Raw genomic sequence first — 72,089 nt, forward strand, 5'->3', positions numbered from 1 at the left:
CAATAATTTCATTGCCTCCAGTTTTAGTTCCAGATTTATTGATTGCATTCCACTGGATGCTATGGTGGTGGGGTGTGAATCTGTGTCTCCAGAGTGTTAGTGTGAACCTGCGGCTTACTTGTCCAGTGACATAGAATCCCCACAGTGCAGAAGGAGGCCATTCAGCCCATCGGGTCTGCACCGACTCTCTGAGAGAGTATCTTACCCAGGCCCTCCTCCCCCAGCCCCTATCCGCGTAATCTCACACATGTACCATGGTTAATCCATCTAACCTACACATCTCAGAACACGAAGGGTCAATTTAGCATGAGCAATCCAGCTAATCAGCATGTCTTTCGGACTGTAGGAAGAAACCGGAGCACCCAGAGGAAACCCACAGAGACACAGGGAGAACGTGCAAACTCTACATATACTCTCACCCAAGGCTGGAATTGAACCCGGGTCCCTGGCGCTGTGAGGGAGCAGTTCTAACCACTGTGCCACTGTGACCTCCAATGCATTACCACTATGCCACCACCTCCCTTACCTGTCTTCACATGGTATTGGACTTATAACTGGATAAAAACTTGAAGGGGAAAAATATGCTGCACTATGGGGGGGAAGTGCAGCTGAGTGAGATTAGTTGCTGAGCTCCTTCAAAAGCGTTGGCACAGGTACAGTGGGCCGAGTGGCCTCCTTCAATGCTGTGTGATTCTATTTCAGTCAAGGTCATCCTTGAGTTGTTAAATGTCTGTGATCAGTAGTGGGTTTTGCTAGCTTTTCCTGTATAACATTATTATTTATATCCCAATGTTCACTGGGGAAATAAGTTGTTTAGAAGGTAGCTGCCAAATCAATACAGTCACATGAACCTCTCTCAAAACTTGGTAAAAATCAAATCACCGCCACAAAATCTATCTTTCAGCGCTGTAATCTATATTGTATCATTTAATCTCAGTGAAAATTTGTTCAACTTTACCTTGTTTTGCAGAATGCTGCAACTGAGACTAAATAATTTGTATTACAACTGCTGTATTAATTTTGTAGTTAGACCAAGCAATTGTATAATGAAAGTAAAGGTTTCGTGCTGCCCTTCAATTTTTGGGAGTGTTGTTATTATGAAATAAAGTAACTCTACAATATATCATCATGCATATAGAAACATAGAAACTAGAAGCAGGCGTAGACCATTCAGCCCTTCAAGCCTGCTCCACCATTCATTTTGATCATGGCTGATCATCAAATTTAATATCCTGATCCCACCTTCCCCCTTTGGCCCCATGAGCTATATCTAATTCCTTCTTGAAACCAGACAACGTTTTGGCCTCAACTACTTTCCGTGGGAGTGAATTCCACTCTCTCCTTACCTCAGTCCTAAAAGGTTTACCCCTTATCCTCAAACTATGACCCCCCCTAGTTCTAGAGCAAAAGGAACATATCGTTATACAGAACCTTTCAAGGCCTTTGGATTACTGACTGCAAAGCACTTTGCAATGTCCTGAGTTTGTTAAAGGCGCTATATAAATGCAAATCTTATTTTACCTTCGTTGCCAACTCTGCCAATTTTTTTTTTGGATTCCTAATTGATCAATATATCTAATTCTGACTGAATGCTTTCATCACGATCGGGATTTAAGGATAAATATCCCAGTTTCATCCACTGATATGTTTTTGCGTTCTTTAAAAGAATGGAGAATTTACATTTTAATTTTGATTTGATCAATGCTTTGCACTTTCATTCCACAAAGCTGTATACAACAATATCACCATTAGACCATAAGATGTAGGAGCAGTCGTAGGCCATTCAGCCCATTGGGTGTGCTTCGCCATTGTATGAGATCATGACTGATCTAATATAATAATCCTTAACTCCACTTTCTCGCCTTATCCCCATAACCCTCGATTCCCTTACTCAAATCAAACACAAATCCTTCTGTGCCATCTGGTGGAATATTTTAAAACTTGAGTTTGTGCAACGTGTATACACATTCTGAGGAGCATAGAAACCAGATGAGGCCATTCATCCCCTCGAGCCAGTTACATCAAGGATGATCAGCTACATTTTCTTGCCTTTGGTCCATTACCCGACGCAAATCTAGCAATCTCGGCTTTGAAAGCTCCAACTGTCCCAGCACCCTCACCCTTTTCAGTGAATTAGAATTATTATCACCCTTTGTGTCTAGAGTCAATGGGCAATGTAGAATACCTACTTATTATATATACTCGTATATTGAAACTATTACGCTGTTATGAGTTAATGCTATTCAATGGAGGGCCAAAGTCATTGCTTGGCAAGGGGCAAAACACTCACTGGGCACTGGGATTAGGTTCTATGTGGACCATCTGTTTGTCTACCTATCATACAGTCATACAGTGCAGAAGAGGCCCTTCAGCCCATTGAGTCTATACCCCCACATGAGACACACCTGACCTCCCACCTAATCCCATTTACCAGCACGTGGCCCATAGCCTTGGTTGTTATGATAGGCCAAGTGCTCATCCAGATACTTTTTAAAGGATATGAGGCAACCTGCCTCTACCACCCTCCCAGGCAGCGCATTCCAGACCATCACCACCCTCTGGGTAAAACAGTGTTTCCTTACATCCCCCCCCCTAAACCCCCTGCCCCTCACCTTGAACCTATGACTGAAACAGGGAAGGGGAACCTTGAAATAAGGGGAACAGTTGCTCCTGATCCACCCTGTCATAATCCTCATAATCTCAATCTATCTAATTATCTGTCATGCTTTTTTCTGGGATTCCATTTCCAGTCTATCTAAAATTACCCATTTATTGCCCAGCTCCCACCACATATAGTGGCTCATGCTAATGTGATTTGCCCACTATACACAGTGGATGCTAAAGCCAGAATAGGTTATAGCATAGGAAGTAACTTTCCAAAACTAAAGTTTAGTTTATTTTTTATGTCACAAGTAGGCTTACATTAACACTGCAATGAAGCTTTATAGAACCTTAGGTAGGCGGCATTTGGAATATAGTGTTCAATTCTGGTCGCCACTCTACCAGAAGGATGTGGAGGCTTTGGAGAGGGTACAGAAAAGATTTACCAGGATGTTGCCTGGTATGGAGGACATTAGCTTGGAGGAGAGGTTGGAGAAACATGGTTTGTTCTGACTGGAATGATGGAGGTTGAGGGGAGACCTGATAGAAGTCTACAAGATTATGAAAGGCATGGACAGAGTGAATAGTCAGAAGCTTTTTCCCAGGGTGGAAGAGTCAATTATGAGGTGGCACCGGTTTAATGTGCGAAGGGCAAGGTTTAAAGGAGATGTACGAGGCAAGTTTTTTTACACAAAGTGTTGTGGGTGCCTGACACTTGCTGTTGGGGGAAGTAGTGGAAGCAGATACGATAGTGACTTTTAAGGGGCATTTTGACAAATACATGAATAGGATGGGAAAAGAGGGATATGGTCCCCGGAAGGGTAGGAGGTTTTAGTTCAGTTGGGCGGTATGGTTGGTGCAGGCTTGAAGGGGCGAAGAGCTATAATTTTCTTTGTTCTTTTTTTCTTTGTTGACCTTCCCTACATCCCTCATCGCACAACCCTCCTTCCACTTTGCCCCCTTGTCTTCGTCAGGCCAACAAGACGTCCAGCTCCCCCCCCCCCTCAGCCCCCAGCCTCAGCTCGCAATCTATCCTCGGTCAAACTTTAGACCTTTGTTGTGGTGACTGCATGAGTTCTGCAGCACCAGATAGACACTAGGGAAGGAGACCCCTATCCTCCTCAACCCCAGGCCCAGTAATGATCTGACTCAGTGAGACAGGAGTGTCCATGTGTCCAGCAGCACAGTTCTGCCCATAAAGACCAGGTTGTCATGGAGATGGAGGGCAGGAACCAGTCTGCCCCAGCAGAGTGGTGGACAGCGCATCAGGAGCAGCGCAGCGCTATGGCATAAAGTTGTTACACTCACCCTGAAGTCTCTAGTAACCTGAGGACGGCCTTGTTCGTGCCATTCATTAGCAATCAGGGTTTAGACTGACCTAATTTCACACGGTGTGATGCAAGATTGAAAGGCTGATCAGTGGGCAGCTGTTTTAATGAGCATTCATGAGATGCAAATGAATGCAAATTGCATTCATGCCATGAGCCAGCTGGAATATTGGACCAACAATTCACCTGCCACTGGGAGGATTGGAGTGGGATTTTACACCAGCGAGCTTCCAACTTTTTTGCTTCCCACTGGATTCTCCACTCCTGCCTGCCAACAAACCCACCAAAGGTGAGATGGGGGTGTTCCGCTCTACATGTTTCAAAACCAGTTCCTATATCACTGCGAGCTGCAAACACAATGATTTTATTAAATTATTGAGGAGGCTGCTGGAAATAGCTAAAGGCTGTAAACTTTCATGAGCCTCCTAGCTCCCACCACTGCACCCCTCCCCCCTCCAACCATACAATCCCAATGTTTGGAAAGAGTATTTTTCCAACCGGGAAGCCTTTGTAAGCTATTTAAAATTTATGGTGCTTGTACTTAAATGAACTCACTCAATGTTTCAAATACGAAAATGGGAAAATACTGCAGTAAATCATCCGAGTAGGAGATTCAGGAAGGTGTACAACCATCATTCTTCATTCACCCTCCCCATCCACCATAAAAATACTAAGTCCCCAATATTTACTGATGCTGGAGATGGAATAACAGCTTGATTTTTAAATTCTTTCAAGGGATGTGAGTTTCTCTGGCAAGTCCAGCATTCGTTACCCTTGTGCTTGTGAAAAGACAGGGAATGTTCAATGGTTTGATTGATCTGTGTTTGAATATATTAGTTTGTTGACTAGTCTATATTCACTTTGCTTGACTAATTAAGCCTTGGGTGTTATCTCTGAGAACTAACGTAAACAGAGAGACTTGAGAAGCCAATGGTATGGACATATGTGGAGACATCATATAACGGTTGAGATATTTCAAAGTACTATTTTAGACTTAGAAGTTGTGTCATTTCTGCATTGCGCTGAGAAGAATCAGATATATGAAATATCCAGCAAATTGGTGGATGGACAATGGGAAACAGGGGTCTTGCTGATTTTAATGACAGGACCTTTACCTTTAGGTGGCACAGTGGTTAGCACTGCTGCCTCACAGCGCCAGGGACCCAGGTTCAATTCCCAGTTTGGGTCACTGTCTGTGTGGAGTCTGCATATTCTCCCTGTGTCTGCGTGGCTTTTCACCCACAGTCTGAAAGACATACTGGTTAGGTGCCTTGGCCATGCTAAATTCTCCCTCAGTGTACCCGAAGAGGCGCGGAGTGTGGCAACTAGGGGATTTTCACAGTAACTTCATTGCAGTGTTAATGTAAGCCTACTTGTGACACTAATAAATAAACGTTAAAACGTTACTATTTTTGGCACCAGTTCACATGCGGCAGCCGGACGGGTTGAGTGACTGGCCGGTTGCGGGGTGGCAAAATCAAGGCTGAAAGGCCACAGCTCTTGGGATGGTCTCCAGCAAATGGGTAGGAATTCAGACCAGCAATTGGGAGGGAGGGGACTGGAATAGATCACTGGTTTGGGGGTGGAGGTAGGGTTTGTTGACTGTGGTAGAAGATTTGATTGAGTTGATGGGGGAAAGATCTCCTGCTTTTCCTGACCCACAACCAGTGATTATAAAAAGTGCTTAGCTGATCATCTGGCGATGATCTTTGCATTGTCGATGGAGACGGGTGAGGTGCTGGAAGATTGGAGATGTGGTTCCTATTTTCAAGAAGGGGAATAGGGATAGCCCAGGAAATTACCGACCGGTGAGTCTAACCTCAGTGGTTGGTAAGCTGATGGAGAAGATCATAGAAATCATAGAAACACTACAGTACAGAAAGAGGCCATTTGGCCCATCGAGTCTGCACCGACCACAATCCCACCCAGGCCCTACCCTCATATCCCTACAAATTTTACCCACTAATCCCTCTAATCTACGCATCCCAGGACACTAAGGGGCAATTTTAGCACGGCCAATCAACCTAACCCACACATCTTTGGACTGTGGGAGGAAACCGGAGCACCCGGAGGAAACCCACGCAGACACGAGGAGAATGTGCAAACTCCACACAGACAGTGACCCAAGCCGGAAATCGAACCCAGGTCCCTGGAGCTGTGAAGCAGCAGTGCTAACCACTGTGCTACCGTGCCGATCCTGAGGGACAAGATTTATGAGCAATTAGAGAGGTTTAGGATGCTCAAGAATACTCAGTATGGCTTTGTCAAAGGCAGATCGTGCCTGACGAGCCTGGTGGAGTTCTTCGAAAATGTGACTAAACACATTGACGAAGGGAAAGCGGTAGATGTGGTTTATATGGATTTTAGCAAGGCGTTCGATAAGGTCCCACATGCAAGGCTTCTAGAAAAAGTGGGATCCAAGGGGCTGCTGCCCTGTGGATCCAGAACTGGCTTGCCCAAAGGAGGCAGAGAGTGGGTATAGATGGGTCTTTTTCTAATTGGAGGTCGGTCACCAGTGGTGTGCCCCAGGGATCTGTTCTGGGACCCTTGCTGTTTGTCATTTTCATAAATGACCTGGATGAGGAAGTGGAGGGATGGGTTGGTAAGTTTGCCGACGACATGAAGGTTGGTGGGGTTGTGGATAGTCTGGAGGGATGTCAGAAGTTACAGAGGGACATAGATAGGATGCAAGACTGGGCGGAGAAGTGGCAGATGGACTTCAACCCAGATAAATGCGTAGTGGTCCATTTTGGCAGGTCGAATGGGATGAAGGAGTACAATATAAAGGGAAAGACTCTTAGTACAGTAGAGGATCAGAAGGACCTTGGGGTCCGGGTCCATAGGACTCTAAAATCGGCCCCGCAGGTGGAGGAGGTGGTTAAGAAGGCGTATGGTGTGCTGGCCTTTATCAATCGAGGGATTGAGTTTAGGAGTCCGGGGATAATGATGCAGCTATATAAGACCCTCGTCAGACCCCACTTGGAGTACTGTGCTCAGTTCTGGTCACCTCATTACAGGAAGGATGTGGAAAAGATTGAAAGGGTGCAGAGGAGATTTACAAGGATGTTGCCTGGATTGAGTGGCATGCCTTATGAGGATAGGCTGAGGGAGCTCGGTCTTTTCTCCTTGGAGAGATGTAGGATGAGAGGAGACCTAATAGAGGTATATAAGATGTTGAGAGGCATAGATCGGGTGGACTCTCAGAGGCTTTTTCCCAGGGTGGAAATGGCTGCTATGAGAGGACACAGGTTTAAGGTGCTGGGGGGTAGGTACAGGGGAAATGTTAGGGGGAAGTTTTTCACACAGAGGGTGGTGGGCGAGTGGAATCGGCTGCCATCAGTGGTGGTGGAGGCAAACTCAATAGGGTCTTTTAAGAGACTCCTGGATGAGTACATGGGACTTAATAGGATGGAGGGTTATAGGTAGGCCTAAAAGGTAGGGATATGTTCGGCACAACTTGTGGAGCCGAAGGGCCTGTTTTGTGCTGTAGTTTTCTATGTTTCTATGATTGATTCAGAACTCCTGAGCCCTGGGCAGTCCAGCTTCCCAGTGGTAAATTCAAATGACTGCTAACACTGAGCAACACGAGGCGAGGGGGTGTGTTTGTGTGTGGTGCCCCTAAATCTGTTGCCAAACCAAAAACAGGGATGTTTGCAGTGGCTCAGTGTTGGGTTTCGCATGTTTGCTGGATCCTCGCCGGTCCTGCCTTTTGCTTGAGGCTTAAATCCTCCCATTACATTTCTCTAGCAACCCCAATTCCCACAAACTCTGAAATTCCTCAAGACCACCTTTCGACTGTGAGTGTAAATCACTCCCCTAATACTTCCTCCCACGATAACAAACCAAACCCCCCTGTCCTTCTCAAATGTAGTGTCCTTTCTACAAGTTCTTCATCCAGCTAACTGCTCCAGAACTGCACCATCTTTCCCCATTACACCCAGATCCTGATGCTAAATTCCAACTGTTCCCACCTTTCCAATCATACTGTTCCATTGTTTCCAGCCCACTGGATTCCTTCATCCAATTCTCAATTATCAGAAAACCGTTTTGCTAGTCCAAAACCCAAAGATCCTCCTCTCTAGTCCTCCATGGATCCTCTGCTCCTCCCACATCCCATCATCATTCGCCCATTTCTTCCATCTTCTGTATCTCTACCCAGCTATCTCCCTACCTGAAACTGGAAGGTTCTAGACTTAAAATAAAGTCCAGAGTGCAAAACAAATGTTCCAATGATCAAGGCTGCAATTTCCATGAATATACAGAGACGGTCACACTACAGGAAAGATGTGAACACATGGAAGAGAGTGCAGAAGACGTTTAAAGGAATGATTCCAGGGATGAGAAACTTCCCTGAAGAGAGATTGGAAAGGTTGGGACTGTTTTCTGGAATGAGAATCTTAAGTTATGAGAGTAGATAGGAGAGATTGGCTCCTTGGAGGGAGGAAGGTTAAGAGGAGATTTGACAGAGGTGTTCAAAATCATGAGGGGGCTAGACAGAACAGATGGGGAGAAACTGTTCCCATTCTTGAAAAAAAATCAAGAAAGGGCACAGATTTAAAATGATTTGCAAAAAGAACCAAATGTGATGTGACTTTTTCACACAGTGAGTGGTCTGGCTCTGGAATGCACTGCCTGGAAGTGTGGTGGAGGCAAATTTAATTGAGGCATTCAAGAGGGAATTAGGTGATTATTTGAATAGGATCAATGTGTAGGGGTATGAGGAAAAGGCAGTGGAACGACACTAAATCATGATGCTCATCTGGAGAGCTGGTGCAGACACAATGGGCTGAATGGCCTCCTTCTGCGCCGTAACAATTCTATGATTCTGAATTTCGATTTCCTTGAAATGTGATACATTGTTGTATTATCTGTAAATATCTATAGTTAGGAACTACTTAGCTAGGAACTAATGTGGTATGTGTACGTATTTCAGGGGGCCACATTTCACAGTTGCATTAGAGCAGTGGTTCCCAAACTTTTTTCACTGGGCCACACTTTCGGAATAAAAATTTGCTCGCGCCACACCGAATTTTTTATTGATAAGAAATACATTCAAAAACAAAGAAAAAACAACTCCTAGCAGTGCTTGATTCATAACATAGAACACAACTACTTTATAATATGATCATGGGACATCCAGAAAGTATCAAACAATGCTTGTTTAAACCATGTTTAAATGTTTCTTTGATTGTCCTTGAATCTTCCCGCCACACTTGCCATCCTCTCTCTCCCTTTGGGAACCACTGCCTTAGAGACTGAAGTGATGTGTACAGAGGCAATTCAATCTGGTTTCACTTTTGATCCACAAGTCATGAAAATTAAACATAGAGAATTTCTGATCATTACAGATTGAAAATGTGCTTATTGACAACATCTGGGAGACAAGAAACAACCATATCGCAGATACTTTGCAATAAAAATAAAATTTCACCCTGATAATCACTAAATCAGTGGCTCTGATAGTATATTGTAGATTTCACAACACAAAAGATCATATCCTCCAATTCAATGTGCAATGGGTGACTTATTACTAATATTAGAAAGATGGTACATCAAGCTTGCTTATCCATCGCACTTCCTGGTCACACCTTGGTCTGAATCCTCAGAACCAAACCTTGCTAGCTAAATCCCCTGAGAAAGTTAACCAAGTCCTCCCTCCTCCCACTTCAATCCTTAAAATACAAATTAACTGCACAGAAAGTTCAATATAACTTGCTCTCTGCACGTAACTTTTAAGAACAAGATGTTAAAAAATTGAACTTTAAAAATATAAATCTAGAAATGTAAAAATAATGGAGCAGAGATATTGGATAGGATTCTCCGATCTTGTCCATTCCTGCCCCGCTTCCGGCGGGAGTGGAGAATTTGGCGCTCAGCCCAATCTTCATTCACTGCAGCGACACCAGCCGCGGATGAGATTGGATAATCTTTATGGCCATCTTCAACCCCATTCTCCCGCCTTTTCCCTGTAGCCTTTGATTGCCTTACCAATCAAGAACCTATCTATCTCCTTCTTAAATGCACTCAGTGACCTGTCCTCCACAGCCCTCTGTGACAATGAATTCCACAGATTTACCACCCTCTAGCTGAAGAAATTCTCCTCATCTCAGTTCTAAAGGGTTGTCCCTTTATTCTGAAGCTGTGCCCTTGGATCCCAGTCTCAATTGAGCCTGCCTCCTCCGACAGTGCAAACTTAAAGTTATTTTCTTTATTGTATTTTAGGGAAGTGGAAAGTATTGTGCTCTATATTGTGCACATTGGCTGATAATTGGATTCCAATCTTGCTATCTCATTCCTTCCAAGGATGTACACCAGCATTGCACAGTGATGATCTCTGACACAAATGATCTTTAACACGGTGGCACAGTGGTTAGCACGGCTGTCTCACAACACCAGGGACCAGGGTTTGATTCCTGCCTTGGGTCACTGTCTGTGCGGAGTCTGCACGTTCTCCCTGTGTCTTTGTGGGTTTCCGCCAGGTGCTTTGGTTTCCTCCCACAGTCTGACAGACGTGCTGGTTAGGTGCATTAACCATGCTAAATTCTCCCTCAGTGTACCCGAACAGGTGCCGGAGTGTGGCGACTAGGGGATTGTTACAGTAACTTCATTGCAGTGTTAATGCAACCAACTTGTGACACTAATAAACTTTACCACAGATGATTTTTCACAGATGATTTTTCACACAGGTGAATTTTCACACATGATCTTTAACACACATGATCTTTCACACAAATGATCTTTCACACAGGATCTTTCTCAGTGTGGGTGTGTCTCTGTCAGGTTGTGTTGTCAGGGTCTGGGTGTCCCAGGCTGTGCTGTCAGGGTCAGGGTCTCTGTCTCAGGCTGTGCTGTCAGGGTCAGGGTCTCTGTCTCAGGCTGTGCTGTCAGGGTCAGGGTCTCTGTCTCAGGCTGTGCTGTCAGGGTCAGGGTCTCTGTCTCAGGCTGTGCTGTGCACACATGCCGCACACATGAGGATGGCCTCAACCGGGATCTTGGGTTCATGTCACACTATCTGTAACCCCCACGACTTGCCTGGGCTTGCAAAATCTCACTAACTGTCCTGGCTAGAGACAATACACATCTCTTTAACCTGTGCTTAACCCTCTCTCCACTCACATTGTCTGTACCTTTAAGACTTGATTATCTGTGAAGACTCGCATTCCAACCATTATTTTGTAAATTGAGTTTGTGTCTATATATGCCATGTTTGTGAACAGAACTCCCACTCACCTGATGAAGGAGCAGCGCTCCAAAAGCTAGTGGCTTGTGCTACCAAATAAACCAGTTGGACTTTAACCTGCGGTGTTGTCAGACTTCTTATCAGGCTGTGCTGTCAGGGTCTCTGGCTGTGCTGTGTTGTCGGGGTCTGGGTGTCTCAGGCTGTGCTGTCAGGGTCTCTGTCTCAGGCAGTGCTGTCATGTCTGGGTGTCTCAGGCTGTGCTGTCTGGGTCTGGCTGTCTCAGGCTGTGTTGTCAGAGTCTGGGTGTCTCAGGCTGTGCGGTCAGGGTCTGGGTGTCTCAGGCTGTGTTGTCAGTGTCTGGGTGTCTCAGGCTGTGTTGTCAGTGTCTGGGTGTCTCAGGCTGTGCTGTCAGTGTCTGGGTGTCTCAGGCTGTGTTGTCAGTGTCTGGGTGTCTCAGGCTGTGTTGTCAGTGTCTGGGTGTCTCAGGCTGTGTTGTCAGTGTCTGGGTGTCTCAGGCTGTGAGGTCACGGTCAGGGTCTCTGTCTCAGGCTGTGCTGTCAGTGTCTGGGTGTCTCAGGCTGTGCTGTCAGTGTCTGGGTGCCTCAGGCTGTGCTGTCTGGGTTTCCCAGGCTGTGCTGTCTGGCTGTCTCAGGCTGTGCTGTCTGGATCTGGCTGTCTCAGGCTGTGCTGTCTGGGTCTGGCTGTCTCAGGCTGTGCTGTTTGGGTCTGGCTGTCTCAGGCTGCACTGTCTGGGTCTGGCTGTCTCAGGCTGTGCTGTCTGGGTCTGGCTGTCTCAGGCTGCACTGTCTGGGTCTGGCTGTCTCAGGCTGTGCTGTCTGGGTCTGGCTGTCTCAGGCTGTGCTGTCTGGGTGTCTCAGGCTGTGCTGTCTGGGTCTGGTTGTCTCAGGCTGTGCTGTCTGGGTCTGGCTGTCTCAGGCTGTGCTGTCTGGGTGTCTCAGGCTGTGCTGTCTGGGTCTGTCTCAGGCTGTGCTGTCTGGGTCTGGCTGTCTGAGGCTGTGCTGTCTGGGTCTGTCTGTCTCAGGCTGTGCTGTCTGGGTCTTGCTGTCTCAGGCTGTGTTGTTGAGCTGCTGCATCGCGCGCGCTCTGTCCCTGGCGGCTCTCCGTCCCCGGGTGTGGTTACCGTGGTGACGGTGCGTCTTGGGCCCGAGGCGCCGGGCCTTGTCCTCAGCTCCGGTGCCGGGAGGCCGACAGACACTCAGCTCAGCCAGGCACCGCGGATCCTCCCGGGCGGGCATGCGGCTGGTCTCGGGCCCCCAGCAGCGCAAATGGGCAACTTGTTCGGCCGCAAGAAGCGGTCCCGAGTGACCGACCAGGACCGCGCCGTGCTGGTGAGTGAGAGAGCCGGCGGAGAGGAGGGGGAGAGGGCCCGGGGAATGGAGCCCGGGCGAGGGAGAGGGCCTGCGAGGGGATGGGACCGGGGACCGGGCAAGGAGCCGCTTCCCCCTCCGGGGCCGCAGATACTCTTTCCCCGCCCGTCCCCTTGGGGTGGATGCTGAGGCCAGCCGGTCCTCTCTGTTTAACACCATCTCTCCCCCCCCGTGTCTGAAAGCCCTGGCAGGTCAAATCCCACTCCAGAGACTGAGGGAGTGCCACACTGCCACACATGCATCTTTCACCCAGGCTGGCACTCCCTGTGCAGCACCGAGGGAGTGCCACACTGCCACACATGCATCTTTCACCCAGGCTGGCACTCCCTGTGCAGCACCGAGGGAGTGCCACACTGCCACAGATGCTGACTGTTGGATGAGATATTTCACTGAGGCAGTGTCTGCCCTGCTCTCACTGGACACACACGATCCCCAGACACCCTTTCCCATTGTGGTTCCAGTGTATCAGTGCCAGGGAGCTGGGTTTGATTCCCAGCTTGGGTCACTGTCGGTCTGGAGTTTGCACATTCTCCCCGTGTCTGCGTGGGATTCCGCTGGATGCTCCGGTTTCCTCTCAGTCCGAAAGATGTGTTGGTTAGGTGCACTGGCCATACCAAATTCTCCCTCAGTGTACCTGAACAACTGCCAGAGTGCGGCAACTAGGGAATTTTCACAGTAACTTCCTTGCAGTGTTAATGTAAGCCTACTTGTGACACTAATAAAAAAAAGAGCAGGGGCAGTTATTCCATGTGTCCAGGTCAATATTTCTCATTTAAATACCAAGAAGAAAATGCTCTGTTCATTAATGAGACATTGTCAGATTTGTCGTGATGGGGTGACAAGATACATGTTCAGAGGTCGTTTCCCCTTGTGGAAGAGTCTAGGACCACAGGGCATAATCTCAGAGTAAGGGGTCGCCCGTTTAAGACAGAAGAGGAGCAATTTCTTCTCTGAGGATACTGATTCTGTGGAATTCTTTACTTCCATTGGCAGTAGAAGCTGGGTTGTTAAGTATGTTCAAGGTTGAGATAGATCGATTTTTAATCAAGTAAACAAATCATGGGTTATGGGGTCTGGGAAAGTGGAATTAAGGATTATCAGACCAGTCGTGATTTCGTTGAATGGCATAGCAAACTCAATGAGCTGAATGGCCTGCTTCTGGGTCTTATGGGTTGCTGTATACAGGAGCTGACTGCATGAATTGGCAGCTGTTTCTACATTGCACTAGTTACCTCCACTTAATTGGCTGTAAAACACTTTCTGATAGATGATCAGTGCTCATGGAAGGTTTCCTTTATGCTTTGTCTTTTGGTTTGGGTAGTTCCCTTTTTGGGGGCTGCCCTTCTTGCTTTGCTCCTGAGTTTGTTTGATTTAGTGTATTGGTTTTGCATGAAAAGAACTGCTCATGGAAGGTGCTATATGAATGCAAGTCTTTTTGCCTGAGAGCCAGTCTCCCCCCCCCCCCCCGTCAATGACATCAGACAATTACTCTAAAAAGCAATACAGAAAGTGAAACCAGAAGCTCCCAGTTCAGAAACCACCGACCATATCAGCAGCTTAACACAAGAAATAGAAGCAGGAATAGGTCACTACGCCCTTCAAAACGATCATGGCTGATCTATGCTGGCCTCAATTCCTTTTCTGTACCATTTCCCCATAGCCCTCTATTCTTTGATCTATCAAATATTTATCCACCTCCACTTTAAATACTTCTAATGATACAATTTACAGCACCCCTTGGGGCAGGGAATTCCAGAGATTCATCACCCTCTGCGAGAAGACATTTCTACACACCTCAGTTTAAAATGACTTGTCCTTTATCTTGTAGCTATATCCCCTTGTTCGAGACTCTCCCACTAATGAAAACATCTCACTATCTACCCTTTCAAGCCCCCTCAGGATCTTATATGTTTGAATAAGGTCACCCCTCACTCTTCTAAACTCCAAGGAATACAGACCAGGCTATTTAGTCTCCCTTGACAGGACAATCCTCTCATCCCAGGAATTATCCTGGTGAATCTCCTTTGGACTGCCTGCGATGTTACTAAATCATTTTGAAGGTAGGGTTGCTATGTGCCCAGGTATTCAAGATTAATCTACTCCAAGTAACCGAGGAGAAAAAAATAGATTGAGTGTTTTCCCCCAATTCTCTTTTATTTATTAAAAATACTGGGTGGAGTTGGTTGGAGATGAAAGCTTCAATGATGACCCATGTCCAGCTAGCAAAGAACAATACAGCGCAGGAACAGGCCCTTCGGCCCTCCAAGCCTGCGTCGCTCATGTGCCCAATGAGCATCGGGAACCCCAGCTTTAAAGAAACATTTCTTAGGTTAATGTATTTTTTAAATTAATTTTCTATTTCCTGAATCAGCTACATTAAGCTGCGGACACTGACCCTGTATTTGTTAAGGTCATTGTGCTTTTTATCCCCAATTGTGGATTAATTCAACAAGTGTCAGGATGGGGATACCTTAGAGTTCATACCTCTTCCGATCAGAACTGAATTAAGTTCATTATTCAACATACCTTTACAATCTTTAATGAGCTATTACCTCTTTGCTGCTGTTAAAGGACAGATTTGGAACATTTAATGTGGATGCATGTTTGCTTCTACAAGGTATAACAACCAGGACAATGAAGAGAAAAATGATGTAAATGTTTGGAATCCAAATAGAAAATGTTGGTTTGCATGCTTGTTTCTCAAAGGGAATGTTTCTCATTTAGTCCTGTGTAACTGGATTCAAGTTGGTGAAGGTAAGCTTTGGGGCTTACTTAGCATAGAGGACTGGTAAACTTGCTGTTGCTTGCCCATTTAAAACCAACTTGCTGTTGAAGTATTAACTGAGTGGGAAGAATCTAAGCCTCCAGGTCCCATCAGCTGAGTCAAACTAACAGTTGAATTATCATCAATAAATGTACCTGGTTCCAATATTAATTATTGATTCTGTCACTGAGGATTGACTTGGGGTCAATCGTGCATTTTACCCGTATGTCTGTCAGCATATGTAAAAAGAGAAAAATAGGTTAACTTTTCAGATAGAAATCTTCCAACCCCATTATTTCTGCACCTATTGTTAAAAAATTACTCCCGAATCACTTGCAATTGTACTTTCAAGCCAACAGCCATTCACTACAATGCTTCTGTACCTGTTAATCTACTCATTAACTCCCTCACCCCCAAAATTTATAGTCCTTGTCCTGATTAATGTCTTTAATCTTTCCTGTCTTGATCATTCCCCATGTTACATCCCTCATCACTTCTTCCAGTTGGCAGGGTGAAGTTCAATGTATCTAGCATTCAGTGGGTATAGCTATCCATCACTAGACCTGGCTGGCCGTATTAAACACTATTGGGAATCGGTGGCCTTGCCAGAATTGGTCATTAGTCCAGGGTCACCCTAGAGAGGGGTAGATTTTAAGAATTGTCTTAACCTAATAGGAAGGGAATATGGCTGAAGAGAGAGATATGTGCCATTCTTTAATTTGATTTATTATTGTCACATGTATTAGTGTACAGTGGAAAGTATTGTTTCTTGCACGCTAAACAGACAAAACATGCCGTTCATAGAGAAGGAAAGGAGAGAGTGCAGAATGTAGTGTTACAGTCATAGCTAGGGTGCAGAGAAAGATCGACTTAGTGCAAGGTAGGTCCATTCAAAAATCTGATGGCAGCAAGGAAGGAGCTGTTCTTGAGTCGGTTGGTAGATGTCCTCAGACTTTTGTATCTTTTTCCCGACAGAAGAAGATGGAAGAGAGAATGTCCGGGGTGCGTGGGGTCCTTAATTATGCTGGCTGCTTTGCCGAGGCAGCGGGAAGTGTAGACAGTCAATGTATGCGAGGTTGGTATGCGTGATGGATTGGGCTACATTCACGACCTTTCGTAGTTTCTTGTGGTCTTGGGCAGCGCAGGAGCCGTACCAAGCTGTGATACAGCCAGAAAGAATGCTTTCTATTGTGCATCTGTAAAAGTTGGTGAGAGCCGTAGCTGACATGCCAAATTTCCTTTGTCTTCTGAGAAAGTAGAGGCGTTGGTGGGCTTTCTTAACTATAGTGTCGGCATGGGGGGACCAGGACAGGTTGTTGGTGATCTGGACACCTAAAAACCTGAAGCTCTCGACCCTTCCCACTTCGTCCCTGTTGATGTAGACAGGGGCATGTTCTCCTTTACGCTTCCTGAAGTCGATGACAATCTCCTTCCTTTTGTTGACATTGAGGGAGAGATTATTGTCACCGCACCAGTTCACCAGTTTCTCAATCTCATTCCTGTACTCTGTCTCGTCATTGTTTGAGATCTGACCCACTATAGTGGTGTCATCAGCAAACATGAAAATCGCATTGGAAGGGAACTTGACCACACAGTCATAGGTGTATAAGGAGTATAGTGTGGGGCACCAGTGTTGAGGATGATTGTGAAGGAGGTGTTCTTGCCTATCCTTACTGATTGTGGTCTGTGAGTTAGGAAGTTCAGGATCCAGTCGCAGAGGGAGGAGCCGAGGCCCATGCCATGGGGTTTGGAGATGAGTTTCGTAGGAATAATGGTGTTGAAGGCTGAGCTGTAGTCAATAAACAGGAGTCTGACATAGGTGTCGTTTTATCTAGGTGTTCCAGGGTTGAGTGCAGGCCAGGGAGATGGCTCCTGCTGTGGACCTGTTGTGGCAGTAGGCAGACTGTAGTGGATCTGGGCAGTCTGGAAGGCAGGAATTGATTTGTGCCATGACCAGCCTTTCGAAGCACTTCATAATGGTGGATGTCAGAGCCACCGGAGAATAGTCATTAAGGTACGCTGCTTGGCTTTTCTTAGGTATCGGGATGATGGTCGACGTCTTGAAGCAGATAGGGACCTCAGATTGTTGTAAAGAGAGGTTGAAGATGTCTGTGAATACCCCCGCCAGCTGATCCGCGCAGGATCTGAGTGCTCGTCCGGGTACCCCATCCGGGCCAGTCGCTTTCCTTGGGTTGACTTTCAAGAAAGCTGCTCTGGCATCTGCATTCTACCAATTTTGTTTTTAAAAACATTGAGAGGTTGGAAAGTGTTGATGTCCAGGGGGACCTGGGTGTCCTTGTACACCAGTTACTGAAAGCAAGCATGCAGGTGCAGCAATTAGGAAGGCAAATGGTATGTTGGCCTTTATTGCAAGAGGGTTTGAGTACGGGAGCAAATATGTTTTGCTGCCGTTGAGTAGAGCCTTGGTGAGACCAAAGGATATACTTTCCATAGACGAAGATTCATCAGACTGATTCCTGGGATGGCAGGATTATCCCATGAGGACATTGGGCCTGCATTCTCCAGCATTTAGAAGAATGAGAGGTGATCTTATTTAAACATACAAAAATTCTTGCAGGGCATGATTGATGCAGATGGGGCGTGGGAAATCTAAACCAAGGGGCATAGTCCCAGAATAAAAGCTAGGCCATTTAGAACTGAGATGAGGAGGAATTTCTGGGTGGTAAATCTTTAGAATTCTCTATCCTAGAGGGCTGTGGAGGCTCAGTCATTATGTCATGGAGTATGTTCAAGACAGAGATCGGTAGATTTCTACATAGTAAAGACAGTAAGGGATATGGGGATAGTGCGGGAAAATGATGTTGAGGTAGAAGTTCAGCCATGATCCAGTTGAATGGTGGACCATGCTCGAGTGGCTGAATGGCCTACTCCTCCTATTTCCTATGTTCCAATGTAAATTAGCCTGGAAAGGCAAAGAATCTCAGAAATCTAAACAACAGGTTAAGCAAGCTGGTTTCACACTGCAGCTATGCAGTGGCTACAAGAATGGCATTTTCCACTAATGGGCTTTTGCACACAGTTGAGCAATGTCGCTGATAGCTGCACCTACCAATTTAAGATAATCAATTGATCTTGTGACGTGGCTTCTTTATGCTTGCTAGAAGCTACGTATGTTCACACAGGAATCCACCCTCTGCAAACAAAAGGAAAATGTTCAAGTCTTATGTCAGGAAACAAAGGTAGTTCTAAGTAATCTATATATGTATTTGTGGGTATTAAGAAAGTTTGATTTTGTGTTTGTGTAAGAAAGGATTGAAAATGTGGTTAGATTATTGTTAAACAAAGCTGGCTGTGTGTTTTGGTCATTTCAAACTGTGCCTGCGTTGTATTATAGGATCTACGATGTGAAAACAAACATGGTTTAAAGAAAGGCTAGGCTGTTGCTTGGCAACCAGGAGCCCACTGTGAAAAGCATAAGCACGTGTGGTTTGGTTGGAACTGTGTGTGCAGTTTGGTTTGGTTGGAACCGTGCTTGCAGATCGAAAGCAGCTCCTACAGAAACAGTCAGCAGGGAGGCAGGACAATGGAGTATGGGGCAGAAAGTAAGTCGCAGAAGTTAAAGAACAGAATTCCAGAAACCAGGAAACAAAAAGAGAACTCCCAGGAAGACTGAAGTCAAAGGGACAAGAAACTGGAATTTGAACAAAGTACTGTTCGCTGAAGTTAAAGAAGGAGGCAGAGAGAGACTCCCAATTTAAGACAGAGCTAAAAGATGCAGACTTGATGAAGTTGGCTAGTGTGAAGCCAGATATTTGAAGTAATCCTAAGGTTGATGAAACTTTAATGCTGCCTATGAAGCGTGGTGTTCTGTTGGAATGGCTGGGTACCTGAGGGATTGTGTAGAAGCTTGAATGCACGTAGCAATCCAAGGCCTAGAGGAATACTGAAAGGAGAGATTGAAATCCTGGAAGGGGATCCTCAGTGAAGGCAACCGAGAGAGAGCCCTGAGTCGTGTTTTTCAAGAGTGGAGTTTGGAAACACTTGGGTGGAAGTCACAGTTTCAGTGAGACCAATTGGCTCACAGTGTGACACGGATCTGGGGGGAAATTGATGAGAAATCCACAGAAGTTATTGTGTGGCATCTACCACTTGGTTTCAGAGAGTGGTGTGTTGGTCTGATGGTTTGCATGGACTGTGTACTTAGAATATTATCACCGGTATATTTTGTAACTTGTGTTATCCTTAAAAAGCTGTGTACATTTGTGAAGATCTAGGAAAATATTTTATTATTCTGTTAGAAAAGGCAGCCCTTTGACTCTGTTCATCCATGTCTCTAAACAAAACATAAAAATGAGGGTCTGTTGAGTCAGGGTTCCATTCTGGGGCCTGACTGTTCAGTGGTAACATCAGCTGGGATCGTAACACTTGTTCCTTTTTTTGTATTAACCAGGAGCTTGGGAGCCTTTAGTTCCCTGTTGCTTTCTCTATGGCAGTCGACTTGCACCCCTTTCCTCTTGTCATGTAAATTGTTGTGAAATTTTGCATTCTTGTATTTGTCCTGATAGGTGCAAGATGAATCAGTAATATTCGAGTTCTGTATTACCAAGTGACTGTTCAGAAATGGCATTCCAGAGCTTAGGCCTTGGCAGCTGGAGACACAGCCACCAATGGTGGAGAGATTTAAATTGGGAATGCACAAGAGGCCAGGGGTGGAGTAGTGCAGATATCTCAGGATTGTGGAGATGAAGGTGATTACAGAGATGAGGGGGGATCATACCATGGAGGATTTGAAAACTAGGATGAGAATTGTTTTTTTAAATATATTTTTATTGAAGGTTTTTTATGTTTTACAAATAACACAAATTCTCAAATCTTGGTTCAGTACAGCAAGATCATTTCCAAACACATACATGGAGGAAAGGGCAGGAAAAAATACCAATACAGTTGGTTTGGATTATTAATTGTTTCCAGTGAGCCTCTGGGGGTATCAGGATAATATAAGAGGACATAGCTACAATTGGCTCAGTGGTACACAATCAAGCTCACAATATAACGGTGACAGAACTACAGAACTTATGGAAAGCAAATCCTTCAAGTAGTTGCTGTCATTGCTTATTCAACCACAAAAAAAGAATATTAGCACAGGTGAAATGGTGGTTAAACTTCCGAGGATTTCGCGCCGCACCTAGGCGTACACCAAATCCCCAGACACCATGGAGGCACCAACGATACAATCCATCTTTTCCCAGGATATGTGGTCTGTCTTTACAATAACATTTGATTTGATTTATTGTCACATGTATTAGTCTCCAGTGAAAAGTATTGTTTCTTGTGCATATCGTACATAGAGAAGGAAAGGAGAGAGTGCATAATGTAGTGTTACAGTCATAGCTAGAGTGTAGAGAAAGATCAACAAGGTAGGTCCATTCAAAAGTCTGATGGCAGCAGGGAGGAAGCTGTTCTTGAGTGGGTTGGTACGTGTCCTCAGACTTTTGTATCTTTAACAAGAGTTAATCAGAGATTCTAAAATCCCAAACCAACTGAAATGCAAAAAAGCGAACCCATAAGTTCTAGGGAGGGGTTTTCCTCACCTGTTAGGACACGTAGCCCTACCCACTACCTCCACATCAAACCCCTTGCCCACCTGCCTGCAATGGCGCTATTCATTTTAACTACAATTGTAAAAAAGGATATCGGGTGAAAAAGTCCACCAGTTTATGCCAGGATTATAAAATTGCACAGCTCTAGCACCATAGAACAAAGAAAATTGCAGCACAGGAAAAGGCCCTCCGGCCCTCCAAGCCTGCACCGACCATGCTGTCCGACTGAACTAAAACCCCCTATCCTTCTGGGGACCATATCCCTCTATTCCCATCCTATTCATGTGTTTATCCAGAAGCCCCTTAAAAGTCACTATCGTATCTGCTTCCACTACCTCCACCGCCAGCGAGTTCCAGGCACCCACCACCCTCTGTGTAAAAAAAACTTGCCTCGTCTCCTTTAAACCTTGCCCCTCGCACCTTAAACCTATGCCCCTTAGGAATTGACTTTCCCACCCTGGGAAAAAGCTTCTGACTATCCACTCTGTCTATGCCCCTCATTATCTTGTAGACTTCTATCAGGTCGCCCCTCAACCTCCGTTGTTCCAATGAGAACAAACCAAGTTTCTCCAACCTCTCCTCATAGCTAATGCCCTCCATACCAGGCAACATCCTGGTAAATCTTTTCTGTACCCTCTCCAAAGCCTCCACATCCTTCTGGTAGTGTGGCGACCAGAATTAAACACTATATTCCAAGTGCGGCCTAACTAAGGTTCTATAAAGTTGCAACATGACTTGCCAATTTTTAAACTCAATGCCCTGGCCGATGAAGGCAAGCATGCCGTATGCCTTCTTGACTACCTTCTCCACCTGCGTTGCCACTTTCATGATCTGTGTACCTGTACACCCAGATCCCTTTGCCTATCGATACTCTTAAGGGTTCTGCAATTTACTGCGTATTTCCCATCTGTATTAGACCTTCCAAAATGCATTACCTCACATTTATCTAGATTAAACTCCATCTGCCATCTCTCCGCCCAAGTCTCCAACTGATCTATATCCTGTTGTATCCTCTGACGGTCCTCATCGATATCCGCAATTCCACCAACCTTTGTCGCCCACAAACTTACTAATCAAACCAGTTACAATTTCCTCCAAATCATTTATGTATATATTACAAACAGCAAAGGTCCCAGCACGGATCCCTGAGGAACGCCATTTGTCACAGCCCTCCATTCGGAAAAGCACCCTTCCACTGCTACTCTCCGCCTTCTATGAAAGAGCTAGTTCTGTATCCATCTTGCCAGCTCACTTCTGATCCCGTGCGACTTCATCTTCTGTACCAGTCTGCCATGAGGGACCTTGTCAAAGGCCTTAGTGAAGTCCATGTAGACTGCATCCACTGCCCTACCCATATCAATCATCTTTATCACTTCAAACTTCAAAAAACTCGATCAAGTTAGTGAGACATGACCTCCCCTTCACAAAACTATGTTGCCTCTTGCTAATACGTCCACTTATTTCCAAGTCTCAAAGAAACTGATAGCCAAGGTCCGCACACATGAGGACGGCCTCAACCGGGATATTGGATTCATGTCACACTTTCGGTAACCCCCACAGCTTGTCTCCTGGACTTGCAGAATCTCACTGGCTGTCCTGTCTGGAGACAATACACATTTCTTTAGCCTGTGCCTAATGCTCCCTCCACTCACATTGACTGTATCTTTGAGGCTTGGTTGGCTGTAAGGATTCACATTCTAATCAGTATTCTGTAACTTGATTTTCTGTCTCTGTGCCTTGTTTGCGAGCAGATATCCACTCCATCTGACGAAGGAGCAGCGCTCCGAAAGCTAATTGCATTTGCTACCAAATAAACCTGTTGGACTTTAACCTGGTGTTGTTAAAACTCTTAGTGTGACCTCCCCTGCACCAGTGAGGATACAAATATTTCTCTCAAGGCCCCAGTAATTTCCTCCCTTGCCCTCTCAGTATTCTGGGGTATATCCCATCAGACCCTAGGGACTTGTCTACCTTAATGTTTCTCAAGAACCCTAATACCACCTCCTTTTTTGATCTCAACATGACCCAAACTATCTACATACTCTTCCCCAGACTCATCATCCACCAAGTCCTTCTCTTTGGTGAATACTGACGCAAAGTACTCATTTAATACTTTGCCCATTTCCTCTGGCTCCATGCATAGCTTCTCATACAACCTACACAACACAGTCCTCAGAAGCGAGAAGTACATTGCGGGATGCATTCCACTCAGGATAAACGATGTCTCTGGATTCACCAGAATAACGAGCAGAAATTCGCTACCTTGCTCACTCAAGAGTTGTCTCTATCAATGTGATAAACCACATAACATGATCAATTAAGAGATGAAATCATCGGGGATGCATCCAAGGATTGATGAGGATGAATGAAGAACTGCAGAATATGTCTCTAAACAGGATAATGAGTGAAATTGGCCTCAGAGTTCAGTTATGGGGTTGCCCCCATCAACATGAAAACACAGTACAGGATCAACACAAGAATATAGTTACAGGCGGTACAGTGCAGGATTAACAAATCTAATTTTCGCAGGATAACAGGCGACAAACACGTCTGTGCTCACATATCACACACACTCATCAGGGTAAAAGACAATATCACAATCGGGTATATTCATAAGGCAACAAAGTTCAGGATTAGTGATGAACTGCGGGATAATATAACCAGCCACGGAGCTTGAAAAGGCAAAGCCATGACCGGATCATTGAGCAACATCTGGGATTCATCCAGAGTTTCACTGACGTCATTGTACCTCTGCCATGTCGTCATCCCTAAGCCCTGGTAATGAGAAACCTAGGCCCTGGTGGGTGGTGAGGATCCCTCGCATCCAACTGACTCCAGCTCTTCTCGCCAAACATCGAAGACAAGACAACGCAAGACCAGTGGTCGGAATCTTTGACTGATCCCAGGCCTCAGACCGGATACGATGCGCTCCATCGAACTCAATGCCCAGCCTTCAAATCAAGGTTGTAAAAGCATGGCAGCCAGTTCTTAAATTCGGGCAGAAATTCATCTTCAGCTCCCCTTGGGAGACCGGGCGCACGGACACTCCTCTGGCCCCAGCTCCCCGAATAAACCAGCATGTTCGACATACCATGCAGCAGGATTTCCAAGGATTGAAAGTGAGCCCCCACTGAGGAAATTGCTAACAAGGCCCCCACCCCAACTGTCTCTGACCGTCTCAATCAAGCAAGAGTTTTCTTGACTTAACTTGGCTCCCCGTGGCCAGAATTTAGGCAGGATCGTCCAGGAACATAGCACAGATTATACATTTCAGGATCAAATAATTATGGATTGTGCATCAGGATAAAAAAGTATTAAAAGATGAATAGCCCCCGAGCTCGCGAGAACACAGCTTAGATCACGTGACCCACCCCCTCCCCCAGCATGAGAATTTTAAAATCGAGTTGTTGCTCGACTAGGAACCACAGTGTGCACAGGGATAATGGGCGAATGGGACATGGCTCTGGTTGGGAGACTGCAAAGTTTAGAGGGTAGATTGTTGGTGGTTGGCCATGAATGCATTGGAATATTCAAGTCTCGAGGTAACAAACATATGGATGAACAGAAATAAAGGTGGAGTTGGATGATGTTGCGATGGTGGGAATAAGCGGTCACAATGTGGGAATAAGTGGCAGCACTGATATCAAGTCAGAAATTAATTTGAGTCGAATATGACACCAGGGTTGCAAACAGCCTTGTTTAGTTCAGCTTCATACAGTTGCCGGGGAAAGAGATGGTGTCAGAATGGAATTTGTGGGAACTGGAGACACTGGCTTTGCTTACAGCTGGAGGAAATCTCTGCTCCAGTACTGGATGTCAGCCAAGTTGTCGACAATTTAGAAACAGTGTGGGGAGTTGGTGAGAGAGGTGCTGGTGAGGTGTTGTTAGCAGCATATGTGTGACAACTGTCACGTTTTTTTGATGTCCCCCCATGCTAGTTGACAAATGGTTTCTTCTTGAGTACTGTTCTCTCTTTTTAAAAGCTGTTTATCTGGAAACCATAGAAACCCTACAGCACAGAAAGAGGCCATTTGGCCCATCGAGTCTGCACCGACCACAATCCCACCCAGGCCCTACCCCCATATCCCTACATATTTATCCACTAATCCCTCTAACCTACGCATCTCAGGACACTAAGGGCAATTTTTAGCATGGCCAATCAACCTAACCTGCACATCTTTGGACTGTGGGAGGAAACCGGAGCACCCGGAGGAAACCCACGCAGACATGAGGAGAACGTGCAAACTCCACACAGACAGTGATCCAAGCCGGGAATCGAACCCAGGTCCCTGGAGCTGTGAAGCAGCAGTGCTAACCACTGTGCTACCGTGCACAGATCTAACACTCTGCCTGATCGTTGTTTTTCTCTCCACGGAAGCTGCCTGACAGGCTGCATATTTCCAGCATTTTTTGTTTTTAATTCAGATTTCAGCATCTGCAGTATTTTGCTTTTGTAATTCTGTACCACCTTTCTCATCCCCTCTACTGCATCCTTATCTCAGACTGCTTGTCTGATACCGTGTCTTGGATAAGGTGCAATTTTCTGTGTGTGCATTGGAAAGACCAATGCGGTTGTCTTCTGCCCCCTTCGAAAATGCCATATTTTTGCCATTGATTCCATTCTCTCCCTGTCACTTGCAGAAGGTGAAGCCATTGCTCAAGATGCTCTGCCTGTGTGACTGAGTGGTTAGTATGCAAAATCAATACACATCGGACTGGGGTAATATATTGGCAAGGATTGAGAATTGGTTATCACACAGAATGGATCTTTTTCAAGTTGACAGGTAATGACTAGTGGCGTCCTGCAGAGACTCGTGCTTGGGCCCCAGTTGTTCACAATATACATCAATGATTTGGGTGATGGAACCAAAAGTAATATTTCCAAGTTTGCTGACGACACAAAACTTGGTGGGAATGTGAGTAGTGAGGAAGATGTTAAGAGACTTCGAGGTGACTTAGACATGTTAAGTGAGGGGGCAAATACATAGCAGATGCAGTATAATGTGGATAAATGTGAAGTTATTCACTTTGGACAGAAAAACAAAACGGCAGAGTTTTCTTTGCATGGTGATAGGGAAATGTTGATATACAAAGGGAGCTGGGAGCCTAATACACCAGTCACTGAAATGTGCAGGTAAGCAAGCAGTTCTGAAGGCATGTGTTATGTTGGCCTTCATTGCAAGAGGATGTGGGCACAGGAGCAAAGATGTCTTACAGGACCTTGGTGAGTATTCTGTGCAGTTTTGATCTCCTTATCTAAGAAAGGATATATATGCCATAGAGGGACTGCAGCGAAGGTTCATCAGACTGGTTCCTGGGATGGCAGGATTGTCCTATAAGGAGAGATTGAGGGGTCTCTAATTAAAAGGTATAAAATTCTGACAGGGCTAGACTGACTGGATGCAGAGATGTTGTTTCCTCTGACTGTGTGTGTGGGGGATCTAGAACAAAGGCTCACAATCTTAGGATATGAGGTAGGCCATTTAAATGAGGAGAAACTTCACTCGATGGTGGTGAACCTGTAGAATTCTCTACCACAAAAGGCGGTGGAGGCCAAATAAATGAATATATTTAAGAAGGAAATAGATTTCTAGACTCTAAAGGCGTTGAGAGACATGGGACCAGCCATGGTTTTATTGAATGTTGGAGCAGGCCTACTATTTTCTGTGATTCAATGGACAAGTAAGATTGAAACTGAATGAGTGGTGGTACTTGAGGAGGACAAAGGTAAAATGAATCATGGTCATAGTCACAGAATACGTCATGTCTTCATAAACCAAACTGTTCAGAACCTCGACTAATTCACTCCCAGCTGATTCTCCACATGCCTGCTTCTAGTTTCTAAGGTTGTTTATTCCCACTCTAACACCTACCTCAGGCTAACTGCTAAAACATTGATGCCATTGTCAGCCTTCAGACTTGACTATGGTGCCTGCTTAGCTGGATTCACATCCTCTATATCATCTCCAAACTCAACCACTCCTATCTTAATCCCTCGCTTAATCACCCAATCCTATCCGGCCTCTGCCCTGCCGAAGTTTCCACTTTAAAATGGTTATATTCGGGTTTAAGCCTCTTAACTTTTAAATTTATATATAGTTGCATTTAACATTTCACGATATTAAAATCCCTTTACCCTTCTAAAGCATTTCAAGATGGTGACACTTCATGGGCATTCAAACATTATTTGATGCCGAGCTGTATGAAATATTAAGACAGGGGTGACCAAAGGCTTGGTCAGAGATCATTTTTGTTAAGCAGTGTTTTGAAGGAGACAGAGAAGTTTAGGTGTAAGGAGTTCTAAAGCTTGGTGCTTGGGCAGCTGAGGCATGATGCCAATAGTGCAGAGATTAAAATTGGGGATGGCAGAGAGCAGAACCAAGTGCCGAGATCTGAGGGTTGTAGGACTGGAGGAAGTTGGAGATGGAGAGGATCCCAGTGGAAGCATTAGAGAAAAATTGGATTGGATAACCACTTTTCTGAATATCTCCTGTCTATAAGTGCACACGTAAGGATGGCCTCAACCGGGATCTTGGGTTCATGTCACACTATCTGTAATCCCCCACAACTTGCCTGGGCTTGCAAAATCTCACTAACTGTCCTGGCTTGAGACAATTCACACCTCTTTAACCTGTGCTTAACCCTCTCTCCACTCGCATTGTCTGTACCTGTAAAGACTTGATTACCTATAAAGACTCGCATTCCAACCATTATCTTGTAAGTTGAGTCTGTGTCTGCCCTGTTTGTGAACACAGATCTTCACTCACCTGAAGAAGGAGCAATGCTCCGAAAGCTCGTGCTACCAAATAAACCTGTTGGACTTTAACCTGGTGTTGTGAGACTTCTTACTGTGCTTACCCCAGTCCAACACCAGCATCTCCACATTATAAGTGCAGTATCCCTGTGCTCATCCTGTCTCCAACCCTCTTTCGTTGATTTTTGGCTGTTTGAACATGCCTTTGCCTAATCACTGACAATATTGCCTCTCCACTTCCATCTCTTTTTATGACCCTCTTTAAAATAACCCAAGTGATTTTTCATTTCTCATAATATTTTTCTTTAGCTTGCTGTCTATTTTTACCAATTATAATTCAGAACAATTGCAATGTTAAAAGAGCTTTAGAAACGCAAATTTGCGTCGGATCTGGTGGATGTGAACTGAGAAAGAAGGGAGAGAGAACAGATAAAAGTGGATGGTCAGTTATGCTGAACAACATTTGGTAATCTCAGGCAGATTGGGAAAAGGGAAAAGAAGAATCCTCCCAAGTCAGGAGTGGATGAGCAAACTGGGATCAGAAAATAGAGAAGGATGTTAAGGACTGAGATTGTCACTCATTGTTCAGAACAGCTTCAGGGTCAAGGAGGAATGATTCCCATTGCTGACAGAATTATAATTCCCATTCACTGATATCTACTACAAACCACTTGAGTCCCACAGCTATCTAAGTTATACTTCCTCCCACCCTAAGATGTTTTACCAATACATTAAATGCAAGATAAAAAGCAAGGAAAAGTAGGGCCTATCGGAGAAGTACATGGTAACTTGTGGATTGATTTAGAAGATGTGGGCAGGGTTTTCAGTGAGTACTTGGAAGAGGAGGATTTTGAAACATTAGATACAATACGCATAGTGAGAGAGGAAGTGCTGAAGGGACTGGCATCCTCGAAGGTGGATAAATCACCAGGTCTGAATGGACTGTATCCCAGGTTGTTGAAAGAAACCAGGGAGGAAATAATGGATGCTCTGAATCTTTTTCCATTCGTCACGAGATACAGGCGAGGTCCCAGAGGATTGGAGATTTACAAATTATTTTAAAAGAGTGTGAGGGATGGACCAGAAAACTATAGGCTGGGCAGTCGGACTTCGGTGGTGGGAAATTATTAGAAACAAATCTGAGACAGAATAAACTGCCATTTAGGCACGGATTGATCAGGGATAGTCAGCATGGTTTTGTTAGGGGAGGATCGTGTCTTACTAACTTAATGGAATCTTTATAAGGAAGTAACAAGGAGGACTGATGAGGGTAATGCAGTGGATATAGTCTACCTGGATTTCAGTAAGGGCATTTCACCAAGTCCCACATGGCAGACTATTCAGGAAAATGAGATCTCGTGGGATACAGGGAAAGTGGCAGGTTAGATCCAAAATTGACTCGGTGACAGGAACCAAAGAGTAATGGTCGATGGATGTTTTCGAGAATGGAAAATGGTTTCCAGTGGTGTTCTACAGGACTCAATATTGCAGCCCTTGCTGTATAGATTAATGATTTAGACTTAAACGTGGGTGGTTTATTGGAAAATTTGCAGATGACACAAAAATTGGCTGTATAGTTAATAGTGAAGAGGATAGCTGTTGTCTCCAGAATTAAATCAATGGTTTAGTTCAGTGGTTAGAGAAGTGGCAAATGGAATTCAATCCAGAAAAATGTGAGGTAATGTATTTGGGGAAAGCAAACAAAGCGAGGGAATACTCAATAAACGGGAAGATATTGAGAGAGGTTAAGAAAGTGACTGGCCTTGAAGTGCATGTCTTCAGGTTCTTAAAGGTGGCGGCACAGATGAACAAGGTGGTCAAGAAAGCATATGGAAAGCTTTCCTTTTATTGGGCGAGGTATTGAATAAAAACAGGAATGTAATGATGGAACTGGATGAAATGCTGGTTAGACCACAGCTGGAATTTTGTGTACAGTTGTGGTCACCACATGACAGGAAGAAAATAATTTCTCTGAAGAGAGTGCAGAAGAGATTTACAGGAATGTTGCCTGGTATTGAAAATTGCAACGATTAGGAGAAATTGGATTTAGGGTTGTTTCTCTTAGAACAAAGGAGGCTCGGGGGTGACCTAATTGAGGTGTACAAAATTGAGGGGCCTAGATAGGGTAAACAGGAAAGACTTGTTTCCCCTTGGCTGAGGGGAATGATTGCTAATTATAGATTATAGATTTGAGGTGATGGGTAAAAGGATTAGAAGGGCCATGAGGAAAAACCTTTTCACCGAAAGAGTGGTATGAAAAGCTCTCATTTTAAAAATTGTGATTTGAGGCATGATAAGTATGTTAAACTTGTTTTCTGATTGGACATGTTTTCATTTACAACCTTGATTGTGGGCCCTCAGGTTCACCGGCCTGGTTCAATCACGTGGGTTGGTGATCAGTGTGTTATGCTGAACTACATGAAACGGTAGTCTGGTCCCAGCTGGAATTCTGGATGCCATAGAGGGAAGCCTTTGAAAAAGTGGCAGGAGGGGTTCTTGGAATGAGAGAATTACCATGGATAGATTAGAGAAGCTGGAGTTGGTCCCCTTGAAGCAGAAATGCTAAGAGGAGATTTTGTAGAGCTATTTAAAATCATGAAGGATTTGCACCGTAAGAAGTCTCACAACACCAGGTTAAAGTCCACAACAGGTTGATCTGGAATCACGAGCTTTCGGAGCGTTGCTCCTTGAGAGACTTCTTACTGTGCAACCCCAGTCCAACTCCGGCATCTCCACATCATGAAGGATTTGGATAGAATAAGCAATGAAACCCTTTCCGATGGCTGAAGGATAACTTGAGAGCATAAATTTAGGGTAATTGGCAAAGAACCAGAAGGGACAAGGGACTCGAGGGTTATTTTGGAGGGGTGAGGTTAAGCAGGAAAATGGAGTTAAGGCCACAATCATATCAGCAAAGGTCTTATTGAAAGGCAGAGCAAGCTCAAGGAACCAAATGGTCCACTGCTGCCCCTATATCTTACGCAGGAAAAACCCTTTTCCACAAAGAATGGTTAGATTTGGAATGTAAAGCTTGATATAAGTGTGAGGTGGTTCATTTTGGCAGGTCAAATAGGATGGTGGAATATAATATTAATGGTAGGACTCTTGGCAGTGTGGAAGATCAGAAGGATCTTGGGGTCTGAGTTCATAGGACGCTCAAAGCAGCTGTGCAGGTTGAGGCTGTGGTTAAGAAGGCGTATGGTGTACTGGTCTTCATCAATCGAGGAATTGAGTTTAGGAGTCGTGAGATAATGTTGCAGCTATATAGGACCCTGGTCAGACCTCACTTGGAGTACTGTGCTCAGTTCTGGTCGCCTCATTACAGGAAGGATGTGGAAGCCATAGAAAGGGTGCAGAGGAGATTTACAAGGATGTTGCCTGGGTTGGGGGGCATGCCTTATGAGGGTAGGTTGAGTGGGCTCGGCCTTTTCTCCTTGTAGAGACAAAGGATGAGGGGTGACCTGATAGAGGTGTATAAGATGTTGAGAGGTATTGATCGAGTGGACAGTCAGAGGCTTTTTCCTAGGGCTGAAATGGTTGCCACAAGAGGACACATGTTTAAGGTGCTGGGGAGTAGGTACAGAAGAGATGTCAGGGGTAAGTTTTTCACTCAGAGGGTGGTGGGTACGTGGAATGGGCTGCCAGCAACGGTGGTGGAGGCAGATTCGATAGGGTCTTTCAAGAGACTTTTAGATAAGTACATGGAACTTAGTAAGATAGAGGGTTATAGGTAAGCCTAGTGATCGCTAAGGTAGGGACATGTTCGGCACAACTTTGTGGGCTGAAGGGCCTGTATTGTGCTGTAGTTTTTCGATGTTCTATGTTCTGGAAAGTCGGATGCAATTTCAGTAATCGCCTTCAAAAGGAGTACAACGATACTTGAAGTGAAATTTCAGGGATGTGGAGAAAGGGTGGGGAGCGCAACTAAGTAGATTGTTCTTTGAAGGATCCTCTGCAGATTCAGTAAGCCAAATGGTGTTATATTATTCTGTGATTCCATAATCCAGGCCTCTGGGCGGCCCTGCTTTTTAGCTGAGTGCTACACTTCTTCTTTCCCTGCCATGTGAAGTGATGAAACCTCTGTCTATTCATTCTGTGCTCTGTTGTGTTAGTGCCATAAGGTACTGGACAAGTTATTTGTATTTATACTTTTTGAAGCGCTTATTGTGCTATGCGATTTTTCTCCGTTCTGTAGGCCGGTAGTGCACCTGTGGCATAAAAAAGTTTCCTTATGTTGGGAGTTTTTTTTTAAAGAGTAAAAGTTTATTTATTAGTCACAAGTAAGGCAGCAATGAAGTTACTCTGAAATTCCCCTAGTTGCCATATTCCAGTGCCTGTTCGGGCCAATGCACCTAATCAGCACGTTTTTCAGACTGTGGGAGAAAACCGGAGCACCCGGAGGAAACCCACGCAGACATGGGGAGAACGTGCAAACTCCACACAGACAGTGACCCAAGCTGGGAATCGAACCGGGGTCTGTGAGGCAGCAGTGCTAACCACTGTGCCCTTGTATATTGCAAGAAACTATGTGTACATGGTTAATACCCAATGTCACACAAGTGTTTTTCAACAGAAACACCACCACCAGATACTTCTGATTGACTTGAGTTCTGCAAGGTATCAGATTTTACTAGCAACACAGTAGGCTGTCCAATGTATTCACTGTGAATCACGTTATGTTCAATTACAAACTTAAGTTGTCTATTCAATATTGATGACTAGCTGCTTGATGTAATGTAATTGAGTTACAGTCATGTACTGCCCTTGGTTTCATGTAACTGTATCACTGGTGTTGAGTCACTTTGACACAGCACAAAGAAGCAGGCCCTTGTCTAGGATGGTAGGATTGATTTGTCTGTGTTTGAGCCCCTCTTTTTGACGAAGGTGGCAGGGCCATTTGCTGCAATCTTTTCTGATGGACAGTTCAGTGGCCAGGGACCTACAGTTACAGATTATCCTGACGGCCGGTTTCAGTTATGCAGCTGAGGTCAGTTTGCAGAATAGCTGAGCCAGCTTTCATGTGGTTCTACTGGGAAAGAAGTGAATTTAAATTAAAGGGATCTTTTTTACAGAGAGATGGGAAGTTGTGTCCATTTTGTATGCTGAGGTGAGAGAAACATATAGTTCACTGTTGACTTATCATCTGTTTTTGTATAAATAAAGCCACATGTTAGTTCAGGCCACATGGTCTACCTGATAAGAATTCATTTTCGGTCTGTTTTCAGACTGAAGAATCACATATTGGTACATGATTCAATGTACAGGGTAAGAGTTTTGAAACCATCCCTGGATTTCATTATAATTTATCTAAATATGGAACAGAAATGGATACATGTAGTGAACCATGATATTGAACATGAGAAAATACCGAGTGTAAAATCCCCAAAATGAGTTTTTTTCTATTATTGTTTCAGTCTCGGCTGATCTTTTCAATCTCCCAAATTCTGTGACTGCACATTTTGACACATTTTCTGACTTTGGGCGGCACGGTGGCACAGTGGTTAGCACTGCTGCCTCACAGCGCCAGCGACCCGGGTTCGATTCCCGGCTTGGGTCACTGTCTGTGCGCAGTCTGCAGGTTCTCCCCGTGTCTGTGTGGGTATCCTCCGGGTGCTCCGGTTTCCTCCCACAGTCCAAAGATGTGTGGGTTAGGTGGATTGGCCATGCTAAATTGCCCCTTAGTGTCAGGGGGACTAGCTGGGGTGGATGCATGGGGTTGTGGGGTTAGGGCCTGGGTGGGACTGTGGTTGGTACAGACTCGATGGGCAGAATGGCCTCCTTCTGCACTCTGGGATTGTATGTATCATTCTAATACAGGATATGAATCTTGATTGTATTCTTTAAAACAAACAATCTCAATCATAAGACTTCTTAAAGATGCATGAAAATTGAATGAGTTTGAAATATGAAGAGAGCCTTGTTTGCAAAAGAAGATAATTGTTTCAGAAAGTGTACTCTTTGGCTTTATCAACAATTCAAAGTGATAAATATTCAAATGCTTGCAACCACAAATTCAAATCAGAGCCATTGTCTTCTCACCTTTATAATTATTTTTGAGCATGCTGAACTTGCAGATTTCTCTAAAACAAAACCATATTAAAACACCAGGGGTGGGATTTTACGGCCTTGCTAGTTCCGAAACCATAAAATCCCGCCGAGGTCCATGGATCTTCCCATTGTCCATCCCTTGCCCACTCCGATTCCCGTGGTGGGCGGGACAGTAAAATTCCAGCCCAGGTCTCAGAATAAACACGAACTAAATATTCCACTTCAGTTCTTTCTTATGCTGGTTTAATGCCAGATTGACACAGGACTAACTTCCCCCACCCCTTCCTTGGGATGTTCTACTGTATCCTGAAGTTTGGCAGGCTTTTTTTTCAGAGAGTGGATTGCCTTCAGTAACAGAATATTGACTTGCTAATTTTTTAAAAAACTAAACAGCACTTATTCTGCCCCAACAATCCTTCAATTGATTTGAGGTCGTTTTTACAATTCATATCTCAATGCGGCACGGTAGCACAGTGGTTAGCACTGCTGCTTCACAGCTCCAGGGACCTGGGTTCGATTCCCGGCTTGGGTCACTGTCTGTGTGGAGTTTGCACATTCTCCTCGTGTCTGCGGTGGGTTTCCTCCGGGTGCTCCGGTTTCCTCCCACAGTCCAAAGATGTGTGGGTTAGGTTGATTGGCCATGCTAAAATTGCCCCTTAGTGTCCTGAGATGCATAGGTTAGGGGGATTAGTGGGTAAAATATGTCGGAATATGGGGGTAGGGCCTGGGTGGGATTGTGGTCAGTGCAGACTCGATGGGCCGAATGGCCCCTTTCTGTACTGTAGGGTTTCTATGATATTTCTATGATATCTCGAAGGAGTTTTTCTCCTCCACACCCCTCCAATAAAACTTGTCTGGTTGTTTGGCAGATCCCTGGCTGACTGTCATTGGTTTGATAATTAAGCTTTCCGCGAATTGATGAGAATTAAAAACTGACTTTGAATTTTTTTTAAATGTAAAATTAATAAAACGATGAACCATGTGTAAATTACAAAAACCAGAAACAAGTCAGTAATTGCCATTTAATTTTAAAATACAGATAACACTAAACGACATTTGGTTTATCGTGTCACCGGAATATTGTTGCTTTGTTTTTTAATAACTACTTGGTGTCTGACCTTCACAAAATACTTCTATTGCTGTCGGTGCAGGTGTTCTTGTACCTAAATGAGTGAAGTGTTGAATGCGATTCATTTGCTTGAATAAATTGACAACTTCTGTGCCTGAACTATGCAGCAAACTATCCTTGCAGTTTTTATTTTAAAACTAATTTAGGTAACTCGATGTGCTCTGCCTGGCATTTGAGTCTACACATTCCCATTACGGCCTCTGGGCTGTTAAATTCTAGTCATGTTGAACTCGGAAGTTCTAGTCTTGCATTGCATTGCTTGGGTCATCTTTGGGCCCCTCAAGCCTATTCCACTATTCCATTAGCTCATGGCTGATCCGTATTATAACTCCATCAGTCCACCTTGTTTCTGCGACTTTAGCAAATGAAAACCTATCAGTCACTGTTTTGAGATTTCCAATTGATCCTCAACCTCAATAGGCTATTCTGTTAAATAATCATAGAAACCCTACAGTACAGAAGGAGGCCATTCGGCCCATCAAGTCTGTACCGACCACAATCCCACCCAGGTCCTACTTCTGTAGCTCCACACATTTATCCTGCTAATCCCCCTGACACGAGAGTCAATTTAGCATGGCCAATCTTTGGATTGTGGGAGGAAACCGGAGCACCCGGAGGAAACCCATGCAGAACGGGGAGGATGTGCAAACTCCACACACACACTGACCAAATTTGGAACTGATCCCGGGTCCCTGGCGCTGTTGTGCCTGGTGTGATATCTCTTTATACTTCATAGCATACTGATACTCGAGGTAGATCTTTATTCTCTGTGCTCCAGGGAATAGCAACTGTGTAAGATTGATGAGCTTAACTGGCCCAACGTGCTTCTGGTCCAGGCAGTTCTATGTCACAAGCTAAGAGAGGGGGAAAATCTACCCAGCACTCTGTGGTCACGCACATAATAGTGCCAGTGAACTGCCAGACCCATAGAACTGTGCACAGAAGTAAAATCACCTGCCTGATTGTCTAGTAAAGATCTGTGTGCATGCCTGGACACACTAGTGCAACACCTTCTTCCCAGCAGTTGGAAAGCTAAATGTTTACCAAGCTCTTTGAGGTTGAAGATGTACGCTCTAAGCTAGGTGTTGTATCACACTGGATTTACACTCTGTGCGGTGTCAAACAAAGTAATGAATGTCCCCAGGGGTCTCTTGCCACTTTAATTTGCAATCAGCTCATGCTTGAGCTTTGCAGAAATTAATTTCTTCAAATGCACCATCTGCTCCTGGTTGGAATTAAGGTGGTTTTCCAGACTAAATCTGTCACTCAGCGGTGAGGGTCAACTTGATCACCTTCCACTCACATCTCATCTAGTTTAATGGCGTATTAAAAGGAGCAACATTGCATTTATATGGCACCTTTGACAACCTCAGGTTTATTTTGTGGCAAAACAAAGGACCAATTAAAAGAAATCAAACAAACTGGGGGACAAAGTAAAGGGGCCCCTGAAGGGAAACTGCCTGAACCAAAAAGCAACTAATGTGAAACTTAAAACATCAAATCAAAACGTGATGAAGAGGGTCGATAAAGTACCCCGTTGACAACCTCAGGAGGCTCCTAGGTGCTTTACAACCAATTCAATACTTTGCAATTTGTAGTGACTGTTGTAATGGAGGAAACGTGGCAACCAATCTGTGCACAACAAGCTCCAGATGACCAGATAATTTGCTATCAGCATCGGTTGAAGATTTACGCACTTAAAATATTGCTGAAAAAAATAAAACATTGCTTTCTATTGATTTTGATTTGATTTATTATTGTCTCATGTATTGGTATACAGTGAAAAGTATTGTTTCTTGTGCTGCTATACAGACAAAGCATACCGTTCATAGAGAAGGAAACGAGAGTGCAGAATGTAGTGTTACAGTCATAGGTAGGGTGTAGAGAAAGATCAACTTAATGCGAGATAGGTCCATTCAGAAGTCAGATGGCAGTAGGGAAGAAGCTGTTCTTGAGTCGGTTGGTACATGTCCTCAGACTTTTATATCTTTTTCCCAACGGAAAAAGGTGGAAGAGAGTTTGTCTGGGATGGGTGGGGTCCTTAATTATGCTGGCTGCTTTGCCGAGGCAGCGGGAAGTGTAGACAGAGTCAATGGATGGCAGGCTGGTTTGCGTGATGGACTGGGCTTCATTCATGACACTTTGTAGTTTCTTGCAGTCTTGGGCAGCGCAGGAGTCATACCAAGCTGTGATACAACCAGAGAGAATGCTGTTTATGGTGTATCTGAAAAGGTTGGTGAGAGTCATAGCGGACATGCCAAATTCCCTTAGTCTTCTGAGAAAGTAGAGGCGTTGGTGGGCTTTCTTAACTATAGTATTAGCATGGAGGGACCAGGACAGGTTGTTGGTGAACTGGATGCCTAAAAGCTTGAATTACAATTAAAATTTATTTTAGTTTTTTCTATTAGATGCGAAGTTCTAAATGACTTGAAATTAATTTTTGAAACTCTGCCTTTAAATGAATCCAATTTCAACTGTGTGTGTATTTTCCCACCACTGGGGGATGCCATTGCTTCACTTCACAAATTTACATAGCATTTCAAATGACATTATTCTTGGTGGTTGGTATTTTGTGCAGTATGATTTTTTTGAATTCTTGATGAACCCATTTCTGTAAATGATTTGACATAGTAAATATGCACTTGAGGCAAAGACTATTGTATTGATTGTCAAAACTGATCTGAAAATTCTAACATTCAGGATATTACTTCTGTTGTATTTTGATTATCCAGTTATTTTTCACTTCTGGGTTTTTTAAAAAAAGGATAATGTATCCAAAGTGGTTCAAACTGAAGGTTTGAGAGCCAACATTTAGAGCCAACATTTCTTCCATTAATGAAAGAGGCTGCAAAATTACGCAGATGACCTTATCCATTAAATAATTCTAGTCAACATCTTGTGCAGTATTCACACAATTTGTGTGTCTAGTTTCTGCTTTGTGTCAGAGTTGGCTCAGTAGTAGCACACTTCCTCCAAGTCAAAATGTTTCAGTCTCAAGTGTCAACCTAGAGATAAAAGCAAATCACTGCGGATGCTGGAATCTGAAACAAAAACAGAAAATGCTGGAAAACCTCAACAGGTCTGGCAGCATCTCTGGAGAGAAAACAGAGCTAAATAATGTTGCAAGTCTGGGTGACTCTCTGTCAACGCAGTGACTTGAGCACATATTCAAGACCAGCACTTGCAGTGCAGAAGGAGTGCTGTATTGTCAGGTGCCATGTTCCAGGAGAACTCATTAGAGCTCCTGTCTGCCTAAGTCCATAAGAAATAGAAACAGGAGTAGGCCATTCAGCCCCTTGAGCCTGCTCTGCCATTCAATAGGATCATGGCTGATCCAAAATTCCTCACATCCAATTTTTCTCCCCTTTCCCTGTAACCCTTGATTCCCTTACTGATCAAAAAGCTATCTATCTCAGCCTTAAATATACAACAGCAAGAAGTCTCACAACACCAGGCATTCCAACCATTCCTCACATACCAATCTGTAATTATCTTGCAATTGTGTCTTTGCCGTGTTTGTGAACCTACCTCCATTCATCTGATGAAGGAGCAGCGCTCCGAAAGCTCGTGATTCCAAATAAACCTGTTGGACTTTAACCTGGTGTTGTGAGACTTCTTACTGTACCTACCCCAATACAACGCTGGCATCTCCACATCTTAAATATACACAAGGACTCGGTCCCCACAGCTCTCTGGAATTCCAAAGACCGATGTGGAGATGCCGGTGTTGGACTGGGGTAAACACAGTAAGAAGTTTAACAACACCAGGTTAAAGTCCAACAGGTTTATTTGGTAGCAAAAGCCACACAAGCTTTTGGAGCTCCAAGCCCCTTCTTCAGGTGAGTGGGAATTCTGTTCACAAACAGGGCATATAAAGACACAGACTTAATTTACATGAATAATGGTTGGAATGCGAATACTTACAGCTAATCAAGTCTTTAAGAAACAAAACAACGTGAGTGGAGAGAGCATCAAGACAGGCTAAAAAGATGTGTATTGTCTTATTAGAGTTTTTCGAGGAGGTTACCAGGAAAGTGGATGAAGGGAAGGTGGTGGATGTTGTCTACCTGGATTTCAGCAAGGCCTTTGACAAGGTCCCTCAAGGGAGGTTAGTTAGGAAGGTTCAGTCGATAGGTATACATGGGGAGGTAGTAAATTGGATAAGACACTGGCTCAATGGAAGAAGCCAGAGAGTGGTTGTGGAGGATTGCTTCTCTGAGTGGAGGCCTGTGACTAGTGGTGTGCCGCAGGGATCGGTGTTGGGTCCATTGTTGTTTGTCATCTATATCAATGATCTGGATGATAATGTGGTAAATTGGATCAGCAAGTTTGCTGATGATACAAAGATTGGAGGTGTAGTGGACAGTGAGGAAGGTTTTCAAAGCTTGCAGAGGGATTTGGACCAACTAGAAAAATGGGCTGAAAAATGGCAAATGGAATTTAACGCAGACAAGTGTGAGATATTGCACTTTGGAAGGACAAACCAAAGAAGAACGTACAGGGTAAATGGTAGGACTCTGAAGAGTGCAGTTGAACAGAGGGATCTGGGAATACAGGTACAGAATTCCCTAAAAGTGACGTCACAGGTGAATAGGGTCGTAAAGAGAGCCTTTGGTACATTGGCCTTTATAAATCGGAGTATCGAGTATAAAAGTTGGAGTGTTATGGTAAGGTTATATAAGGCATTGGTGAGGCCGAATTTGGAGTATTGTGTACAGTTTTGGTCACCTAGTTACAGGAAGGATGTAAATAAGATTGAAAGAGTGCAGAGAAGGTTCACAAGGATGTTGCCGGGACTTGAGAAGCTGAGTTACAGAGAGAGATTGAATAGGTTGGGACTTTATTCCCTGGAGCGTAGAAGATTGAGGGGAGATTTGATAGAGGTGTATAAGATTTTGATGGGTATAGATAGAGTGAATGCAAGCAGGCTTTTTCCGCTGAGGCTAGGGGAGAAAAAAACCAGAGGGCATGGGTTAAGGGTGAAAGGAGAAAAGTTTAAAGGGAATATTAGGGGGGGCTTCTTCACGCAGAGAGTGGTGGGAGTGTGGAATGAGCTGCCGGATAAAGTGGTAAATGCGGGGTCACTTTTAACATTTAAGAAAAACTTGGACGGGTTCATGGATGAGAGGGGTGTGGAGGGATATGGTCCAAGTGCAGGTCAGTGGGACTAGGCATAAAATGGTTCGGCACAGACAAGAAGGGCCAAAAGGCCTGTTTCTGAGCTGTAATTTTCTTTCGTTCTATGGTTTCCAGACAAGACAGCCAGTGAAACTCTGCAAAGACCCTCAGCCCTCAGAGAAGAAATTCTCCTCATCTCAGTCTTAAATTGACACTCCTTTATTCTGAGACTATGCCCTCTGGTCCTAGACTCTCACATGAGGGGAAACACCCTTTCGGCCCTTAAGAATCCAAAATGCTTCAATGAGATCACCTCTCATTCTTCCAAATTCCAATGAGTAGAGTCACAACCTGTTTAACCTTCCCTCATAAGACGAACCTTCCATACCAGGGATCATCCTAGTGAACCTTCTCTGAACTGTCTCCAATGAAATATTTTCCCTTTAATAAGGGGATTCAAACTGCTCACAGTCCTCCAGATGTGGTCTCACCAGTACCGTGTCCAATTGCAGCAAGACTTCCCGACTCTTATACTCCAAACCCCTTGAAATAAGGGCCAACATTTCATTAGCCTTTCTGATTATCTGCTGCACCTGTGTGCTAGCTTTTTGTGTTTTGTGCACAAGAACCCCCAAGTCCTTTTATGTTGCAGCTTTCTGTGCCAGTAGATAAAAAATATTTGAAGAATGAAGGATCCCCAATGTGTCCTCCCTCCTGCATATGTTGCTATTTATGGGACCTTGCTGCATTCAACTTGGCTACAATGTTTACATTGCAATAGTGAGGACACTTCAAAAGTAGTTGAAGGGGAAATGTCCTCCTAGCATCCATCCTGTTAAGCCTTTTTAGGATGTTTATAAGTTTCAGTAAGATCTCCTCCTCCTTCTAAGATCTTGGTCATATAGGCCTAGTTTACTCAATCTCGCCTCTGAGGATAATCCCCTCATCTCATGAATCAGTCTAATGAACCTTCATTCAATGTTCTCAAAGGAAAGGAGAGAGAAACTGTACACTCCCAGGTCCTATACAATTGTTCTTTGTTTTTCTACACCAAACCCTTTGTAATAAAAGCTAACATATCATTTCCTTTCCTAATTGCTCACTGTAATTATCACTAATTCAAGTACAAGGACATCCAAGTGTCCCTGAATATCTACATTTTCTAGTCATAGGGTGGAATTTTCCCATCCCGCCAGGGAAATCATAGTGGGCTGGGGGTGGACCATGCAAAGGTCCGTTGACCTCGGGTGGGATTTTCAGGTCTTGGGGCAATAAAATCCATAGAATCATAGAAGCCCTACAGTGCAGATGTAGGCCATTCAGTCCGACAACAATCCCACCCAGGCCTTATTCCTGTAACCCCACGTATTTACCCTGCTAATAATCCCCCTAACATTCAGGGACAATTTAGCATGGCCAATCCACCTAACCTACACATCTTTGGACTGATGGGGAAACTGGAGTACCCGGAGGAAACCCATGCAAACACAGGGAGAACGTGCAAACTCCACATGGTTACCTAAGGCTGGAATCGAACCCAAGGTCCCTGGCACAGTGAGGCAGCAGTGCTAACCACTGTGCCACCATGCTGCCCCCTCTCTCGTCCTTAATTTAAAAAACAAAACCTGCTTTTCTATCTTTCTACCAAAGTAGATAATTTCACACTTGCCTACATTATAATTCATTTTCCACCACCTTGTCCAACTAATTACCCTATCTACATCCTTTTGCAGCCTCTTTCTCTCATCCTTGCAGCTCATTTTCCCACCTAACTTTGTATTTTCTGCACAGTTGGATATATTACACTCTGTTCCTTCATTTAAGTCATTGATATGGACAGTAAATAGTTGAATCTGAAAATGCCCTATTTATTATTACTATTTCTTGAACCAATCCTCAACCCATGCTAATACTTTGCTTTCAATCTGATGAACCCTAATCTTGTGTCATAACCTCTTGTGTGGTATTTTCTGGATTTTGAAAATCCAGAATGACCAGGTATGTCAGCTGTCGCAAATTCATTGTGAGAAAAGCTATTTCCAGGCCACGCTCTCACTCTCAACTCTCTCAATTTTACGAGTGACCAGTCTACTGATGTTTGCAAACTGGGGACTGGAGACAGCTGGGAGTGGATTGGAGGAGGGTTGTGGGTGCGGAGGGAGTCGTGAAATGTCATATTTTTCTTGTGGTTGAGTTAAGATGGCTTCCTTCACCTTTATCAACCTTAAGAACAAAAGTCTACCATTCCTGTTGATTACTATTTAGTTCAAACACTGCTTTTATTTAAAAACCAGGAGAATCCCTGAAATCCAAACATAAGAAACACACAAAGCTGTATTAGATAAACCCTTCCAATTTTTAAAAATTGGTTAATGAAATGTTGATTGATTTCATTTTTTAAAATTTGTACTTAACTCTTTATGTTTTATTTCTCCAGCAACTAAAACAGCAACGTGACAAGTTGAGGCAGTACCAGAAGAAAATTGCAATTCAACTTGAGAAGGAACGTGAGCTAGCTCGTCAGCTGCTTCGTGGTGGCAAGAAAGAGTGGGTATCACCGTATTGGACAAAGTATTTTGTAAACTTGTGAAATTTACTGACTTGATAAAATTCAAACTTTTAGGTGGAGTATTCTATAGCAGTCCACATTAGTCTTTCACTGTTTGGTAGCTTAAGTGTGTAGGGGAAAATGCTATGATATTGGGGACTTGGGAATGTAAATGCTGACTGACTGACCTTTTCATAGATCATAGAAACCCTACAGTACAGAAAGAGGCCATACGGCCCATCGAGTCTGCACCGACCACAATCCCCCCTAGGCCCTACCCCCACATCCCTACATATTTACCCACTAATCACTCTAATCTACGCATCCCAGGACACTAAGGGGCAATTTAGCATGGCCAATCAACCTAACCCGCACATCTTTGGACTGTGGGAGGAAACGGAGCACCTGGAGGAAACCCACGCAGACACGAGGAGAACGTGCAAATTCCACACAGATAGTGACCCAAGCCGGGAATCGAACCCAGGTCCCTGGAGCTGTGAAGCAGCAGTGCTAACCACTGTGCTACCGTGCCACCCTAAATCTAAGTTTTGATTCTTCATTTACTAAAATCAAATCCCTTACCCCTCACAATGTAGGAACATGAGTAGGCCATGCAGCACCTCAAACCTGTTCTTCCATTCAAACTTCCATTATGGCCGATCTGTATCTAATTCTGTTTATCCACCTTGGTTCCACAAACTTTGATATGCTTGTCTAAAAATATCAGTCCCCATTTTGAAATTTGAATTCAGCAGCTTTTTGGAGGACAGTGTTCCAGATTTCCACATGTGAAGAAGTGCTTTCTGACATCACACCTGAAACTTAGCTTTAATTTTAATATTTCCCCCCCTTATTTTGGCTCTTCCCTCAAATCCTTTAATCATCATAAACATTTCAGTTCGATTACCCCTTGAACTTTTTTATTCCAAAGAGTTCAAGCCTAGACCATGCAGCAAAAACAAAAAAATGCTGGAAGTACACATTAGGTCATAGATCATAGAATCCTACAGTGCAGAAGGAGGCCATTCGGCCCATCGAGTCTGCACCGATCACAATTCCACCCAGGCCCTATCCCCATAACCCTATGCATTTACCCTAGCTAGTCGTCCTGACACTAAGGGGCAATTTAGCATGGCCAATCCACCTAACCCGCACATCTTTGTACTGTGGGAGGAAACCGGAGTACCTGGAGGAAACCCACGTAGACATGGGGAGAATGTGCAAACTCCACACAGACAGTGATCCAAGCCGGGAAGTGAACCCGGGTCCCTGGCACTGTGAGGCAGCAGTGCTAACCACTATGCCCCAGGTCAGGCATCATCTTGAGAAGGAAGCAGAGTTAACATTTCAGGTTGATGACCTTTAATCAGAACTGTCAAACTCTTCTTTGTCTTTCTACAGATGTTGCCTGATTTACTGCGTAACTCGAGCACTTATTGATTTAGTTCAGATTTCCAGCATCTGCTGCACTTTGCTTTTGTCCTAACCTGTGCAGTGTCCTCATAATTTAATCCTTTTAGCTGTCCGCTGAATTGTACTGCTTCCCGTTCAAGACCAACATATTGTTCCTAAGGTGCTTGAGCTGGAACTGAATTCAGTTCTGTAGGTGGAGTCTAACCAGAGCTCTGTACAACTATAATATAGCTTTCACCCATTTGTATTCCAGCTCACTTAAGATAAAGCTAACTTTCCATTAGCCCTATAAATTGTTTTTGGTACCTGTCACTAGTTTTTTGTGTGGACCCTTAAATCTCTCAGCTCTTCCACAGTTCCTAGCTTCTCACCATTTAGGAAATGCTCCTTGTCTGTCATTTTTAGATCCAAAGTGATGTATTTGTATTTTGCCACATTGAGCCCACTCACTTAATCTACTAATGGTCCCTTTGCAACTTTTTGCTGCCATCCGCACCATTTACTGTGCATCTAAGTTACTGTCGTTTGCAAACTTCGATATATGATCTCCACTCTTTCATCCAAGTAATTTATATAAATACAAGGAAAAGCTTTGGTCCTGTTACAGGTCCCTGAGGGCGCCATCAGTAACATCCTACCAAATCTGAGTACCCTTTGTCCCCTGTCTCCTAACCAATTCCATTATCAGAGCCTAAGAGGTTGCCTCCAATTTGATGCAGTCATTTTTTTGTTAGCATTGTGTTTTATTTGGTGTGGAGCCTTGTTTGAATGCCTTCTGGAAGTTCATATGAGTTTATACAAACAACATCCATTGACACTTACCTTATCTATCCTCTTAGATACCTCTGCAAAACAATTCAACTAGGTTTATTTGACATCATGTACCATTTAGAAATCCAAAATGATTCTTTCTGAGCAACACAGATTTGTCCAGCTCAGAACAGTCAGACTGTTTCTCTCATCTCGTCTCTGCAGATTTAAATCCACTAAAGAAAGTACATGAGGAAGCACGATTCTGAGATTTACTGTTTAATTTCTCCAAAATAAGCACAGATTAGGAAGCTCAGTTGTATTTATCTAGGTCGGCCTCTGTTAAATGCATTTTAAGTTGCCAGAGTTAGCAGATATGGGTTACTCAGAATATTTAATCTCTAATTTCAGGCTGAACGGTTTGCTGCAGGAGCTAAAGTATCTTTTTGTATTCTACTCACAGAGCTTTGAAGATTTTTATTTCAGTTGTATTTGATGCCTTGGTGGATTTTCATTAGATGTAGTTAATAAGAGACATGGTCAAATAAAGTAAAGATTGCTAGGGCAGTATATTGGGAGGGAAGGAGAGTAAAAAACATTTGCTCCATGCACTCGTGTAGTCATAGAAGATAAACTCAGAACAAGCTTTTAAGATCTGAATGCCACTCGTTTAAGACTTCCCTTTGTTCTTCAGGAAAGCCAAACTTCTGCTCAAGAAGAAACGATATCAGGAACAACTTCTTGATAAAACTGAAGTTCAGATTAGCAACCTTGAGAAAATGGTAAGGAAAAGCTTTCAATTCTGTATAACATGGATAAACAAATGCCTCAGATCATGAATGGAAAATTTGTCTGTTATTATGATCTTGATTTAGTGCCCTAATTTATGCTTACTGGGAATGTAGGATTAACTTGCTGGGCAAATTCTCCTGAGCTTTGCGACAGAAATTCTTTCCTTGCCTTCACATTTCGCCAAACCTCGCTCTATCCATCCCTTCTTTCCCTTGCACTGTTCCCTTCTTTCCCACCATTTTATCCACCTTCCTCTAATCCAACCCCTATTTCATGCCTCCGTCATCCCTATTTCCATTTTCCTTCGGTTTAACCCCTTTTCTCATTTTCTCAACCCTTCCTTACCCCATGCAATTTCTCCTCACTGCAATTAATTATCTAGGCAAGATGAGTCGGATGAAACTGCATTGTGCCATGAACTGCACACGGGGCTTTAAAAAGTGGTTTAAAATCTACCCCAGAATGATGAGTTTGAGAGTGCTTTGTGTAAAATACATTTGAACAGATTTCACCCTATTCCTAGTCAGCACCGGTTTAAAAAAAAATACAAACACGTCCCCCTAAATTGCCACTCTCTCAGAATGGCTATTGTGAAAAATTGAAATATTTTTTGGGGTTGGTGCAAAGCACTTCTGATGGGAAGAGTGGAGAGCTTTATTGTGCATCTAAGTGGTACATCCAGTTTGGGAATTTCAGTAGGGCTAGACTGAATACTGAGTGTTGTAAACAGCAAATTGTCAGATAGCAGCAATATTCCACAACTTAATGAGCACACAAAAATGGAAAAGGTTGCTTTTTGGCATGTTGTTGAATTAAGTTCACTTAATGGTGATTCATTTTGGTAGGACTAATTTAAATGTGGATTACAGGGTCAAAGATAGGGTTCTGAAGACTGTGGAGGAACAGAGAGATCTTGGGGTCCATATCCACAGATCTCTAAAGGTTGCCACTCAAGTGGATAGAGCTGTGAAGAAGGCCTATAGTGTGTTAGCTTTTATTAACAGGGGGTTGGAGTTTAAGAGCCGTGGAGTTATGCTGCAACTGTACAGGACCTTGGTGAGACCACATTTGGAATATTGTGTGCAGTTCTGGTCACCTCACTATAAGAAGGATGTGGAAGCGCTGGAAAGAGTGCAGAGGAGATTTACCAGGATGCTGCCTGGTTTGGAGGATAGGTCTTATGAGGAAAGGTTGAGGGAGCTAGGGCTGTTCTCTCTGGAGCGGAGGAGGCTGAGGGGAGACTTAATAGAGGTTTATAAAATGATGAAGGGGATAGATAGAGTGAACGTTCAAAGACTATTTCCTCGGGTGGATGGAGCTATTACAAGGGGGCATAACTATAGGGTTCATGGTGGGAGATATAGGAAGGATATCAGAGGTAGGTTCTTTACGCAGAGAGTGGTTGGGGTGTGGAATGGACTGCCTGCAGTGATAGTGGAGTCAGACACTTTAGGAACATTTAAGCGGTTATTGGATAGGCACATGGAGCACACCAGGATGACAGGGAGTGGGATAGCTTGATCTTGGTTTCAGATAAAGCTCGGCACAAGATCGTGGGCCGAAGGGCCTGTTCTGTGCTGTACTGTTCTATGTTCTATGTTCTAATGTGTCTTAATTATGGCTAAGTTACCAGCAACGTTTCACATCCGTCCCTTTAATGATAGCAAGCTGATACGCCCTGCTCACTTAACTTCTGTCTCTTTACTGCCTCTTCTCTCCCATTCCTAGTACAATCCTTGCTGTAGCAAGTGAAACCTGTCTTTTGTGAACATAACACATTTTTACGTCTTGTTTATTTTTTTAAAGGTTCAAGACATCGAATTTGCTCAAATAGAAATGAAAGTTATTGAAGGACTAAAAATTGGAAATGATTGCCTTCAGAAAATGCATGAGGTATGTATCTGTGAAAAGTAGAGGACACCATTGGTGAAGCCGCCTGCATTTTAAATGTTATTCTGTCCATTCTTGGGATGAGAGCATCGCTGGCAAGGCCTGCATTCATTACTTGTCCCTTGATAGCCCTTGGGAAGGTGGTGTTGAGCTGCTTTCTTGAACCACTGCTGTTCATGTGCATTGAGAAAACCCACCAGTACACTGGAGTCATGTGTAGGCCAGACTGGGTGAGACTAGCAGATTTTGTCTTCTGAAGGACATTAGTGAGTCATATGGGTTTTACGAAAATCCAGCAGTATTATGACAATTACTGAGTGCCTCAATTTTATGAATTAAATTTAAATTCCCCAGCTCAGAACAAACAAAGGTGTTTTTCCTTTTGAAGTGAATTATATTACAGTTTTGTCTTGGCCGGCAGTCTACCAACCAGAATTCTCTATTAACTGGAATTTTGGGGTTGGCTCTGTATTGGAGATGTCAAACTCGCCAGTAGTTGCTATCGGGGTGCTGTCTTTGCTCCAGTCTCCGCCTCTCACTGCGCTGCAGCATCATCTCCCTTCAGCATCCCCGACCCTCACTTGATTTGCGCACTCCCGCACCTCTCACGAGACCTCAATACCCGCACAATCACCTTTCTGATTGGATGAAAACACGGAACACCTTTTATCTTGGGTAAAATCGAATGTCCCAAGATGTGTAGGTTAGATGGATTAACCATGATGCATTTTGATAGATCGAACCAGGACAGGACTGACTCAGTTAATGGTAGGCTGTTGGGGAGAGTTATAGAACAAAGCGATCTAGGGGTACAGGTTAATTGAAAGTGGAGTCACAGGTGGACAGAGTGGTGAAGTTGGCATTCGGCATGCTTGGTTTCATTGGTCAGAACATTGAATACATGAGTTGGGACGTCTTGTTGAAGTTGTACAGGACATTGGTAAGACCCCACTCGGAATACTGTGTACAGTTCTGGTCACTCTATTATAGAAATGATATTATTAAACTAGAAAGAGTGCAGAAAAGATTTACTAGGATGCTACCAGGACTTGATGGTTTGAGGTAAGGAGAGGCTGGATAGACTGTGACTTTTTTCCCTGGTTGCGTAGGAGACTTAGGAGTGATCTTATAGAGGTCTATAAAATAATGAGGGGCATAGATCAGCTAGATAGTCAACATCGTTTCCCAAAGGTAAGGGAGTCTAAAACTAGAGAGCATAGGTTTAAGGTGAGAGGGGAGAGATACAAAAGGGCCCAGAGGGGCAGTCCTTTCACTCAGAGGGTGGTGAGTGTCTGAAACAAGCTGCCAGAGGTAGTGGTAGAGGCGGGTACAATTTTGTCTTTTAAAAAGCATTTAGACAGTTACATGGGTATAGAGAGAGATATGGGCCAAACGCGGGAAATTGGGACTAGCTTAGTGGTTTAAAAAAAAGGGGTGGCATGGACAAGCTGGGCTGAAGGGCCTGTTTCCATTCTGTAGACCTCTATGACCTCTGAGAAATGTGTGGGGATAGGACGGGAGAGAGCCTGGATAAGATACTTGGTCACGGAGTTGGTGCAGACTCGATGGGCCGAATAGCCTTTTCTGCGCTACAGGGATTCTATGAACTGGCATATTTGATTAACCGGCACCTCCCATTCACAGTGTGCCAGATAACAGATTCTTTCCCCTGTGTAATGCCCAAATTCTTAAAATAGTATGGTAGCACTGAAGAAACTTTTTTTATTTTAGGTCATGTCTATTGAAGAAGTAGAAAGAATAATGGATGAGACCCAGGAGGCTGTTGAATACCAGCGGGTGAGTAATATAATACACAGCTACAATTCTACTGATGCCTAAAAATGTAAGATTAAAACAACAAGAATGGAAAGTTGTCAAATGTGTTCTAAACAATATTTCATAACAATATGCTTTGTAATTTCAGCAAATTGATGAAATTTTAGCTGGAGGTATAACTCAAGAAGATGAGGATGCCATTCTGGCTGAACTAGATGCTATAACTCAGGTGAGAATATGCATTCATCTATTTACTCAGCAATTAACCAGCCGGCCCCTTAATACATCACTTGCTCTCCTACATGTGTTACTCTGACCATCCAAGTCAGATTATCACCCATATACGAATCTCTGCCCTGGGAAATTCATTCCTGGTGTCTTCAGAACCCTTCATGTTGCTCCGTCCGAAGCCTTTGAATGGATTCTTAACCTTTACATCAAACTATAACCACTTCCCTGGCCATACAAATAACTAAACCTTAACTTTCATTAATCTCAATAAAATTGACTTGATATCGTTGATACTCAGCTAATATAGACTGACGTTTGCCTGGATTTTTGAGCTGAGAATAACACTTGAGGTTATTAGTGCTTGCTGTTTATTGAATTTAAATTGGACAGCGACTTTCAGGGACCACAAATAGGTAGCTAAATACAGAAACCCCCTGGAAATTCTTACTCAATTTGCCCTGCTCCCCCCACAACCTGGTATTTTGCAAGAAGACTTGGCACTGGAATCTCTGTAAGGGTGTTAAATTGCAATACTTATTCACTAAACACATCAAAAAAGTTGAAGCTAGTGCATTCAGGTGTAAGTGAATGTTTAACACCATGGTTAGTCTTAAATAGTGCCAAGCAATCTCTCTGGCACTGAAAATGTAATTTCACAATTGAGTTTCATTTTTTCAGAATTTATTGTTGCGGATTAAAATATTTCCTTTTACTTATCAAGTGGCACGGTGGGACAGTGGTTAGCATTGTTGCTTCACAGCGCCAGGAACCCAGGTTCGATTCCTGGCTTGAGTCACTGTCTGTGTGGAGTCTGCACTGTCTCACCGTGTCTGCCTGGGTTTCCTCCGGGTGCTCTGGTTTTCTCCGAGAGTCGAAAAGACATGCTAGTTAGGTGCATTGGCCATGCTAAATTCTCCCTCAGTGTACCCGAACAGGCACTGGAGTGTGGTGACTAGGGGATTTTCACAATAACTTAATTGCAGTGTTAATGTAAGCCTACTCGTGACACTAATAAATAAACTTTATAGGTAGCCCTGTCACACCTGTCCCACATCTGGGAAAATGGCCAGGAGGCAAGATGGTGCTGGGAATTCAGCAAGTTGGCTGACAGTATGAAATTCCACACCACCTCCTATCGGGATTGAAGAATTCACCTCGTGGTTACTTGCCCTATGTGGACATACCATACTGTTCTATGTTCTATAGGTAGGTTCTTTACGCAGAGAGTGGTTGGGGTGTGGAATGGACTGCCTGCAGTGATAGTGGAGTCAGACACTTTAGGAACATTTAAGCGGTTATTAGATAGGCACATGGAGCACACCAGGATGATAGGGAGTGGGATAGCTTGATCTTGGTTTCAGATAAAACTCGGCACAACATCGTGGGCCGAAGGGCCTGTTCTAGCTGTACTGTTCTATGTTCTATCTCCTCGAGCGAGTTTTATGCTGGATTGATTGGAAGACCAATGACAACAGGTTGCTGTTCAAAATCCTGCCAGAAGTCTGTGGTCAGTAGTAAGCAGAGTGAATAGCAAGTGCTGTTCCTTCACTGCTGACCACAAAGTTTCATGCAATTTTTTTACCTGTATTTGTGTTCCCTCCAATTGTGAATTCCTGTTTAGTAGACTGGCTACATAATCTTACTAAATCTTTTGCAGGAAGTATAAATTTCCTGATACCTGTTTAGGCATTAATTACTAATAGAAAAGTAATTTTTGAAACTTTCAGGAAGAAATTGAATTACCGGAAGTTCCTGCGGAGCCACTGCCAACAATACCTGCAAGAGAGAAAGGTATGCATGAAATTTATGATTTACTAGCCGAATTCAGTTTTGTAGGAAGTCTTTAAGTTTAAAGAGCTTATCCACTTTGTTTTGGATATTTTAACCTTGGTGGCATATAGTCCGTTTGAGAAGTTAATGAGCAGCAAATGGTGGGCAGCGTATGTGTGAATTTCTGATACTCCTGGTCAGTGGGTGAAACTCCCTGCCAGTAGCACAAGCTCAGGAAAGGACCCTCAGAATCTTGTGTATTTTTTCTTCTTACTAGGTTGTGTGATGTATTCTGGTAGAAAGCTGATGTAGGTAGCTCCACTTGGCCTCTAATGGGCCTGGTATATTTATTGTGGTTGTGAATATAATTAAAGGGGGAGTATTTTTCCTTACTGTGTCAAAAATCTAATGATTCATTATTTGCTGTCAAAAAGATGACGTGGCTAATGGTGCTCTGTTATTTATGCATAAATAGTACAGCAACTACAGGAAAGGCTGGTTAAACGCCAATATTGCTGATCAAGTTGTTTTCCGTTTAGTTTGGCAAAATTGGTACCTCGCTTTCTGCCTCACCGTTGAAAGGCATTAAATTCTGATATTCGTGTGGTAGAAAGAAACTCCACCTCACCACAAAGTGAAATACTGCCCATTCCCATCTCAGCCCTTTTAACAATGGGATGGATCATCGTTAATTACAGCTGATCACCCGCTCTGGCAATGAAAAGTAACTATTACAAGTGTGAAATCTCATTCCTTCAGACTTAACTTGTTGAAAATGTTTATTTCCCCTCTTTTGAGTTCAGTTTGTCATTCCTTTTCTTTCTGTACCTGATCTGACATTGGATTCACCCATTAAATTTTCTCTTCCCCGTCTCTGTTCTTGGAACTGTTAATTTCACAACCTGATTGGTTGATTAAGGAGAATCGCAATTATTTGCCATGTTCACTCAGGTCCCAGATTTACCTAATGGGCGGCACGGTGGCACAGTGGTTAGCACTGCTGCCTCACAGCGCCAGGGACCCGGGTTCAATTTCCGGCTTGGGTCTGTGCGGAGTTTGCACATTCTCCCTGTGTCTGCATGGGTTTCCTGCGGGTGCTCCGGTTTCCTCCCACAGTCTGAAAGACGTGCTGGTTAGGTGAATTGACCCAACTGTGGTGACTAGGGGAATTTCACAGTAACTTCATTGTAGTGTTAATGTAAAGCTTACTTGTGACTAATAAATAAACTTTAAACTTTATAATCAGCTTGCAGGCAAATAATTTAAAGACACAAACGTGATTGGCAAGTTAAATACCCTGCCACAGCAAACTATGGCCCAATAGTAGCAAGGACGTGGAGGAGCAGATTGGGAAGCAGATCCTGGAGAGATGTGATAATAACAGAGTGGTCGTGATGGGAGATTTTAATTTCCCAAATATCGATTGGAATATCCCTAGGGTAAGGGGTTTAGATGGGGGGGGAGTTTGTTAGGTGTGTTCAGGAGGGCTTCCTGACACAGTATGTGGATAAGCCTACAAGAGGAGAGGCTATACTTGATTTGGTATTAGGGAATGAACCTGGGCAGGTGTCAGATCTCTCAGTGGGAGAGCATTTTGGGATAGTGATCATAACTGTACCTCCTTTACATTAGCATTGGAGAGATATAGGATCAGTCAAGCCAGGAAAGTGTTTATTTGGAGTAAGGGCAATTATGAGGCTATTAGGCAGAAAATTAGAGGCATAAACTAGAAGGAGGTTTTCTCAGGGAAATGTACAGAAGAAATGTGGCAAATTTTCAAAGAAAATTTGTCTGGAGCTCTACACAGCAACGTTCCAATGAGACGGGAATTATGGTAGCTCACAGGAACCATGGTGCACGAAAGCTGTAATGAATTTAGTCAAGAAGAAAAGAAAAGCCTACAAAAGGTTCAGGGAGCTAGGTAATGTTAGAAATCTAGAAGAGTACACGACTAGTAGGAAGGAACTTAAGAGGGAAATTAGAAGGGCAAGAAGGGGTCATGAGAAGGCCTTGGCAGACAGGATAAAGGAAAACCCCAAGGCATTCTACAAGTATGTTAAGAGCAAGAGGATAAGATGTGAAGGAGTAGGACCTATCAAATGTGACGGTGGGAAAGTCTGTATTGAACTGGTAGAAATGGCAGAGGTACTCAATGAATACTTTGCTTCAGTATTCAAAGTGGAAAAGGATCTTGGTAGTTGCAGTGCAGACTTGCAGTGGACTGAGAAGATTGAGCATGTGGACATTAGGAAAGAGGATGTGTTGGAGCTTTTGAAAAGCATCAAGTTAGATAAATCGCCGGGACCGGATGGGATGTACCCCAGGTTACTGTGGGAGGCGAGGGAAGAGATTGCTGAGCCTCTGGCGGTGATCTTTGCATCATCAATGGAGATGGGAGAGGTTCCGGAGGATTGCGGGTGTGGTTCTGTTATTCAAGAAAGGGAGAAGAGATAGCCCGGGAAATTATAGACCGGTAAGTCTAACCTCAGTGGTTGGTAAGTTGCTGGAGAAGATCCTGAGAAGCAGGATTTATGAACGTCTGGAGAGGAATAGTATGATCAGAAATAGCCAGCACGGCTTTGTCCAAGGCAGATCATGCCTTACGAGCCTAATTGAATTTTTTGAAGATGTAACTAGACACATAGACGAGGGAAGAGCGGGAGATGTCGTTTATATGGATTTCAGCAAGACGTTTGATAAGGTGCCCCATGCAAGGCTCATTGAGAAAGTGAAGGGGCATGGGATACAAAGGGATATTGCTTGGTGGATTCAGAACTGACTTGCCCACAGAAGGCAAAGAGTGGTTGTAGATGGGTCTTTTTCAGCATGGAGGTCGGTCACCAGTGGAGTGCCCCAGGGATCTGTTCTGGGACCCTTGCTCTTTGTGATTTTTATAAATGACCTGGATGAGGAAGTGGAAGGATGGGTTGGCAAGTTTGCTGATGACACAAAGGTTGGTGGGGTTGTGGATAGTGTAGAGGGATGTCAGCAGTTGCAACGAGACATAGATAAGATGCAAGACTGGGCGGAGAAGTGGCAGATGGACTTCAACCCAGATAAGTGTGTGGTGGTTCATTTTGGCAGGTCAAATAGGATGAAAGAATATAATATTAAAGGTAAGATGCTTGGCAGTGTGGAAGATCAGAAGGATCTTGGGATCCGGGTTCATAGGACGCTCAAAGCAGCGTCGCAGGTAGAGGCTGTGGTTAAGAAGGCGTATGGAATACTGGCCTTCATCAATAGAGGAATTGAGTTTAGAAGTCTGGAGATAATGCTGCAGCTGTATAGGACCCTGGTCAGACCCCACCTGGAGTACTGTGCCCAGTTCTGGTCACCTCATTACAGAAAGGATGTGGAAGCCATAGAAAGGGTGCAGAGGAGATTTACAAGGATGTTGCCTGGATTAGGTGGCATGCCTTATGAGGATAGGTTGAGAGAGCTAGGTCTTTTCTCCTTGGAGAGGCGAAGGATGAGAGGTGACCTGATAGAGGTGTATAAGATGTTGAGGGGTATTGATAGAGTGGATTCTCAGAGGCTTTTACCCAAGGCTGAAATGGTTGCCACAAGAGGTCACAGGTTTAGGGTGCTGGGGAGTAGGTACAGAGGAGATGTTAGGGGTAAATTTTTCACTCAGAGAGTGGTGGGTGCGTGGAATCGGCTGCTGGTAGTGGTGATGGAGGCGGATTCTATAGGGTCTTTTAAGAGATTTTTGGATAAGTTCATGGAATTTAGTAAGATAGAGGGTTATAGGTAAGCCTAGTAAGTAGGGACTTGTTCGGCGCAACTTGGGAGCCGAAGGGCCTGTTTGTGCTGTAGCTTTTCTATGTTCTAATATTTGCCTGACATATCACTCACTGTAGTGAGGACCAGTTCTCCCTGGAATCACTTAGATCAACAAGTTCACTGTGCTTTTTCAGAAAGATTTGCTTCTCGATGTCAGCACAAATCGTCCTAGAATATGAGAAAATTTAATAATTGATTAGGATCAGAGGACTGCTAGCGAGCTGTACATCATATCTTTACAAGTAGATTTTGGGAGTTGAAGCCTACCTGTCCACAGTTTTGTGTAAGATCTATTACAGTCTGCTTATTTTAAAAAGAATCTAAAAGGAGCAAATTATATTTCCATAAACTAACTTATTAGCCCACCTGTAGCATGTTTGAAGATGGAGATTTTCTAATTATGTAAAATGTAGAAAAATGAGTAGAATGATAGATCATGCAACACTGGTTTGAGAGACAGGTGGACATAAATGAGAGACAGTAAAAGCAAAACAAGTACAAATTATCCAGCAATGGTTGTTGAAGTGGAACATGACTTTATACTGTGCTTGCGGTTGGATGTTTACTTTCGAGCATATTCCCTTACACAAGTGTTCAACAAATCTTGTATGTTTGGACATCTCTTACCTGTCCAAAATAACAAACAGACATCCTTGAATATTCAAAACATTTCTTTGGATTAATTCCGCTGTGCAAAAAATACGTGATGCTCTACCAAGCCATATTTTGAACACTGGGATTGAATTAATTGGAAAGTTGGGATGGGGTTAGGAAATGGTACACTGACACAGTCAAAGAATGTTCTTGGGTTTGGAGCATGGCAGATTGGGACACAGTGGAGGGAGCTGTTCCCTAGTTCTGAACAAGCAGCGGTTGATGCTGACATTGGATTTCGACCTACAGGTACTGTTTAGTTTGTATTTTGTGTGGATTTTAAAAGTTATATCCTTTCAAGAAAAGTCAGTTGGGGAATTAACTTTCTTATTTCTTTTGTTTCTTAAACAGGAAGGGAACCAGTTAAAAACACACCGAAACAAGAGATGGTGGCAGCATCTTAACTGAGATTCAGACTTTGTGACATTGGCGTATATAATTTCTCTTCAGTATGTGTTTTATAGAGATGATCATGATTCACCACCCCTTTCGAGGGTTGAGAAATTCAGACTCTACATGCATATCAGGAGAATCTTTACTCTTTTCATGACATTATTTACTTTTCAAAAATGAAAACTACTATTTTGACTTTTTTTTAAAGTGTATTTTTTACTTTTTTCAAAAAGTCCCAAAAAAAAGCCTTGCTGTCCTAAAGCCAGTGTTTCCTTGAAGTTCCTGTATCGGATGTATTCGCAATCAAGCTAACACACAAATCTTTGGTATCTGCTTAGTCCTAAAATATGAAATGGTTTACAGATAAATCTGTACTTGCCTGGAAATATAGTAGCGGATAAATATGGTGAGATACATTTATATCTGTAAAACATTAACTTTGAATATTTCACTAAGATTCTAAGTAGTGCAGCAGTAAAGGGAATAGTCCAGTGTGTGTGTGCGTGTGTGTGTATATAAAAAACTCCCCACAGATGTAGCACATTGGCAGTGATGGAATAATTATTGTAAATGTATTCTGTTCTGTTAACAAATTCTCCTACATGAAACATTTCAAAATTTGACTTGTATTTAGAAAGGCTGATACCGAAGATGTTTAATTTATAGGGCTAAGAACAGTATTGTAAAATCTTTATTATATCTGTAATCTCCACATAAACAGGAGCCTCAACTGAACTCTTTGTAAACACTGTGCGGTGGAATTCTGTGGACAGTGCTTTGGATTGGGCATCATTGCTAAGTTCGTAAATGGGTAGAATTGAAATTATAGTTCTGGAACTTGACGAGTTGATCAAGTTTTTTGATGGCTTCCATTATTTATCCAATTTATTTTTTAAAAAGAAGTTTGGAACTACTTTGTAATTCCACTCAGTACTTTTAAAATCTCTTGCTGTGTGATGCTGAATTTGAAATGGAAGGTTTGGGCTTTTACGTAAAGACTGAAAATGACTTTGAGCTGCTAATCAAACTTTCACCCTTCTGTTTTATAATCATGTTACCAATGTTATTTAATTGCAGCTTCATTTCCTTAAAAACCAAACAGAACACTTTTGTATCACAAGGTTAAATTATATGTTTCTTGACTTGCCCTTGTATTGGTTATCATTTGGTCACCTTATTCTAGATTCTGTTTGCATGTGATGAAGGTCTGTTCAACATGGAACTATTCTGTTAAAGCCACCTCCCAGAACAATGTGACAACTCAGTCACCCCGAGTGTTTACACGGTTCAGTCCTAAATGTGCAAACTCCTATTGTGCACAACCATAGTTTTTGTGAAGCATTTTACTGTAAAATAGGTTTTACATATTGCCAGGTGGTGAGGGAAGAGTGATGATTGGGACTTAAACTAACCACCTTGTACAAATGAAAACTCAGGTGATATACGAGTGAGATTCGTAATCATGCCTGTGCCATGAGGGGATGTGCTGACCAGAGGCCAAGCATTTTGCCACTGGGAAGAGAATGTGAGGGCACGTCGCCCCAACAAACTAGCATTGGCAAAGTGCGTGTGTGCGTGCATGGGTGCTTGCGTGCGTGTGTGTGTCTGTTGCATGCAGGGAGAGGGAATCTTTTTTTCTGACAAACTCAAATGACTCAAGTCACAAGTGTAAGAATTACTTGTATATTTATTTTTAATCAGCTGTAGTAGACACTTAATGGGGTAAACTCGCTTTCATACTGAAAATAAAACTTGTTTTCATTACTCAAATCTTGAAGATCAAATTCTTACCTATAGCACATAACCTAATAAACTTTTGTGCATGTATCAAATGCTGAACTTTTATTTGGATACATGTATGTAAGAGTTGTGCCCAGCTGAATTTTAAAGAACAAAATTGATTTCTGTCAAGGCTGTGGCAATTGCCTTATGATCTTGGTGTTTTGACCTTTTTGGTACCATGCTTTCAAACCGACACACACACACTTTTTTGACCTCTGTAAAACAAAAATTTCTACAAATTGTATTTGTTATTATAAAGTAGAATAAAAACAACCATAATTTGAATTTTTTTGCAGTAAGATGTTTTCTCGATGAATAAAAGTGGGAATGTACGTTTTTTTTATTTAGAAATGTTGCTTTAGTCCTTTAATACATTTTAGACTTGAAACTATGCTCGTGCATTTTGGGACAGTTGCTGTTTGAAACAACGTTGGAATTTTAACTAATTATTTGAGAAGGACAATAGAGAACTCGCTGTCAATTGAAATACTGAGGTGGGGAAAATAAAGCTCACATTTTTCAAATTATTAAATGTACCTTAGTTGTGATGTCAGTTCTTTGTCCTTTAAACAAAATTGTAAAATGCATTGTGACTAACTATGACTAACCATCTCTGACAATATGTGTGTGTATATGTGGGTTGCAAGTTCAGAGAATGTTTCAAAGATTACAGGGGTTGATAACGTAATCTGTCCTTGAGTCTTCATTGAAATGAAACTTGATAACACTGATGACTCAGGAGAAAGGTTGGGACTGATAAAAGGTCACTTTGCCAATCAATGTTTTTTGCCTCTTCAATCCCAACTTTTCCTTCATGGTATCCTCTAACTACATTCAAACTGTGCACATTTTCAGCTCTAATATAATTTTTTTTATTTATTAATCACAAGTAAGGCTTACATTAACACTGCAATGAAGTTACTGTGAAATTCCCCTAGTCGCCACACTCCAACGCCTGTTCGGGTCAATGCACCTAACCAGCACGTCTTTCAGAGGAAACCGGAGGAAACCCACGGAGAATGCAGTAACTCCACACAGACAGTGACCCAAGCCGGGAATCGAACTCTGGTCCCTGGCGCTGTGAGGCAGCAGTGCTAGCCACTGTGCAGCCCCAAATTTGCTTTACTTTATAATGGCTAATAGTCAATTCTCACTGACTGAAGAAGCTTTGTGGTATCATGGAATCCATACAGTGCAGAAGGAGGCCATTTGGCCCACCGAGCCTGCACCAACAACAATCCCACCCAGATCCCATTCCAGTAACCCTACATATTTACCCTCCTAATCCCCCTGATACTAAGGGGCAATTTACCATGGCCAATCAACCTAACCTGCACATCTTTGGAGTGTGGGAGGAAACCGGAGCACCCGGAGGAAACTCACGCAAACACAGGGAGAGTGTGCAAAGTCCACACACACACTCGCCCGAGGCCGGAATTGAACCCGGGTCCCTGGCGCTGTGAGGCAGCAATGCTAACCACTTGTGCCACTGTGCTGCCCTCTGGCGGCAGGTGGTGTAAGAATGCACCCTTTGCATTCCAATCTCATCTCACTATTCCTTGTGCCATTCTCCTTTCCAATACCTAAATACTTACCTGACCAGGCAATAGTGGAAGAGGTGTCTATTAGATTCTTTGCCTAGAAGCATTTCCTCCTTACCTGTATTCAGTCTATGAATGCCTTGTACGAAATATAATTTTAGCTGCATTCACCTATATTCATACCATTACAGGCATTTTGATAATTTGTTGGTGTGTCCAAAAGTAGGAGGATAAAGCAGGTAAATATGTGGCAGGGGAGAGTGCATTTGGGAAGGCTTTAGATTCTTGTACTGGCTCTGGGGAGATGGGACCTCAACAGGAACCTAAATTATACCAGGGCTGAGTTCCTTGCAGGGTCATTTGCTAATGCTATTGGGGAGAGTGTAAACCAACTTGGCAGGTGTATGGGACATCCGCCGGATCTCCACATCAGGGTTATGGGAACCAGAGGGAGTTAACAGAGCGGAATACATAAGAACTAGGAGCAGGAGTAGGCCATCTGGCCCCTCGAGCCTGCGCCGCCATTCAATAAGATCATGGCTGATCTTTTCATGGACTCAGCTCCACTTACCCGCCCGCTCACCATAAGTCTTAATTCCTTTACTGTTCAAAAATTTATCAATTCTTGCCTTAAAAACATTTAATGAGGTAGCTTCAACTGCTTCACTGGGCAGGGAATTCCACGATTCACAACCTTTTGTGTGAAGAAGTTCCTCCTCAACTCAGTCCTAAATCTGCTTCCCTTATTTTGAGGTTATGCCGCCTAGTTCTAGTTTCACCCGCCAGTGGAAACAACTTCCCTGCTATCTTAGTGTAATTAGTGTAAGGGCGGCACGGTAGCACAGTGGTTAGCACTGCTGCTTCACAGCTCCAGGGTCCTGGGTTCGATTCCCGGCTCGGGTCACTGTCTGTGTGGAGTTTGCACATTCTCCTCGTGTCTGCGTGGGTTTCCTCCGGGTGCTCCGGTTTCCTCCCACAGTCCAAAGATGTGCGGGTTAGGTTGATTGGCCAGGTTAAAAATTGCCCCTTAGAGTCCTGTGATGCGTAGGTTAGTGGGATTGGCGGGTGGATGTGTGGGGTTGGGGACTGGGTGGGATTGTGGTCGGTGCAGACTCGATGGGCCGAATGGCCTCCTTCTGCACTGTAGGGTTTCTATGATTTCTATGATTATCTATTCCCTTCATAATATATGTTTCTATAAGATCCCCCCTCATTGTTCTGAATTCCAATGAGTATAGCCCCAGTCTACTCAGTCTCTCCTCATAAGCCAATCCTCTCAACTCCGGAATCAATCTAGTGAATCTCCTCTGCACCCCCTCCAGTGCCAATATATCCTTTCTCAAGTAAGGAGACCAAAACTGCACACAGTACTCCAGGTGTGGCCTCACCAGTACCTTATACAGCTGCAACATAAGCGTGCTGTTTTTAAACTCCATCCCTCTAGCACTGAAGGACAAAATTCCATTTGCCTTCTTAATTACCTGCTGCACCTGCAAACCAACTTCTTGAGATTCCTGCACAAGGACACCCAGGTCCCTCTGCACAGCAGCATGTCCATTTTGCTGTTATTCCTATCAAAATGGATGACCTCACATTTATCAACATTATACTCCATCTGCCAGACCCTCGCCCACTCATTTAGACTTATCTATATCCCTTTGCAGACTTTCAGCGTCCTCTGCACACTTTGCTCTGACACCCATCTTTGTGTCATCTGCGAATTTTGACACACTACACTTGGTTCCCAACTCCAAATCATCTATGTAAATCGTAAACAATTGCGGTCCCAACACTGATCCCTGAGGCACACCAGTAGTCACTGATCGCCAACCAGAAAAACACCCATTTATCTCCACTCTTTGCTTTCTGTTAGTTAACCAATCCTCTATCCATGCTAATACAATATCCGTAACACTGTGCACCTTTATCTTATGTAACAGTCTTTGGTGCGGCACTTTATCAAATGCCTTCTGGAAATCCAGATACACCACATCCATAGGTTCCTTATTGTCCACTGCTCATGTAATGTTCGCAAAGAATTCCACCAAATTAGTCAAACATGACCTTCCCCTCATGAACCCAAGCTGTGTCTTACCAATGGGACAATTTATATCCAGATGTCTCGCTATTTCTTCCTTGATGATAGATTCAAGCATTTTCCCTACTACAGAAGTTAAGCTAACCGGCCTATAGTTACCCGCCTTTTGTCTACCTCCTTTTTTAAACAGTGGCGTCACATTTGCTGTTTTCTAATCTGCGGGAACCACCCCAGATTCCAGTGAATTTTGGTAAATTACCACTAGTACATTTGCTATTTCTCCTGCCATCTCTTTTAGTACCCTGGGATGCATTCCATCAGGACCAGGAGACTTGTCTACCTTTAGCCCCATTAACTTGTTCAACACTACCTCTTTCGTGATAATGATAGTTTCTAGGTCCTCACCTGCCATAGCCTTCCTGTCATCAATTTTTGGCATGTTATTTGTGTCTTCCACTGTGAAGACCAACACAGAATACCTGTTCAATGCCTCAGCCATTTTCTCATTTCCAGTTATTACATCCCCCTTCTCATCCTCTAAAGGACCAATATGAACACATTAGGACCAATGGGACTACAAGGGTGCACACAATGCTGGGAGAGAGCTGGAGCATTAGAGTAGGGAATAGTACATTGTTAGGTGTGATTGAGCAAGGGAGAAAGGAATGCAAGTCTAAATCAGGGTTAATGTACATGAATGTGAATGTGCAGTGTAGTTAAGATTGGTGAGTTATAGGTGCGGTTGGACATTTGGAAATATGATGTTGTGGCTGTAACAGAGACCTGGATAGAAAGAGCAGGACTTGAATATTCCTGGACACAAGGTGCTCAGGAATGATAGGAATGGAAGAAAAGAGGGAGCATTGCAGTGCTGGCGAGAGAGAGGGGATATCTCAGGGGTCAAGAACAGAATATCTGGGGAGAGCTCAGGAACAAAACGATGCAGTTACATTGCTCTATGTGATCTATAGGCAGTCAACGAGTAGAAAGACTGTAGAGGAACTAATCTGCAAGGAAATTACAGAGGTGCAAGGATTATAGAGCATTTAATTATCCAAATAGACAGGGATAATAGTAGTGTAAAGGGCAGAGAGGGGCAAGAGGTCCAAGAGTGTGTTCACAAACAATTTCTACAGGATGTTTGCAGTCCAAAGAAGGGAGGCTCTGCTGGACTTGGTTCTTGGGAATGAGGTGAGGCAAGTGGATCAAATATTAGGAGAGCATTTAGTGGACAGTGATCATTGTATCAGGATGTTTAAGTTGTCTACGGGAAAAGACAAAGAACAATCCATTGTGAGAGTATTTAACTGGGGGAAATACAACTTCAATGGGGTAAGAATTGGAATTAAAGGTTGGCAGGAAAAACGATAGCTAAACAATGGGCTACGTTCAAAGAAGAGAGGTGTGTGAGAAGGTATATTCTCTTGAAAAGGAAAGGTTGGATGAACAAATCCAGATGACAAAAGAAATAAGAGATTAAAGGTGAAGGAGAGAAATATGCTTGTGACAGATAACAGATATAAAGGTTCAGAGGGGAAGTGAAGAAACAAATAAAAGCAGAGAGGGAGTATGGAAGAAGCCTGGCAGTTAACACAAAAGGGAAACCGAAAGTCTTCTATAGGAATATCAATAGTAAAAGAATTAGAGCCAAAGGGGATTTATGCATGGAGGCTGGAGAAATAGCTGAGGTATTAAATTAAGTTTATTTATTTATCACAAGTAGGCTTATATTAACACTGCAATGGAGTTACTGTGAAAATCTCCTAGTCGCCACACTCCGGCGCCTGTTCGGGTACACAGGGAAAATTTAGCACGGCCAATGCACCTAACCAGCACGTCTTTCGGACTGTGGTAGGAAACCAGAGCACCCGGAGGGAACCCATGCAGACACGGGGAGAACGTGCAGACTCTGCACAGACAGTGACCTAAGTCAGGAATCGAATCCGGGCCCCTGGTGCTGTGAGGCAGCAGTGCTAACCACTGTGTCACTGTACCGCTCTCGGTCATTGTCAATGGTTTCATGGTCATCGGTAGATTCTTAATTCCACATATTTTTATTTGAACTTAAGTTCCACCATCTGCTGTGGTGGGATTTGAACCCAGGTCCCCAGAACATTAGCTGAGTTTCTAGATTAATAGTCTAGTGATAATACCACAAGGCTATTGCCCCCCCACCTTATAAAATTACTGCTCTCGTGGACAAATGTGGGTTAGTCAGCACAGATTTGTTAAGGGAAAAGTGTGTTTAACTAGCTGGGTGGGGTTTCTTTGAAGAGGTGACAGAGGTTAATGAGGTTTTTGATGTGGTGTACATGAACCTCTAAAAAGCATTTGACACAGAGCCACAGAACAGATTTGAGCATGGAACAAGAGGGAAAGTAGCAGCGTGGATATGAAATTGGCTGAGTGACAGGAAACAGAGTCATGATTAATGGATGTTTTTCAGGCTAGAGGGAAGTTGGTAGTGAAATTCCCAGGGGTTGGTGTTAGGACCCTTGCTCTTCTTGATACATCTTAATAACCTAGACCTTGGGTATACAGGACGTGGTTTCAAAATGTGCAGATGCTACAAATCTTGGAACTGTGAGGAGGATATTGCAGAACTTCAAAAGGACATGGACAAGTTGGGGGAATGGACGGACAATGGGCAGATTAAATTAAATGTGAAGGGATTCATTTTTGTACAAAGAAAATGGGGAGACAATATGAAATAAACTCTAAAGTGGCTGCATATATGTGCATAACTCATTAAAGGTGGCAGGACAGGTTGAGAGAGCAGTCAATAAAGCTTACTGTATCCTAAGATTCATTAATTGGGGTATAGAGTACAAAAGCAAAACGATTATGTAGAACTTGTATAAGGCATGAGTTAGACCTCAGCTGGAGTACCACGTACAGTTCTGCAAGCCGCGATGTAGGAAGGATGTGAAGGCATTGGAAAGAACGCAGAAGAGGTTTATGGGAATAGTTCCAGGGATGACGAACTTCAGTTACAAAGATAGATTGGAGAAGTTGGGATTGTTTTTCCTGGAGACGAAAAGGCTGAGCTGGAGGGGCTTGGATAGGACTGATGGGAGGAAACTTCACACTGGTGAAAGGGTAGAGAATGAGAGGGCACAGATTTAAAATAATAAGCAAAAAAGAAAGAAAAAGTTAGTTTTTTCATGCAGTGAATAGTTGGAGTCTTTTTTAAAGTTCATTTTTGCGGACGTGGGCATCACATGCTAGACCAGTAATTATTGCCCATCCCTAATTGTCCTTCAGAAGGTGTTGGTGATCTGCATTCTTGAACTGCTGCCAACCCTGAGGTGTAGGTACACCGTAAGAAGTCTCACAACACCAGGTTAAAGTCCAACAGGTATATTTGGTAGCAAATACCATAAGCTTTCGGAGCGCTGCTCCTTCGTCAGACGGAGTGGAAATGTGCTCTCAAACAGTGCACAGAGACACAAAATCAAGTTACAGAATACTGATTAGAATGCGAATCCCTACAGCCAGCCAGGTCTTAAAGGTACAGACAATGTGGGTGGAGGGAGCATTAAACACAGGTTAAAGAGATGTGTATTGTCTCCAGACAGAACAGCTAGTGAGATTCTGCAAGCCCAGGAGGCAAGCTGTGGAGGTTACTGATAATGTGACATAAATCCAACATCCCGGTTTAGGCCATCCTCATGTGTGCGGAACTTGGCTATCAGTTTCTGCTCAGCGACTCTGCGCTGTCGTGTGTCGTGAAGGCCGCCTTGGAGAACGCTTACCTGAAGATCCAAGGCTGAATGCCCGTGACTGCTGAAGTGCTCCCCCACAGGAAGAGAACAGTCTTGCCTGGTGATTGTTGTGTCTGCATGGTTTCCCCAATGTACCATGCCTCGGGACATCCTTTCCTGCAGCGTATCAGGTAGACAATGTTGGCCGAGTTGCAAAAGTAGGTACCATGTACCTGGTAGATGGTGTTCTCAAGTGAGATGATGGCATCCGTGTCGATGATCCGGCACGTCTTGCAGAGGTTGCTGTGGCAGGGTTGTGTGGTGTCGTGGTCACTGTTCTCCTGAAGGCTGGGTAGTTTGCTGCAGACAATGGTCTGTTTGAGGTTGTGCGGTTGTTTGAAGGCAAGAAGTGGGGGTGTGGGGATGGCCTTGGCGAGATGTTCGTCTTCATCAATGACATGTTGAAGGCTCCGGAGGAGACGCCGTAGCTTCTCCGCTCCGGGGAAGTACTGGAAGTCCACTTCCGAATTACCAAGTTTATGAAATTTTCTGTCTTTCCCTATTTCCCCAAACCTTTTCCATGCCTTTTCACAGCTCCTGTATTTTAAATGAATTGCCATCTTTCAGGATCAACCCTACAACTTCATTTCTTATAATTACATATGCCGTTAGGACTTCAAATTCTGAATGTTTCTTGGATTCAAATGTGGAGACTTACCAATTCTTTGCTTTTTTAATAAGAATATTTGGTCTCTGTTTTCTTTTACCTACATTTATTTTCTCTTTTTATCCTGCTCACTCTGATTTGATTTGATTTGATTTATTATTGTCATGTATTGTACAGTGAAAAGTATTGTTTCTTGCGTGCTGTACAGACAAAGCATACCTTTCATAGAGTATATAGCAGAGAAAGAAAGGAGAGGGTGCAGAATATAATGTTACAGTCATAGCTAGGGTGTAGAGAAAGATCAACTTAATATAAGGCAGGTCCATTCAAAAGTTTGATGGCAGCAGGGAAGAAGCTGTTCTTGAGTCGGTTTATGCATAACCTGACTTTTGTATCTTTTTCCCGACAGAAGAACGTGGAAGAGAGAATGTCCAGGGTGCGTGGGGTGCTTGATTATGCTGGCTGCTTTTCCGAGGCAGTGGGAAGTATAGACAGTGTCAATGGATGGGAGGGTGATTTGCATAATGGACAGGGCTTTAGTTTCTTGCAATCTTGGACAGAGCAGGAGTTATACCAAGCTGTAATACATCCAGGAAGGATGCTTTCTATGGTGCATCTGTAAAAGTTGGTGAGAGTCGTAGTGGACTTGCCAGATTTCCTTAGCCGCTTGAGAAAGTAGAGACGTTGTTGGGCTTTTTTATCTATAGCATTGGCGGGGAGGGACCAGGACAGGTTGTTGGTGATCTGGACACCTAGAAACGTGAAGCTCGCGACCATTTCCACTTCAATCCCATTGATGTAGACAGGGGCATGTCCTCCACTTTGCTTCCTGAAGTCAATGACTATCTCCTTCGTTTTACTGACATTGAGGGAGAGATTATTGTCATTGCACCAGTTCACCAGATTCTCTATCTCATTCCTGTAGAAAAGGAAAGAGAATCTCATCATTGTTTGAGATTTTTGACTATAGCTGTTCTTTAAACTCTTTGCAACTCCCTATCTGCTTTCAGTAAGTCTCTATTCTCAATATTCTTTCACCTGTAATTGGCCTATTTAAAATACAGTCCATCTCTCATTTCCAAACTTACCCAAAATTACTCATGCTTCAATAATCTTTTTGCTGGCGCCAGATACTGCCTGCTTATTTCTTCCCATAATTTTATTTGTGAGCTGTCTGCTAATAGTGGGCTTGAGGATGGGAAAGATGTGAATGAAGGAAACTTTGTTCTTTAATAACCCAGGGAATTTCATTACAACTCTTCTCCTTCAACTTCCAGGCATTATGTTGGCAGTTTGCATTTACTATCAGAACAACTCGGGTCTGCTGTGCTTCAAAAAACAGCATTTGATAATTGGATGTGCGGAGCAGCATTGAATTGGTAATGTTTGGGAATCCCTCACTAATGTGTTAACACAATGCCTGAACTATGAAGAGTAGGAGTTTCAATCCCCAGTTCTTGCAGTGTGTGTTGATCTCAACTAAATTAGCGATTGGTGTCCAATGTTTGGCTTTAGCATTTTTAAACGTTCATTCATGGGATATCAATGCGCCTGACAAGGGCCATCCCCCATTGCCCTTGAGGATGTAGTGGTGAATTGTATTCTTGAACCGTTGCAGTCCATGTGGTGCAGTTATACCCACAGTGTTGTTTGGGAGGAGTTTCAGGATTTTGACCCAGTGAAAGTGAAGGAACGGCGATAAAGTTTCAATTCAGAATGATGTGAAACTTGGAAGGGAACTTGCAGTCATCAACGTTCCCATGCATCTGCTACCCTTGTCCTTCTAGATGGTAGAGATTATAGGTTTGGGAGGTGCTGTTGATAGTCTTTGAATTGTTGCAGTGTATCTTGTAGATGATGCACACTGCTGTCACTGTGTGCTGGTGATGGACAGAGTGAACGTTTAAGGTGATCAACTGGGTACTGATCAAGTGAGCTGCTTTGCCCTTGATGATGTTGTTATAATTCAGGTCAGAAACTCCAAAGTGTTTTATGAAGTCCGCCTGGATCATAAGTTTTGCACTTTGAATTTGGCTAAGGTAAGCATGAGATGTTTCACTTCAGGTGTGATTCAACTGACCCACTAGGGAGCTTTTATCAAACAAAGTTTACTTAAGAATATAGTTAACATGTATAGAAAGAAAGTTAGCAATAGCTTTTATCAATTACAAACAAAACAATCCCAATAATGTATAATTCTTAACAAATATATCGAAGATGTTCCAGTCAAACAAAACTTCCCATAGACTTCCCTTTCCACAGGTTTGACATAGCAAGGACTAATGCTCACGTGATACTGGAACTGAGTCCTTTGGTTGGAGAATTGAAACACTGATTTCTCAGCCTTGTAACTAGCAGTCCTCTGGATACACGCTGAACAATTTGAAGTCAGAACAGCTTCCCAGGATACCAGGGAGAGTCTCTGGTCAAGCCACCAACAGCAGATGTTCTACTCCAGGAAGGCAAGAAGCCTTGCTTTCAGCTAACCAGCAGAATTTCCAAAACCAGTGAGAGAGAGAAAAACACTTCTTTTCAGCTTGATGTCCCTTCTAAAGCTAAAACTGCAGCTAGGCAAAGAAAATGAAACTTTAAATTCACTAGGAAGGAAACGAAAACTGTCCAAAAACACATGACCTGCCAACCAGTCTTCCTCCTAACAATACAGGGTCATAAAAAATCCCAATTAATAATAAACAACCCCATTTAAGCAATAAAAGGACTTCTACAGATAACTCGGCAACAATTAAAGAAAAACTGAAAAGGTCTGCTTACAAGTGCAGAGAACATGATTTTTTAAAAATCTCTTAAAGGTACACTAATGTCACAATGTCGACCTTCTTGATGGTTATTGGAGTCACACACAGGCAGGTACTACACCCTGACTTGTGTGTTATAGATGGTAGACAGGGTTTTGGAAAATAGAAGAGTTACTCACTACAGACTTTCCAGTCCTCGATCTGCTCTTGTAGCCACAGTATTTATATGTCTAATCCAGTTGTGTTTCTGATCAATGGTAACCCCTAGGATATTGATGGTCAGGGATTCTGCAATGGAAATTCCTTTGAATATCAGGGTTTAGATTCCCTCTCGGGGACGATCATTGTTTGGCATTTGTGCGGTGCAAATGTTACCTTCCACTGATCAGTTCAAGCTGGACTGTTGGCTAGGTCTTGCTGCATCCATGTAGGAACTGCTTCCGTATCTGAGGAGTTGCAAATGGCACGAAGCACTGTGCAGTTGTCGGCGAACATCTCCACTTCTGACCTCATGGAAGGAAAGACAGGTGAAGCAGCTGAAGGTGGTTGGACCTTGGATACTATCCTGAGGAACTTCCGCAGTGATGTCCTGGGACTGAGATGATGGGCTTCCAACGAGCACAATCATCTTCCTTTAGGCTAGGAACCCGCCTGGTTCATTAATGTCTTCAGTGAGATGGGAGACTCCAACTAGTGGAGAGACTTCTACAATTTCCACTGACTTCAATTGTGCCAGAGCTCTCTGATGCCACACTCAGTCAAATGCTGCCTTGATGTCAAGGGCAGTCACTCTGTCCTCGCCCATGGAATTCAGCTCTTTTGTCCTTGTTTGGACCAAGGCTGTAATGAGGTCTGGAATCAAATGCCCCTGATGGAACCCAAGGTGAATGTAGGTGAGCAGATTATTACGGAATGACTGCTGCTTGACCCCACTATTGAGGGCAGATCTGCAGTAGTGCACGTGTGATGCTGTGATGGAACGGTGGTTAATACTCTGCATTGTGGTTGTGACAACGTCGCCTCAAATCTAATTTATGGTTCAGCTTGCTTCACAGGTACAGTAGCAGAGTGATTATGTTACAGAATCAATAATCCAGAGGCCTGGATTTAGCTTTAAAGCATGTGCAGTAATCACCAAAGCCAGGCAATAGCTTCTGCAAGGGCTGGCTGGAACTCTCTGAACACTCCACTGAATTTTGGGGTTTTTTTTGGTTCTTTTTATAGAAACATTAGAATGCAGAAACAGGCCATTCGGCCTGCACTGACTGTCCGCTGGAGCATCCCACCCAGAGACTATCCCCATAACCCCACATATTTAGCCCGCTACTTCCTCCTAACCTACACATCTTGGGACCCGAAGGGGCAACTTTAGCATAATCAATCAATTTAACCTAGAATCCCTATAGTACAGAAGGAGGCCATTTAGCCCATCAAATCTGGACTGACCACAATCTCATCCAGGCCTATTCCCGTAACCGCATGCATTTACCCTAGCTCCTCCCCCTGACACTAAGGGGCAATTTAGCATGGCCAATCCACCTAACCTGCATATCTTTGGAGTATGGGATGAAACCAGAGCACCCGGAGGAAACCCACGCAGACATGGGGAGAAAGTGCAAACTCCGCACAGTCACCCGAGGCTGGAATTGAACCCGGGTCCCTGGCGCTGTGAGGCAGCAGTGGTAACCATTGTGCCGTCCCTGCACATCTTTGGAGAGCGGGAGTGTTAATGGCTCAGGTCAGAAACTCCAAAGTGTTTTATGAAGCCCGCCTGAATCATAAGTTTTGCCTCTTGAATTTGGCTAGGATAAGCATGAGATGTTCCACTTCAGGTATGATTCAAGTGACCCACTAGGGAGCTTTTGTCAAACAAAGTTTATTTAAGAATATAGTTAACATGTATAGTAAGAAAATTAGCAAGAACTTTTATCAATTACAAACAAGAAACAAAACAACCACTATTATGTATAACCCTTAACAAATATATCTAATGTGATCCAATCAAAACCAAGACCTTCCATAGACAAAACCCTTTAAACAAGTTCAACACAACAAAGACTAATGCTCACGTGATACTGGAACTTGAATCCTTTGGTTGAAGTCTGCAGTCCTCTGGATTCACTCAAAACAAGTTGAAGAAAAAACAGCTTCTCAGAACCCCAAGGAGAGACTCTCTGGTCAAGCTACCAACTGCAGAATTTGTACTGCAGGAAGATAAAACCTTTCAGATAATCAGCAGAATTTCCAAAACAACAGGGAGAGAGGGAAAACACTTCTTTTTAGCTTGCGGTCCTTCCTAAAACTCAACCCTAACTACAGCCAAACAGAAAATGAAACCTTAAACTCACTGAAAAAAAACGGTCCAAAAACACATGACCATCATCCTAACAATGCAGGATCGTAAAACTAATCCCAGAGTAAACACAAACAACTCCATTTAAGCCACTTAAGTTGCAATAAAAGGACAGCTCCAGTCAAGCCGGCAGCAATAATGACATCATTGAAACTGTGAGAGCTGCGGCAATCATGATTTTTTAAAAAACTTTCTTAAAGGTACACTAACATCACAGGAGGGAACTGAAGCACCCGGAAGAAACTGACGCAGATATGGGGAGAATGTGCAGACTCCACACAGTCACCCAAGGACAGAATTGAACCCGGGTCCCTGGCGCTGTGAGGCAACAGTGCTAACCACTGTGCCTTCGTGCCGCCCATGGTGTCAGGGGGGCAGCCTTCAATGATGTGAGTCATTGGTTAGGGTGCACCACAGCTGCAGCCTGGGTTCCCTGCAAGGCCTCATTGTGCTGATTTGCTGCACAAAGCCCTTGGCCAGTGCGGAGATGGTTGAGGAGTGCCCAACGATGAAGTGGCAGATTAAAGCCAGGTGGGCAGGCTGTGATTTGATTTGATTTATTATTGTCACATGTATTAACATACAGTGAAAAGTATTGTTTCTTGCGCGCTGTACAGACAAAGCATACCGTTCATAGAGAAGGAAATGAGAGAATGCAGAATGTAGAATGAGAGTAAAAGATAGAATTAGAAGGTATGCTGGGCACAGCTTGCAAGAAGTCGCCTCTCTCCGGTGCCATCTTCGGTAGTCAGCGGATCTGTGGTGAGCAAGTGGTTTTTAATGGTGGTGAGTTGGTTCCATTCCCGTTGCCATAGGGTCTCTGCTGTTACTGCTTGGCACGGTGGTCTTAGCCAAACAGGTTGGCATGATGGGGGGGGAGGGGGGGCAAGCAACAGTTGGATTGGTAAAGTCCTTGTGTAATTAATGATCCAGGGACACAAGTTCAAATTCCACCATGTCAGTGGCACATTTAAATTCAGTTAATCATGAAAATCTGGCATTTGGAATAGTGATAATCAACTACTGGATTGTCATAAAACCCATCTCGCTCATTATTGTTTGTCAGATTTGATTTGATTTGATTTGATTTATTATTGTCAGATGTATTGGTAAGTAGTGTTAACAGTCATAGCTAGGGTGTAGAGAAAGATCAACTTAATACGAGGTAGATCCATTCAAAAGCGTGATGGCAGCAGGGAAGAAGCTGTTTTTGAATCAGTTGGTACGTTCCTCAGACTTGTGTCTCTTTTTTCCGACGGAAGAAGGTGGAAGAGAGTATGTCTGGGGTGCATGGGGTCCTTGATTATGCTGGCTGCTTTTCCGAGAAAGCGGGAAGTGTAGACAGTGTCAATGGATGGGAGGCTGGTTTGCATTATG

General features: G+C 43.6%; 1 protein-coding gene across 1 annotated transcript; it reads left to right on the forward strand.

Annotated features, from left to right (window-relative positions):
- The first annotated feature begins 11,861 nt into the window (after positions 1-11,861).
- On the forward strand, positions 11,862-58,189 carry chmp6b (charged multivesicular body protein 6b). Its single transcript, XM_078225717.1, has 8 exons — positions 11,862-12,458; positions 42,309-42,418; positions 45,277-45,364; positions 47,181-47,267; positions 48,996-49,061; positions 49,189-49,269; positions 50,999-51,062; positions 55,830-58,189. Exons 1-8 carry the CDS (start codon positions 12,396-12,398, stop codon positions 55,880-55,882), a joined length of 612 nt encoding a protein of 203 aa, XP_078081843.1. The 5' UTR covers positions 11,862-12,395; the 3' UTR covers positions 55,883-58,189.
- Positions 58,190-72,089: the final 13,900 nt, after the last annotated feature.

The sequence above is a fragment of the Mustelus asterias genome, chromosome 12 (assembly GCF_964213995.1).
Source record: "Mustelus asterias chromosome 12, sMusAst1.hap1.1, whole genome shotgun sequence".
In the NCBI taxonomy this organism is placed as follows: Eukaryota; Metazoa; Chordata; class Chondrichthyes; order Carcharhiniformes; family Triakidae; genus Mustelus; species Mustelus asterias.

Bases quoted from the DNA above. Each gene is read 5' to 3' on its own strand.
- chmp6b (XM_078225717.1), top strand. From the start codon at position 12,396: ATGGGCAACTTGTTCGGCCGCAAGAAGCGGTCCCGAGTGACCGACCAG. The intron at 12,459-42,308 runs GTGAGTGAGAGA...TTATTTCTCCAG, and splicing joins ACCAGGACCGCGCCGTGCTG to CAACTAAAACAGCAACGTGA. The intron at 45,365-47,180 runs GTAAGGAAAAGC...ATTTTTTTAAAG, and splicing joins TTAGCAACCTTGAGAAAATG to GTTCAAGACATCGAATTTGC.